Source organism: Vigna unguiculata, chromosome 8, assembly GCF_037176805.1.
Source record: "Vigna unguiculata cultivar grain cowpea cultivar isolate G323 ecotype 2 chromosome 8, ASM3717680v1, whole genome shotgun sequence".
Lineage (NCBI taxonomy): Eukaryota > Viridiplantae > Streptophyta > Magnoliopsida > Fabales > Fabaceae > Vigna > Vigna unguiculata.
Window position 1 is genome coordinate 19,001,701 of NC_140799.1, and position 72,089 is coordinate 19,073,789.

The 72,089-nt window shown below is 31.3% G+C and overlaps 2 protein-coding genes and 1 non-coding gene across 3 annotated transcripts; 1 reads left to right on the plus strand and 2 right to left on the minus strand.

Annotated features, from left to right (window-relative positions):
* Positions 1–9,030: 9,030 nt before the first annotated feature.
* LOC114194911 (casein kinase 1-like protein 3) lies at positions 9,031–36,298 on the plus strand. Its single transcript, XM_085665768.1, has 14 exons — positions 9,031–9,106; positions 10,604–10,644; positions 20,690–20,759; positions 20,839–20,987; positions 21,199–21,294; positions 21,425–21,495; positions 29,796–29,857; positions 29,940–30,003; positions 30,131–30,215; positions 30,806–30,932; positions 34,409–34,491; positions 34,945–34,999; positions 35,625–35,746; positions 36,194–36,298. The coding sequence occupies exons 1-14, from the start codon at positions 9,031–9,033 to the stop codon at positions 36,296–36,298; spliced, it is 1,206 nt and encodes a 401-aa protein (XP_085521894.1).
* Positions 36,299–62,935: 26,637 nt separating this feature from the next.
* LOC114194912 (uncharacterized) lies at positions 62,936–63,547 on the minus strand. The gene has a single exon (XM_028085317.1). It carries the CDS (start codon positions 63,545–63,547, stop codon positions 62,936–62,938), a length of 612 nt encoding a protein of 203 aa, XP_027941118.1.
* A 2,940-nt stretch (positions 63,548–66,487) lies between these two features.
* On the minus strand, positions 66,488–66,594 carry LOC114195707 (small nucleolar RNA R71). The gene has a single exon (XR_003606540.1). It is a non-coding gene; the product is annotated as a small nucleolar RNA R71 (small nucleolar RNA).
* Positions 66,595–72,089: the final 5,495 nt, after the last annotated feature.

Below are 72,089 nucleotides of genomic sequence, written 5' to 3' on the forward strand. Positions count from 1 at the left end.
TATTATTCTTATTATTATTAATATTTTATTTACTATTATTATTAACATTTTATTATTATTTGATTTTATTATTATTATTTTTATTATTTTTATTATTATTTTTACTATTATTGTTATTGTTATTATTATAATTATTATTTTTTTTTATTATTTATATTATAATGATTTATATATTACTATTAGTTATTATTATTATTATTATTATTATTTTATTTTACTAATATTATTTGATTTTATTATTATTATTTTTATTATTTTTATTATTATTTTTACTATTATTGTTATTGTTATTATTATAACTATTATTTTATTTTTATTATTTATATTATTATGATTTATATATTACTATTAGTTATTATTATTATTATTATTATTTTATTTTACTAATATTATTATTATTTTATTTTTATTTTATTTTATTTTATCATTATTAAATTTTTATTTATTTTACTATTATTTTATTATTGTTGTTATTATTATCATTTTTTGACTTTATTGATGATTTTATTATCATTATTATTTTTTTATTATTATTGCTTTATTTTATTATTATTATTATTATTTTACTATTATTATTTTAACTTATTAGTATTATTGTTTTATTATTATTTTTGTTTTGTTTTATTTTATTATTGTTTTCATTGCTATTAATTTTATTTTTATTGTTTTATTTTATTTTTATTAGTATTATTGTTGTTGTTGTTGTTGTTATTTTTATTATTAATATTATTATCGTTTTATTGCTTGTGCCATATTTTGGGGAAATGGTTATGTATTTTTCTTGCTTTATATTGTTTGGTTGTTCAGAATTGTTTCGGACTATGATCTAGTCATGTGATTATGATTGGATAAGCATATTTCATGTTATGGATTGTATGTATAGTGCTTATGGTTCTTTGGAACTTGCTTCAAAGTGCCAAAAACCAGTAGCAGTGATGCTACTAGTATGGTGCCTAGCAGCTTGGAGTGTGCTGCTTAGCGGCTTGGGGTGTGTTGCCAGGTGATAAGGGAAAACAAGAGAAGCTTGGAATGCATGGTGTCAAGCGGAAAATGTAATCCTGTCAGGCGGAAAAGATCTGGTAGAGGCTCTGGAAAGCGTATGGCACCTAGCGGCGTGAGGTGTCTGCCAGGCGGTCTGGATCCAAGTTTCTCCTAGCGACGCGAGAGGTGTGCCAGGCGGTTTTGGGTGCAGAGTTGGATCACGAGGAGGATTCTTGCACTGCTTTGGATGGAGGTCATGAGGTGATGTTTTGCTAAGGGCCCAATTACGAGTGTAACTTGTATTGGGGTAACATGTGGCCACTCTAGGTTGTAGCCTAGTGGTTTAGGAAGTCCAGTAAAGTGTGCGAGATCGTGGCTCGTACGACGAGGTTTCAGATGATAGCCCTTTTCAGTGCATCTGATAGAGTTTTGATAGTCTGGGAACAACTACCAACTTTTGTTCGTTTTGGGGAACTCAATTTGGTGTTGCAATGCAAGGCCATGGCAAATTTATTCCCACGTGTGGACTATCAGGTGGTGGCCTGTAGTCGGAGGGACGAGTAGACACTCGTGCAGCAAAGATCAATCAATGTACTCATCAAAGGTTGTAGAATCAAGATGTGTTCAAAAGAATGTTTGGGAGTGGAGGATTGAGGGTTTGGGGCTAACACGGGTTATGGCTATGAAATGCTTTAATTATGCCATGTTGTATTTGTCCTTTTTTTAATTGATTTCACCCTATCTGTGTTTTGTAACACCCCAATTTTGGGATATCATGGAACGTTAGAAATTTTTTTGCATTTAGCGGAAAAGGAATAAACATTGAAATTGTACTTAATAAAAACTTTTAATTTAATTTAAATTACATAGTTCAACCCGTCACTTTGTCAAAAACTTCCAATAACATTTCCGATCAAAATAAAATTACATATACTTTAGTATCTGATTAAAAACAACTAAACAAATTATAAAAACTCCCGAGTTCACCCCAGCCTCTCGTCGATCTACTCCTTGCCAAAAGCATATGCATTATCATCTGCTCTCGTATAACACACGTTATACGATCATCGCACATACAACAAACACACAAACAAACAAATAGGGGTAAGCTAACCATAAATAATGATATTCATAAAAAAAATTCATAAATAAAATATGTCCAATAATACTCAACATCGCATTCAAGTAATACTTAATCAAAATTCAATCAATCATGCCAAACCAAGCATAACATCACATATATCTCAATTCTTCACATATAGTAATTATAATCAATCTTTGGTTTTCCTCAGCCTATCACCCCACAACAACATCTAGTTTCCTAGAACAGATGGTTTGATGTGTCCCACTTAACGCAGCCAGATTGTCTCCCTTATTCCTCAAGGAATTATGAGTAAAAATGTCGATGCATCGCACATCGGGCACTATACTCGCAACGAGCCGAAATAAGGTGAAACATCTATCCCCTCCCCACTGCTTCACACAGGCGAGAGGGTACAACACTTGAACCAATCCTCTACCACTGCTTCACACAGGCGAAGAGGACCCCTTTCCACTGCTTCACACAGGCGAAAGAGTCTTCACTGGGTTCCTATGTACGAAAAACCTCACACAACATTTAATTCCACCACGATCTTTCAAGCAAGGCAAACACTTCCAACATACAACACATGAGAATTACCGATTGCCAACAACACACCACCACATTATGCATAGCAATAGTTCCATAACAAATACACACCACCACATCATGCTTGAAAATATAAAGTTCCATATTACATCTACGGGAAACAAGGTAACTAAAAAAAAGTGAATGCAATTTATATGTGGACCCCACCCATGCACCAACCAACATGCTAAACTTGAGAAACTAGAAAGAAGTAAATAAAGCAAATGTTAAATCATGCACTGCACCACATTTACGTGAAAGAGCTAAAGAAAAACAAGAAAGAGAAAAACTAAAAGAGGGTGATTTGACTTTTTCTCCATCAATGAACCCATTACATTACCAAACCAAGGAGACTTGTACTGCAACGTAAAAAAAACACATGATGCATATATTTACATGAAAGAGTAATGAAGGATTATCTTGTTTCTTTTTAAGATTATTGAATATGGTGTGAGTTGATTAAGAAAGCTAAGCGAAATCCCCACTGGACATTAAGATAGCAAGCTATCTAGATGTGAAGGTTCCTTTCACAAAGCTCAAGAGAAGAAGATGATGGATTGATTCAAAATGAAAAGGAAATGGAAAGAACATAAACCATATAAAACTAAGAACAATTAAAGGAAGAAGAAAACATAAAATGGAAAGGAAAGAAATGGGAAAAATGTGAGAAGCACGCCACTACAAGGCTAGGCTAGAAGCCATGGCAACCTTGAAGATGAGTGGATGTGTGTCGCCACTTGTTATGCAAGATAAAGCTTAAAAGTATTCACTCCCTAGGGAGGAAACTCTCACAAATGGTTGAGACACAAGAGTGTTTTTACTTCAAAATGTTCAACCCTTTTACATGTCTAGGAGCACCCCTTATATTGAAGAGTTTAGGGTCCTCTAAGCAAATAAAAGATACCTAAGGATGTCTCTACAAAAACCTAACCCTAGCTTCTAGAAACTAGGTCAAATAAGGTTACAAAAATGAGAGACAAAAGAGCTAACTATGGTATGTGCAAGGCTAATTTCGTTCTAGCACAAAAGGAGACAAAGAAGGTGTCTCATATGTCTCCAAAAAGTGGCCAAAGTGTGCTAAAAACAAAGGAGACCAAAGGTACATAGGTACACTTGTTTTATGCCTTTTACTTTATGCTTCATACCTTTACTTTACTCTCTCCTCCAGATCATTTATGCTCCCGAATCACCATGCGCCACCTAGCATTGCTTTCTTACTCCTAATTAACCTACAAAGCAAATAAACATAGATTAGCATGTTGGCTTAAATCAAGTCAACTATAGTCAACAAGTCAAACCTAGTCAAAGGTCAACAAGTCAACTAAAGTTGATTCAACTAAGTCAACTTAGGGAATCAAAAATAACAAACACAAATGAAAGGGATGAAGGATTAATGAACTTCCTTTCTAAAAATGCTTAGTCTTCTTAAGCATGTGCCTCCATCCTTGGTTGGAGTCAATCCTTCATCAAAGAGGTAATAAAAAGGAAGAAAGAGAAAAGGGTTAAGGAACCCATGCACCTTAAGCTTTTGGTAGCATACTCACATACTATTATGATGCCCACGATCATGCTTAAAAGACAACTAAAGTATTCACTACAAGACTATAAGAAAACACGAAGGATAAATTATGCCATTAACTAAAATAAATGTCCTTTTATGCATGCTACGGAAATTAGAGGACCACACCAAAACTAACCCAGATTTTTAACACCTTAGAAAGCCAACCAAATGTAACCTTGCATGAAACAACAATTGTGGCAGAGTAAAAACAAACAAAGAAAGACTAGTCACGCACCTAAGTTCCTTTTGTTTTCATCGTGGTTGTAACAAGGCAAGCACGACTACACCATCTCCGATTACTACACCCAAAATACCATGTACCCAAACTTCATGAATACCAAAACTTACGTTCAAACATCACCCTTACAGCCACACATGCACAGTAAGAAAAAAACGAGAAACATGGCATACACACAACAAGCTATGTTCATAAATCATACAATCAACACAAGTGTAAAGAGAGATAAAGACAAGGTCAAGCTTCATTCATCAAGCATCAAGAAAACAAGAGAAGAAAGCAAGGTTGGCTTCCCCTACCTAATGGTCTCTTTGCTACATGTTTTTTCATTTCCGCAGCCTCCTCTTTCACTCTCTATGATTCTTCCGTTTCTCTAACTCTCCTTTTCTCCCTCTCAAAACCCTAATATTTAAAACTAGATTTTATTTCTTATTATTCCTAGTCTTTTCTGTTTATATTTAAACAAATAAAATATGTGATTTAACCGTTTTTATTTTCAATCTATAATGTGTCGGTACATGTTTATAAACCTATAACCCTAACCTTTAAACCTGCAACATTCACTTCACGTAAACAACTTGAGGAGAGAGAAACTAAAGAATTCTTTGTGGGCCCTACAACCAAATAAAGAAGGAACGAGAAAAACTAATTAAAATCACTATATTAGTTTGGCCACTTAACCAGACGCATTCTCATTACATATAGCGTACCAATTATTTATATACACATATTCGCAACATTATATATGATATTAAAATAAAAAAAAATAACTTATATCACTTAAATAATTATTATAAATACCAAAAATAACTTAAATCACTCAAATAATAATTATTTTATATTTCATAATTTAATAACCTAATTAAATTAAATAAATCAACAATACTAATCAAGCCATTAATTTTGTCCATATGTTTCCCTTTAGTCTAATTTTTTTCTCGGGTCTTACATGTGTGTGTAGTGATGATCATGTAACTTGTTACATGAGAGCAAATATTGATGCAGGTGAGCATGTGGATGACTAGAGTCAGAGTGGAGGTCAACTATGGGAGTTTTAATAGTTGTCTTCATAGAAACTTCATGGACTATTTTTTGTAATGGTTTTATAAATAGTTTATAATTGTAATAATTGAATGTCGTGAATTTTAGTTATAATTGGCGCGTTGAAATAAAGTTTTAAATTTTCCTGCATTTTGGGAAAAGGAATTATCATAAATGCGATTTTATACTTATATCCCTATTTTAATTATTTAAATTAGTAATATCTGACTGGGATGTTACAACATCAACTCTATCACTCCTAATTACAAAATTGTCACCCTAAGGTCTAGAATTACAAAATTTCCATTGGGCTGAAATAGGAATTAGCCCATTACTAATGCTGACGTGTAAAAGCAAGTTGATGTGGCACTAACAAGGAATTCTTCTTTTCAACCTAAAATGAAGTGCCCTTTGCCCGAGATTGGTTCCAAAAGAATCCTAAAAATAATTACAAATGAATTTAGATCAAGAAAATCCAAATTAGTAAAAATTTGAATTACTAGCCTAATGAAGCCCAATAGATTAAAATGCACTAATAGTAGACAACTAAGCACTAAACATCCATCAAGATGGGTACGAAAAGGTAAGAAAATAAGGAAAATAATGACTCATCACTTAGTATCTGTTGTGCTTGATGACACATCTAACACTACATCTACCATTTTGTCTAAACATATATCACCTAGTCCCTTCAACCCCAATATGTCTACTAGAGCGTCTACTAAATGTAATTACACCTAGAGTTTGCTTTGTGTAAAAGCACCCACATCGTTTGGCATACACTCGTCTACTCCTACATCATCTGGCATACGCCCATCTGCCCTAACATTGTCTAGCATACATTTATCTACTCCTACAATGTTTGACAACACTCGTCTGATAAATTACTCCATTTAACATCCCCTTTTGTCAAATCCTTAAATGGTTCCATGTGTAATTACACATAGTGTATGCTTTGTGTAATTGCATGCAACTTGTACCACTCTTGTTTGTACCTATTTGGTCTTATGCACTTGCCTATTGCCCTTATCAACACCATTTGTATGGTCAACTCGTTTACCTCCTTTAGTCTATTTTGATAGTTAGTCATCCTCTTCACCATTCGTTTCTGTTATACACCACATATCTTGTATATTCCTTTTTGTTACCTCAAAGTGTCTACTATTTTATCACACATTTAACATTTTCTATATCCAACCACCCCACTTCTACTTTTATGTTGATATTCAAGGGAACCTCTACTTTTTTCAAGAGATGATGTTTTGATGATGTTTGAAAATGCTAACGAAGATTCAAGCTTAGCATATAGTTTTCTTTGTTTTTAGTTTGAGAATTTCACACAAGGTACTTATTGAAACTCTAGAACACAACATTTAAAATGTGTTAAAGATTTTCTAAACACTTAAAAATAGTGAAAAGTGAAATTTACCCTTTTTAATTGATTACATAATCAATTAAATTGTTCTTTAGAGGCTTTAAGAACAATATAATCAATTATGCTATGATATAATCAATTTTTTTAATATTTTTAAAGCTTTTATTGTTCTAGTTAAAAAATTGATTAGTAGTCAGTTAAAATCGATCTCAACATTTAATGAGTAGTGTGCGTAATTTATTAAATGCACATATAATCAGTTATTTTTAAGAGATGTTGTAAGTGTTTTTTTTTTAGAAAACAATTAGGATAATCGATTATCACGTAACATAATCAATTATATGTGTCAAACATTTGTTTTATGAATTCTGTTTTGAGAATCTCTATAAAATGAGTATTAGTGTTATGATTAAAATAATTTTTTTAGCAAACAATCAAAGTGATATATAACTGATTTCAGATATAGAAAATGCAATTCCAAAGTGCTTAAAAGATTTGAAAGATTCTAAAGTGTCATGTTGTGCCTAAGCTTTAAAGTGCTTCTGTTATGGTAACTTCTTTATAATTATTGTTTTTGGATTATGTCAATGTTTCCTTGTTTTCTATAATTTGTTGAGTTTTTCAGTAGTGTGTTCTATAATTTGTTTTGTATAGGGTTAATAAGGTTAGAAATCTTCTTAGATAATTAAAAAGTAGATAAGACCAACATCCTCTTGAAGGGAGTAAAGAGTGGATAGGGTAGAGATCCTCTTTTAATATTCAATGCAACATCCTCTTGTTTTCATTGTACAAACTCTTATGTTGTTTTATGGATCCATTTTTTCTTTAGGTAAAAGCTAATACTAGATGAAAGATCAATGGTGATTTGAACTAATATTAATTTTTATGTGTTTTTTCTCTATCTCTATCATCTTTTGTTTCTATTCTAAATCTTGTATCAATAAGTTTCAAGATAAGTGCATTCTAGGTTTTTGAAATCTGAGAAAAGTTTTAAACATAATTCACTTAGTATTTTCCCAAGTCCTTACCACCACTTTTAAATTTATTTTCCATTATGTTTCAAGAATTATGTACACTACAAGAAAAACCATTATTACCGACGGTCAAAATCCGTCGGTAATGGCCAAAATCCGTCGCTAAATCAACATTACCGACGTGCCCAAGTGCTTTTCCTCCTCGTTCTACTACTTCTTTCGCTGCCCAAGTGCTTTTCCTTCTCCTTCCACTACCAACTTCGCATTTTTGTGCAGCATTCAGGGTCGGTTTAGTGAAAATATCACCGCTTGTAAAAGAGTGAAGGCGCCGCTTGGTCCGCTTCGAGTGGGTTCAAAGTTGGTTCAAGGGTTGAGTGATAAAAATGAAATCTTTGGGTAACTGAGATGATGAGCGCGTGTTGTATCCTCACGCGCAAGCGGGGTCGCAGCACGTTACCCACCTTCAGCAGTTGGCTCAGAACCGTCAGAACCAGAACTGTCACCTCATGCTTCAGTTTCTATTTTTCAAAAACAATTAAAATTAATTCCACGTGTTAGTGCCACGTAGGCGGGTCAAAAACAGGTTAAAAAAACTAGGTTAGAGTATCATTTTTCAATTATTTAAATATAACGTAAAAAAAAATCTGACCCGAAATCGACTCAATAAAACTGATTTTTTCGCAAGAAAATCAAAACAAAAGCACACGTTGCCTTAAACAAGTTTATTTTCCTAAATAAATATTAGTTTATTAAGGGATTTCTTTGAGTTTAACGAAGAAAAGATTCATCTGATCAAAATATTAATATTAGAGTTATGTGAATCCTTCTAAGATTAGAAAATTTAAAATCCAATTCATAGCATGAAAGGGTTCAATTAATTAAAAAATAAAAAATTCATAAAACAATAAAAAATACATTTGGACAAAATGACTTACGGCTGATTTTAGGGACAAGGAATTTGAAAAGTGATGCGACTCATGCACGCTACGTTGCCTTGTTGGATATATTTCATGTCCACCTATGTCATCGACAAACTTTTATATGTAATTCCGAAGCTAACCCTACTATGGAATCTATTCTCTTCTCTCTCCTCTTCTCTTCCTCATATATTCCAAACCGATTCAGCCTCTGATACAAAACCTCGTTTTCGGCATTCCCTCTGTCCGTAAAACGTTGTCGTTTTGAGTTTCAATGGCGAGAATCCTTGGAGGGAAGTATAAAATCGGTGAAAAAATTGGGAGCGGATCATTTGGTGAAATTTACATTGGTAGGAAACTTTTTGTTATTACTTATTTTTGCTTAAATAGGTTTTTTAGTGGTGTATGATAATTCTTTTTATTTCTTTTTACTAATTTTTGATATTTTAAATTTGCTCCTAGCTTCTTCTTTTTAAAAAAAAATAAAAAAAAACATGAATCTTACGGTTAAATTAATGGTAATAGTTGAATGTTATATGACATTTGTTGATCATGTTACTTTGGTTCACAGTTTAATTTTAATTGATATTATTTATGTTAGATATTACTAGTGACGAAACTTGGACAAAAAATTTAGGGATGTCAATTTAATTTTTTTATATACAGTTTATTAACTAAAAAAAATATTTCTTTTACTTAAAACATTTTCATATTACAATTCGCACTTCTCAATTTTTAATCTTTCTAATTGATTGAATTCATGCAAAATGGATATTCTAATTTCTAGTTCAATTCAAGATTATTCAACTAATTCATTCTATGCACTAAAAAACATAAAATCACAACATTTTATAATGTAGGGTATACTAATTTGAGAAAAATATAATTAGTGATCATGTCAATTTCAAAAAATAATCCCTAAAATCAAGTTATTTTTCATACTAATTTAGGAAAAACTTAATTTAGAAGAAATATCATGGAAGAATCATAAATCTAACCTACATAAATCATACTAGGATACTAAGATACTAATTTAGGAGATCTTCTAAATATGAGTTATTTGATCTCTCTGTTCTCCCATCTCCAGTTCTCAATCTATCTTTCTTTTTACATTTATATTTTATTAATAGTTTGTTCTGAAAAAAAATTTATAATTAGATACAAAACCTTAATCTTTTATTAATCAAGATCCATCAAATTAATTTTTATTTAATTTTTTAAAAATATATAAATAATATATATATATATATATATATATATTTATATATATAAATATATAAATATATATATATATATATATATATATATTTATATATATAAATATATAAATATATATATATATATATATATATATATAACTATAAAAATAATACATAAATATATAAATTTAAATTTAAAAACAAATAAATATATATAAAAATAAAAATTAAAAAGCTTGGAGTGCCGTGGCTCCCCGTAGTCACATGCAAGGTCCGCCCTGTATATTACCATTGTTGTAATGTGATTATAGTCAAAGGGAAGATAGTATACTTATTTTAAAAAGAAAATGAGATTAAATTAAAAAAAAAAAATCGAATAACGGATTGAAACTAAAATATTACTCGTAATTGAGATAAAAAAGAACTTATTTATCCCTTTGTTTCTTAAAGAATTTAGTTAATAAAAATAAAATATTTAATGAATTAAAATAAATAAAATTTATTTTTAAAGAACTAATTTAGTAAATAATATTTTAGAAAATATATCTACTAGCTTTTATAGTTTTGGTTTATTATTATTAATATTATTATTATTAATATCATTATTATTATTATTATCTTTTTAACTTGTATATGTTTTATTTCCAGGGTCGCATATAGATACTTCTGAAATCGTAGCCATCAAAATGGTGAGTCTTATTTCCTTTATCTCGTCGTTGCAAACTTATTGACTTCCATTTCCGGCATTCTTTGTTTTTAATTTCCTATTTATTTTTCGTAAGGGTTGGTGCTAAAAACTGAAATAAAATAGGCCCAAAGGCACAATTAGTATTTAAACCGATTAAAGTAAGTTTTTTATTTAAGGATTTAGGATTAAACTTTGAACGTAAATTTTTACAAAAAAAAAGTATTTATAAGTAAAATAACGTTTTCTTCTCGTAAAACAGAAGTGTTTTATTTCAATTTCTATTATTAATCCATCTCCTTCAAGACAAATGAAAATGTAACCCCTTTATTGCTTGTGCTAAATAATATGTTAAAACTTTTCTTTGCTTAAAATTTTCTAATTTGCTATATGATTGTTGAATACCATAGGTATTTTTGCGAACCCCAATCATTTGTTTAAGAAATGGCTAAATTAATCAATTTTAGCATTAATATATTTTATCAATTTTTTCATTTAACTTAAAGAGTCAGCATAATTTGATTTTTCTTCAACTTAAAGTGATTATTGATCTTTATTACATGTATAAATCATTGACCATTAGTCTTTTCTAATTGTTGATATTCCTTGTTGGAAAATGGTTAGATTTTTTTTTTTGTTATTACTGTTTTTTTTATTTTAGTATAGTAAATAGGTGACTTTTGTTTTTGATCTTTGTAAATATTTTTTTTTTCTTTTGGTTTTGATAAAATTAATCATTTTTATTTTCATCCCAATAAATATGTCATTTTTAATTATAGTTTCTCTAAATATATAATTTTTCAGTACTTTTACAAATATAACATTTTTAGTGATGGATCTTGGCTAGCATGGTTGGGAGAGCCAAAATAATACACCCAAAATTTATATATTAAATTTTGTCACTAATACAAAAATGAAGACATAATTTAGTATAACGATAATTAAAAAAGAAATTACACATATCGAAAAGATTGTCCTTCGTTTTTTCAAATCCCTAAACTCATCAATAATTAAATCAGAACTAAAATGTTCAACTATTTATTTTTTAAATATAAATAATCATATTATCGACAAGAAATTCATCTTCCATTATTCTACAATCTTGTTTTGATAATGTTCACTATAGAAAATCATCTTTCTATTATAGCTGCAGATATAAGAAAAGTTAAAATAAGATAAATTAAACGATCATTCAAGTAGAATGTCTTTGACTTTCCTGTCCTTACCAAAGATTGACATAATTCAAGTATGATTGATAAATTCTTCAAATTTGAATGGTTATCTTCATCAATAATAAAATGTTCAAGTTGAAAGTTTAAGAAATGGTTCCTCTAGAATATCTCAAGAAGTTGAATTTAACCTGTTTACATCTTCATGGGGAGCTTCTCTTTTATAACCTCTAAAAAATGAATTTATTCTTTTATTCTTCATCAATATATCTATATAAAAATAAGACTAAAAAATAATTTTTCATAATCTAATAAAAAATTGAAAGATATAAATACTTAAAGAAAAATAGATGATAATCAAACCATAATTAAATTTCAATTATAAAATAACACATGGTACAATACTTTTTCTTCTATGTTCATAAAATAAAGAATTAATATACAAGAAGCTCATGAAATAAATAAGTAAACTATTATTTCACTATCAAGTAAAAAAAGAGAGAATTACTTTCTTTTTTATTTTCTAAAAAATGGAAGACAACAAATGAGAAATGAGAGCAAAAATAATATATATTTTTTTCTCTTCAAAAATTAAAAAAAAAAAACTTATGAGAATAGAAGATGAGAACAATTTAAAAAAAAACTTAAAACAAAATGAAAGAAAAAATAAAAAATATTTTAATAAATCTTTTTATTTTTTATTATACTTAATTTTATATTTTATTATTTATTGACATGTTGTGTTATATAAAAAAATAAAATATTTAGTTTAATATCATTAATTTCTAATATATTATCTATAATATAAAAAAAAATTAATATTGAGAGTGATATGGCGTATCAATTCTAAATTGATGTTTCACTTGAGATGTCGTATCAATTCTAAATTTAACCAAACAAATTAACAACAGATAGCAAAAGGACAAAAAAAAAAAAATCAAAACATTATTGTATTTCCGAAAGTATTCATGTTCAAATCTTTTATTTATTTTTATTATGTTATTTATAAAAAATATTACCTCTAAATATAACGGTTGGTCCAATTTAGTTTGTCCAAATTTAAGTTAGATTTTTTTTTTATTAATTCATTTTAGTTCGTTTTATCTCTAGTCCATCAAATTGAAGGACTAAATGTAGATTAAGATGATTCGTCATCCTATTTTATTTTAAATTAAACATTAAAATAAAATATTAAATATGTATATTATTTTATTTTATAAATATAAAAAATATATAATAATATTATAACTTAAATTATTAATACTTATAAATTAAATTTTTTTATTAGTTATAATAAAATAATTCAATATTTAAAGAAAAATACATTTCAGTCTAATTTTAATTTTTAATTAATTTTAACTTTTTTTATATTTTATTTTTTTTTCTAGTTACTTTTATTTACTGTAATTGCAAGGAGCATTCAATTATTCATCCCAAACTATAACATTCCAAATTAGTAGTCTTTTGGTATTAATATGTTCATCACATGTTAGGTTTCATTCACACATTAATCACTCAACTCATCACTCAACATTCGACACAAATAAACACATGAGACTCTAGTTCTATAGATGCATATATGTGGTGTTTATGTTTTTGTAAAGTTTGCACCTATTATAAATTTTCTTTGTAGTAAATTCAAGCATCAACAACAACATTTCCCTTATCTCAAAACAAAAGTCCTCAACTTGTGATGAGTCAATCCGTGTAAGTCTGGTTGTCTCACTTTAACACCACTACCTAAAACCATCACCTTTATCCCAAAATCATTAAGATAGGGTTAATTCTTATCACTACACTACCAAAACCTCATTCTCAATTTGAGTATGAGAATTTAGTAGAGTTAGGATGACTTCACGCTGAAATCCCTACACCAATGTATCATTACACTATACAATATAGAGCCTTTATAGAAATGACCATATTCATACAATTCACAAAAAAATAATATGTTCTTATCATAAGATTCAATATATTTTTGACATTCAATCCCAAGTTCTATTCAACCCAACATACACCATCACCATAATGTATTCATCTCATCAATTCTCATCAAGCCATAAAAAGCATTCATATTAATCTCTTATCATAACTTAGTCAAATCATAACATGTATTACATATACAAAATTCAATATCATTTATGTAATTCACATATTCATCATCACTATCCTTTCAACTATAAAGATCACACACACAAACACATGTATAATAATTCATCATCCAAAACATAAAACAACTAATAACTAATTCCAATCCTATTAATAACTCACATATTATAAAGCATATTAATATTTAGAACTTGTTAAAATTAATAAGCTTCCCTTGCCTTAAAAATAACCTTTCTCAAAGTTAAAGCTTCCCAGCTCAATAGATTGAGCTATTCCTAATTAGAAACTCTATTTGAAATTATTATCAGTCCAAATTACTCCTTACTACCTCAACTACTCAATGTTGTTATCAATTTTTGGGATCATCGAATACACTGGTGACTTGGTAAATTTTCATAATGGATTTGAGTTGCACACTGTTGGCCTATATGTATTGAGCATACTATTAAATTTTCTTCCATTACCGTTATCCTTTTCTTTAACATTATTGTTAACGACTTTCCCACCACAATTCACTTATTTTCTCATTACTTCCTTTAGTTGGCTAGGGTTGGGGCTGACTCTAAGTTTGAGTTTCTTAATGGATTCGTGCGATAAATGAAATATATGTTTGTGGATGACTGTGTGGCATTAAAGGTGAGGGTTGGGTCGCTAGTGGGGACGAAGAGAACAACATCAAAGTTGACTATAATTTAATACATGAAGTTTGATGTTGTTTTCTTCATCCCACCGGTGACCTAACCTTCACTTTTGATGCTAACACACCCATCTGAGGACATGTCTTCCATTTCTCCCACGATTTTAGACATAAACTTAAACTTAGAGCCAATACCAACCCCAACGAGCTAATGGAAGTAATAAGAAAACATGTGAATGACAGTTGGAAATTCGTTAAAGGTAAGGTTAATGAAAAGGATAACAATAAAGAAACAAAATTTATCAATGTGCACAATATGCATAGGCCACTAGTGGGCACCTCAAATCAACTGTCAAAATTTACCAGGTCACCATTTATTCCAGTGTTTCGGTGATCCCAAAAATTTCCAACAATATTGAGTATCTGAGGTAGTAAGGAGAATTTGGAACAATAAAAATTTAAAATAGATTCTCTAATTAGGAATAGCTCAATCTATTGAGTCGGGGACCTTTAGTTTTGGGAAAGGTTATTTTTAAGGTAAGATAAGCTTATTAAATTTTAAAAGTTCCAAATTTTAATATGATTCATAATTTGTGTGTTGGCTAGATTGGAATTAGTTATTAGATGTTTTATATTTTGATGATGAATTGTTGTACATGTATTTTTGTGTGTGATCTTTATAACTGAAATGGTAATGATGACGAGGATGTGAATTATATAAATGATATTGAATTTGGTATTTTTGATATATGTTGTGATTGCGAGTTATGGTATGAGATTTCTATGAATTCCTTTTATGGCTTGATAAGAGTTTATGAGATGAGGACATTGCGGTGATGGTGTATGTCGAGTTAAATAGAACCTGGGCTTGAATGCTAAAAATATATCAGATCTTGTGATATGAATGTATTATTATGTTTTGAATTGTATGAATATGGTCATTTCAAAGGAGAAATGTCATATTGTATAGTGTATACAATTGTGTGGGGATTCTAACGGTAAGTCATCCTGACTCTACTAAACTTTCATACTCAAATAGAGAATGAGGTTTAGGTGGTGAGAATGAAGTGTCATATTGTATAGTGTATACAATTGTGTGGGGATTCTAAAGGTATGTCATCTCGACTCTACTAAACTTTCATACTCAAATAGAGAACGAGGTTTAGGTGGTGAGAGTCGAAAAAGATTCCTTATTAGTGGGATCAATATGGAATAGTACCGTGACTTAAAGGATTGATAAGAACTAACCTTGTCATGATTGTTTTGGGATAAGGGTGATGATTTTGGGATAAGGATGGTTGTTTTGGGATAAGGGGAATGTTGTTGTTGATGCATGAATTATTGCAGAGAAAATTTATGGCAAATGCAAGACTTTACAAGAACGTTGGCAAATGCATGATAAGACTTTATAAAAATAAATAAGCTTACCCTTCATTTCTTTTATGGTGTTTTTGGTGCCCAACTGCAATGATCATATAATTGGTAGAAAGAGAATTTAATGTTACATAAACTCTATATTAAGATACTACAAATCAAATTTAGAATAAAATAAAATGAAAATATCAAAAAGTATTGAACATCCATGAAGAGATGAAATCGTTGCATTGAAATGAGACTTGGGAGCTGGCAAGACCATCAGAGACCAAAAGTATTGTTGGGTGCGAAATGGACCATCAAGAACAAGTATTTATTGAATAATCTACATTAATGTTTGATGGTAGTTAGTGGTAATGTGAGAGTGTTTGATGGTAATTTGATTGATGAAGCATTTATATAATTTTAACGGTAAAGCACTGAGTAACATGTCTGTATCAAATTACATCTAATTCAGGACTCAATTAGTAGCCCATGTCTATAGTTAGAAGGAAGGTGTTGACTACAATTAGATTTTCTCTTTGGTGATTAAATATGGTTACATTTGGGTCATACTTGCTTTGGTTGGCAATAACCATGGGGACTTGGATAGTTATACGTGAAAACAAATTTTCTTCATGACCACTTAGAGGTTTTATGTCAAAAGATTTTATGGTCGATGGTAAAGGGTTTAAGTGTGTAAGTTGAAGTAATCGTTGTATAGACTCAAACAATCTCATGGATAATAATATAATATATTTGATCAATATATCACCACTCAAGATTTTGACAAAGGTTCTTATAATCCATGCATCTATCATTTAAAGGTGGAGAACAATGGGCCCACATATTTGTTGTTGTATATAGACGACATACTGATAATATCTTAAGATAAGCTAGAAATCAAATGATTTCATTCATTACCAGGAAATAAATTTGAAATAAAGCATATGAGCATAGAAGAGGTGATTTGGGGATCAAAATCAACAAAAATTGAACCCAAAAGAAGCTCTTTATGTGTCAAATGAACTACATTCATAAGTTGATGAGATGTTTTGGGATGGACGAGTTGAAGTCATAAACACACCTTTGACAACATTTATATGTATTTTTATAGCTCAACACCATGTAGACAAATGAGGTAAGGGATCCATGTCTTATGCTCCTAGTGTGGTGGTAAGCCTAATGCATGTGATAATGGACACTAGACTACACCTTATCAAACTGTTAGTCTAGTGAGTAGGTATACAAGTAGACCTAAGAATGAATATTGGTAGGCATAATGAAATGGATCTCAAGATATAAAGCTGATTAAAGACATAGGAATTATCTTCAACTTTGTCAATGTGTGTGGCAGACTTTCACTTTGTGGTAAACCTGGACATTGGATAATCTAGTACTAGTTATGCTTTCAAAACTTGGAGGTCTCTAGAAAGTTGGAAAACTACTCTCTAAGGAACATTAGTTTTATTGACCATAAATATGGTTGGCAGAGGTAAAAAATGAGGGATATGGTTAAAGGGTTTGATACAATTTGGGTGTCACTACGGGAAGAAATTCATTTTTTGAGATAATCAGAATGCACTATGTTTAGCCAAAACATAGCTTGGTTGGCCAAAGATCAGTATGTTTATACAAAGAAAATGATTAAAGTGAAGAAGATCGACAGGAGAATCCAATAAATGTTTTCATAGAAATGAGTTTTTATGAAAGTAAATTCATACATTGGTTTGACTTATTGAACACTGATTCTTGATAGTAATTCTAGCAAAAAAAAAGAGGTTAAGTATGTTTCTAGTTACGCAACTTTGATGTGAAACTGAAATTTGTTCTATTAGAAATTTTGATAAATTTTGTCCTCAAACTTGAAAAATGAATGAATATAGTTTTTTTAACCCAATTAAGTTAAAAGTTTTTGACCTGTCAAATGTGTTTCATTATCATTTGAGTTGTTTACACTGTTTGACACATTCTCACTTTAATGTCTAAAAGGAAGCATGTTTGGCACGTCAAACAAAATTTAATGTAATTGGTTTAAATGAACTATATTCACCCATTTTTAAAGTTTGGAAACCAAAATGTATCAAAGTTTCAGATAGGGACGAATTCCAATTTCATGTAAAAGTTCAGAGACTAAAAACATAGTTAACCCAAAGAAAATGTAGTACGAAGTGTAGTTTGTAGGATATTGTGTATTGAAATTATTTTTAGGACAATAACATCTAGTTGTAGTATCTAATAACTTACAGGTTTTAACAATGATCATTGCTTTCTGACTAGATGCATCTACCGAGCTAAAGTATCTATTGGTATTAGACTCATATTAGTAGTTGATCTAACAATCATGTAACTATTTCAATTCAATTTAGATAGATATTCATGAGTACTTCTAATTAAGTATTGTCCCATACCTCTATATAAAAAAGAAAAACATGCTACTAGATATCTGGATATAGACTTGTAATAGAATGATAATATCTAATACACATGACACTTTTTTATTTTGTGTTATTTTCTCTTTATCTTTAGATGGTGTGATTCACAATTATCTTTACACTACTTTTTTGTTTGTAATTTTAAAACTCAATTTGATGGTACTTAGTACACAATATATATTATTAAAGATGTTTTCTATATTATAATATCGTGTTTAAATTTATATAAAATTAAGTTTAAATAATCATTTGTTTATAATTAAAATCTATTTTGTAGTGTTATGATCAAGAAACTCTATAATTTAGTTCTTATGTACTTTTTATTTTACATTTTAATATTTTATGTTTTATTTTGGAACATTTTTAAATTAATAAAAAATTAATAATAGATACTAAAACATGCAAACATGCAAAATAAATAAATAAAGACTATCTCTTCTCCTAGTTTTTTTACGAGCTAAAATACTTCTCTGACCTACTTGGCAAATAAATCTTTTAGTGCTTTACATGACAAACATTTTTTATTAGGTTTAATTAGTCGAATAGTACGCACTTTGGTGGTAATGTGTCAATTTGGTCTATACTTTTAAAAATGTTTCAATTCCATTCCAACTTTTGGAAAGTGTGTCAATTACGTCCCTTTCAAAAAAAAAATCCAAGGATGTTAACAATGTGTCACGTGTCCATTTTTTTTTAATTTTTTTTTCAAAATAAACAATTTTATCACGTGTCAAGTACCTAGTGTGACATATGGCATTGTCAGTGCCACATGGTAAGACAAGGTCATGTGTCATTGTCATGATTAGATGTCATTGTCACTGTCAAGTGTCATTGTCACGGTTAGATGTCATTGTCTTGATTTCAACTTAGTCCTCACACATGTCTCTTTTTTTCAATTTAGTCCCTACATATGTCTTTTTGATCTAATGTAATCCCATTTTTTTTTCAAAATAGAGCAATATTATCACTCTCTTAAATTTGAGACCAAATTTATTATTTATATACATATTATACTGATATATAATAATATATAAATTGTATGATTAATTTTTATTTAGTTAAATAATGAATCAAATGTTATCAATTAATATATGATATATTAGAAAGGTAATTAATGTTTGGCTTTTGAAAAATGTAATTAACTTGATAAAATAAAGAAAATTTAATTTGTATTACTACAAATATGTACGATATTAAATTAAATTGATGTATTAAATAATAATTAGTAATTCAACGATTAATATTAAATGGTGAATTAATTTTTTTCAACTAATATATTATATGTTAAAAAGGTAATTCATGTTTGGCTTTTGAAAAATCTAATTTAATTTAATTATATTAATTAAGTAAATAATTAATTAAAGAGACATATGTGACAACTGAATTGAATCATAAAGACATAACATATGTGGGAACTAAGTTGAATTAAAGAGATATGTGTGGGGACTAAGTTGAATCAAAGAAACATGTGTAGAAACTAAATTGAATCAACGAAACATAATTGAAGACTAAATTAAAATAAAAATAATGATTCTTGGTAATAACAATGATACGCAGCATTGTTTTGTCATATAACACTAACAGTGTTACTTGTCACACTTTCATAGACTGCAGTTATCCACTGTGTTAATGCATAATTGTTAAGAATACTAATGCTTAAATAAACTAGTCTAACAATTTTCAAATATGAGTTATCAATTAGTTTTTTTCGATCTAAACACAGTGAAACTCTTTTTGTAATTATAAAAATATATAAATTAATATTTTTTATAATTTTAAAAATAATTATAAAATTAAAAAAGTAAAATAAAAAAAATAATTTATAAAAAATAAAATAGTAACAAATGTGTACAAAAATAAGGTTACACTTTATATATATATATATATATATATATATATATATATATATATATATATATATATATATATATATATATATTAAAAGTACACCGTTAATATTTTCAAAATTTTAAGTAATAATTTAATTAAATAAATTAAAATAATTATAATCTTATTAAATTATTTTATTAGAATTAATACTTAAATTTAATTTATAAATATTAATTTAAATTATAATATTATTATATATTTGTGTTTTCAAATTTATATAATATAAAAAATTATATTTAAAAATTTTCTCGAACCTATCAAATTGAAAGATGAGATAAAACATATCAAAATAGACAGAGGGGTTTTTGCCAATAAGTCATATTTTAACGGGATGATAAGATACCTCATACCTAAACTTGTTTTTGCTACCCCTACTTTTCCATCAATTTTTATCATACTATATTTAGATATTGTGAAGTAGGGGTTTCTAAAAGCAATATTTTTCTTGATTTATAGGAGAAGAGGAAAACAAATCAACCACAGCTCTTGTATGAGTCCAATTTATATAGTATTCTTCAAGGAGGAAGTAAGTTAACACAATTAGTTCAAAATGCTGTTGCAAAAGTTTGCATGTGTTGTGTTAATAGATTGTGATGGAACTGAAGGTGGAATTCCAAGAATGAAATGGTGTGGCACTGATGGGGACAATAATGTTCTTGTTATTGAACTTCTCGGACCAAGTCTTGAAGATCTCTTTTACTTCTGTGGGAATAAATTATCACTCAAAACAGTTTTAATGTTGGCTGATCAGATGGTAATCACTCATTCGTTTTCATGATCTTGTTTATTTGTTTTCTTTGCATATTGAAGCAAACAATTTAGTTTTCTGTATGCTATTGTAACAATTTTTATGTAATTATGATGTAATTAATTAGTTGTTACAATAAGTATGATTTTTAGAAATTAAAAACAAAATTATATTTTTTTAATTAAAGATAAACCTGCTTTTGTTTAATTGACCACAGCTTACACGGATAGAATATTTACACTCCAAAGGATTTTTGCATAGAGACATCAAACCTGATAACTTCCTTATGGGTCTTGGAAAGAAAGCAAATCAGGTATTCTTCATTAGCATTAGTATTTTTGTTCTTTTTAATTGCTATGTGAATAAACTATTTACTTAATTAGTATTTTCTTTAGCTTTCAACTTTTAATTACTATATAATTGGTGTAATATAATACTCTCAGATTTACATGATTGATTTTGGACTAGCAAAAAGATACAAGGATCCCATCACAAATAAGCATATCCCTTACAGGTACATGTATTTTTTCTGTCTGGCTTCACTATTTTATTTAATCTTTTATTGTTCAGATTATATTTTGGTTCATTAATTGAAATATCTAATTTCAGTAAAATGTATATGAAAAGTGATAATAGATTAGCAACTCCTTTATCTCTGTACGGTATAACATGCGTCATTTTATATACACTATTCAGTATACTAAGAAGTTTATAACTGTTAAGACTTTCATACTTGGCCCTATAGTAACGTTGCAAGAAATTTATTTATAAAGGTAAATGCATTATTGCTTAAAATGAGAAGCCTTTCGACTTGAGTTTATGACATTATAAATAATTGTTTTATCTTTACATTATTTTTATAATTACTTGTGCCTTATTAGATTAAATTTAGCTACGTTGCAATGATAATTTGGTATTGGAGGAAGTATTTCAGAGAAGACTATAATTTTGGAAGAAAGTAATTATATAATTTATCACTTTTAGGTTTGTCGGCTTGATTCAAATTCACAACAACTCCATATATACGAGTGACTTTTCACGAACATATCTTTAGGATTTTTGTGTAACATACACCAATGCAGAGTTTTTATCACGATTATTTTGGTCATTTGACATTGGTTTAAGACCTAAGGTAAATTCAGTTAAGGCGTAATATACGTTAAAAATAAATAAAAATGTAGAAATGATCTTTCTCTCCTATTCTCTGGCCTTCCATTCCGCCTTCCACACCATCTTCACCACACGAACCACGTTGGAACAGTGTTGGCAGAGCAGATCAAGAAGCGCGACCACTAGCAAATTGAGAACGATGCAGCACCTTCGAACCACCATTGATATAGCTCCGTTCATGTTACTGCACTCACAAAATGAACCAGGTCTTCACCAAAATCCCATTGTAGCAAGATAGAATGAACCCAATGATCCAGAACGCACCATGGATTCCTCCACGTAGATGAACCGCGAACCTAGCCAACACACATCCACGATGCTAGAAAACTCAACGTTGCAACATCTGAACTAAGCCATCGTGAACCCTAATCATGAGATTAACCACATAATAGCGCCTCCATGAGATCTCCTTAACCATTACAACCAGAGTCACAAACACCACAACATCACAAACCCATTATCACAACATTGTCAGCCACTCCATTGTTACACTTCTCCAACTCCTTAATGAAACTCATATAGAGGACAAAAGAGGGAAATAAGCGGGATAGGGTTTTCGCGCATCAGAGGAAGTAGATGGACTGTTTCTGGTTTTGGAGATTTTTATCCCACCTTCTGCCTTAATTGAATTGAAAACTGCGTCATATCACCATCTTCTGCCTCGGGAACTAAGACTTGAAGCCATCGAGTCCAAAAAATAAAATAAAAATTGCTGACACTTTACTGCCTCGGGTCATAGCAACCGAAGCATAAATTGGCTTTATTGCCTTGGGTCAGTAACAACCGAGGCATAAAGCTTTTGTTTTAAATTCAAAAATTCCAAGTGGGGGGAGGTCGAAAATTTGGAGAGGCTTTAGGCCTTAGGTCCATCAGAACCTAGGCATAAGACTAATTTCTGCCTCGAGTTAACTAGTAACTGAGCATAAAATAATGCATAAATTACAAAACTACCACCGCGTGTTTATATGCCTTGTTTTTGCTATAACCGAGGCATAAAGCTCGAGTTAGAAAGTCCAAAATGCACTAATGATATTATGTAGTTATCTTATGTTCCTAATTTATTATAGAAAATTACTCTAGGATCTTCATATTCATGATTTTCACATATTAATATACATAAATCATGATAGGATACTAACCTTGATTCATGAGAGATTTACAATAATGCATTCTTCAATCTCCTTTTCCTAATTTATTTATTTGTCTTTCTTTCTCCTCTCACAAAACCAAATGCATACTTTCTTGTATCCATACAACTAACAAAGTTTGAATCTATATACCCATTCACCTCAAGGTGATCATATTTTCTATAAGTAAGCATGTGATTCTTTGTTCCTTGTAGGTATAATAAAACTTTCTTTGCAGTTTTCCAATGATCCAGTCTTGGATTACTTTGGTATCTACCAAGTATACCAACTACAAAGGTAATATCTGTCCTCGTACATGTTTGAACATACATCAAACTCCTAACAACAAATGCATAAGGGATATCTTCCATATGTTTTTGTTCCAAATCATTCTTTAGACATTGCATAAGACTAAACTTGTCTTCTTTCTATATTGGAGCGGGAGATGTTAAATATTTATCCATTCTGAATCTCTCTAAAATTTTATTAATGTATGTATTTTTAGACAAACCTAACAATCCTTGTGATTTATCATGGAATATTTATATTCCTATCACATAGCATGCCTCACCCATATCTTTCATTTCAAAGTTATTAGAGAGAAACGTCTTAGTCTCACTTAATAGACCAAGATCATTAGTTCTCAATTCCCGTACATGATTTTTTATCCTAATTGCTCAAATCCATTAATTCCAATCAAGGTTCATTCATGTAACAAGATGTGCGTTTTTCTTTTTCATTCAATTCCAATTGGAATTAAACTGCACGAATACAACACCACAAGGGCATCATACTTTCGATTTCAACGTCATTAGTCTTGATCCAATTCAAGCAACGTACTAGTTTCAGTTCTTGAATTGTATTAATGCACTTATTAACACCACAAGTGAAAGAAGTAATGTAATGTAGTAAAACATCATATTGAATCATTAGCAATGAAGATAAAAAATCTCTAAATTTAATAATTAGTGTTCATAAACAAATTTCATAGAGGAATAATTGGATTCATAATTAGGGTTTAACTTAATTTGGGGAAAAAAGAATTTGGGAACAAAAAGTAATGGGAGAATTACAAATCTAACAACAAATGATCTGATACCATATGTAGCATATTATGTAGTTTTCATATGTTTCTAATTCATTCTGTTAAACTACTTTAGGATCTTAAGATTCATGATTCTCACACCTTAATATACATAAATCATGATTTGATCCATGAGAGATTTACATTAATAGGTTCTTCAATCTTCTTCTCCAAATCTACCTCTTTGCCTTTCTTTCTCTTCTCACACTTTCGTGATGACTTTGTGAAAGAAACTTATGACTAGAGACAAAACCAAAACCTCTTTATTAACCAATGTCCATCAAGTTGGTTACCATAAGTTTATTTTCCATAATCAATAAGTCCTTATATTTTATTAAATCACATTTGGACCATCATAATATTTCAAATGAGTCACATATAGAATATAATTAATCCGTGAATTAATTCTAACAGGTTGAACATAACCTTATCTACTACAAGTGTTTCTTTATAACGTTCTCTATAAATATTAATCTATTTAAATTCTAGTTATGTCTTCATACCATTCTAAATTATTTTCTAAACATATTTGTATAGACCATGTGTATAGAATATTTTTTCTGGTTCTAGCTAGGGATGTCAATGGGGCGGGTAAGGTACGGATAGTAGCTCCCATATCCTACTTGATGGATAAATATTTGCCTAGTACTCATATTCATATCCGTGCGAGTATCTGTTATGCGAATATCCGCAGTTTATTTAATATCTATGGATATCCACTAGTACCTGCAGGTATTTACAAAAGAAAAAATTAATATTTAAAAGTATATTTTAACCATAAATTAAAAAAAAATATACATTGCATAACATTCATAAATTTCAAACAAAGTGCATGTTGAATGACAATTTAGAAAGAAATAATTAAAAAAAAAAACTAATTGATAAAAAAACTCATTCAAAATCAATGTTATAATAATGTTTTTTTTATTTTTTTTAATTTAAATTAGAGTATAGCGGGTCAGGTATCTGCGCGTACGGGTGCAAATCTGGGTGTAAATCTTTTGACCACAAATGTTGAAGACATTTTCTATATCTTTAGATTTGAGTTTTAGAATTTTCTCTGCGTCATGTCAACTAGAAGTCTTAATTTGTATTTATTGCCTAATTGATCTTCAATTACTTATCAGACACAATGAAACCTGTCATAATGTTCTATCTTTTGTCAGATGATACACATGCACTAATGATTTGGTCAACGTTTGTCAGTTGCAACTATTTCGTGTTTTACCAATTCTAAGTTTTTTGTATTTAAGTTCTTAACAAAACATTGACGTTGTCATAATTTTTCACTAAAAATGTTATTTTCATTAATGTAATAAAATATGATCACCATTCTTCAAATGAATAACAATTTACATTTTCCTTTCACTTGTGTGATGAGTCCATCTTCAAGAGTAAGGAAACCTAGGAGAAGCCATGCGGAATTGATGAAGCTTCCATGGAGAAGGATGAAGGTGCAGAAGTTAGAAGATGAGAGGAGAAGTGGTGCGGCAATGGTATTTGGAGAAGCTCTCAAGTGAGGTTGGGCCAACACTCAAGGAAGGGGGCTAGAGGAAACCAAGAAGGAGATCTCTAGCCTAAGTTGATTCACAAAAAAAGAGGAGTCTGGAGTCATCTCAACAAAATTTCTCTACTATATTCATGAATGAAAATACAAGGGTCCTAAGCTCTCTATTTATAGGCTAAAATGAGACCAAGGAATCTCCAAAAAGTGGAGGGAAAAAGGAGTCTAGAAAGTTGAATTTTGGAGCCAAAAAGGAGCATGTAGGAGGTGTGACTTGCTTGGCAAGTCACACTTGTCTTGCCATGGGAAGCTAACTCTCATCCTTGGAGAGCAAGTTTGAGAAGCTTCTAGGCTTTTCTAGAGTAGACACACTACTCTTGGCCCATTTGGCCCAATTCCCCTTTTTGGTCCAAAATTACTTCTAAAGCCCAATTTCCTCTAAGGCCCAATACATGGCCCAAAGAAAACCCTATTCTACTGGGCCCAAAATACAAAGCCCAAAATAAAATCCTAATCTAGTATTTACAAGCAAAGTGTCCTAGGCTAGGTCTTCACATCTTCCTTGGCCCATGTGAAGTTCATCTTGGGTCTTGCATGCGCATTTAAGGCCCATTCCTCTTGTATTCTCTTAGCCATAAAAAGAATCAAGACAATTAAAGATAGCACAAAAGAATGGTCCAATAAAAGTATAAGGCCCAAAATGATTATTTATTTAATGACAAAGAAAAACTAAATGGACCAGGCCATTGGCCCAAGCTGAAAAGCCCTGTGGGTGATATTCATCATTGTGTCTTGGATTCATCTCAAAAGGAAACATTGTGAGATCAAGCTCTACAACATGCTTTTTTTTTTTTTGCAATATGATTGCTTGCTTTGGTGTCTAGGTATTGACTTCTATCTGCACACCATTTATTGTCATACAAACAATAAACAAGGTGTTACCTTCTTTACTTGTTCCTTCAATAATTTCCTTCTCTTAAACTCTACAGTTTTTAGGTGCTTTACATTCAAAAGCATAGTGAGAAAATTTCTCACAGTTGTAACATTTGACATTTTACTTGTCATACACTGATATTGAGTTGTCTTGCCCACAACCTCTTGTTGAATTTCATCCCTTTTAGAAATTGTTGTCATCATTATAAAATCTCCAACTTCATTCTTGTCCTCAATCTCTATAATGACCTCTTCATTGTCCTCAATCACGACTAGGGCTATTTCCTTGTTGGCCTCAGTTATTGTGATGATATTCTTTGTTAGTTGAATTATATAATGTGTATCTTAAGTCGTTGCTCCATGATCCCTTCCTTTTTCTTCTCTTATTCACGTTCTCAAAATAAGCTAGAAAGATGCTCAAAATTCACAACCTCAAAGTCTTTTGTTCCTTCGGTGGTATTGATAATATGTTCAAATTTTATATGTAATGATCTAATAATTTTCTCCATAATTTTTACACCATCAATCCTTTCATCATTTCTCTTAAGTTGACTAGAGACCTTTTAGACTCTAGAAATAGTCGAGACAACTTTACTTTCTTTAAAAAATTTACATTCTTCTTTACTAAATACTTTCCCTTGTATGAAGTTTGACAACTTTTCCATGCTTCATTTTCTTGTGTTTCTAAAGCCATTCCTTTGAAATTGAGAAAGATTATTCTCATCCTTTGCCTCAATTATCACAATTATCTCTTGAACTCGTTGCGAAGTAAAGAGAGCCTTCATCTTGATGCTCCATATCATAGTTGCTTTTGTTAAGAATTGAGATTTAACTCCATATATAGTCCTCATTTTAGATAAGATCTTTGATGTCAATTTGTTGGAATGAAATTTTAGTAGTGAAGAAAATATTTTAGAATGCAAAGAGCTAACAAAGAAACTATTTAAAACTCTCATTACAAGAAATTCTTTAAATAACAACCAAATTTAGAGATAAAAAATAATTAGTCACTAAGTGTATAATTTAGATATCAATTTATAAATTAAAATTTATCGGTATCTAAAATAGTTGCCATTATGAATAAAAAATTATAATTAGCTTGTGAATTGTGTGACATCCCATGATTATAATATAAAAGAGCACACAACATGAAGCATACATGTACTAACTATTTCGTTATCCAAAATATACTTGATGAAAGTTAAGGCACAAAAAAATGGCCACTAACAGAACATAAAAGCTAACAGTACGCAAAAGAATTGCCCATAGAGCAGAGAATTACAACACAGTTATTGTTCTTCCAAAAAGGGGCTCACTAATGAGCCAGCACCAAAGCATGGTTCATCTAAACCGCAACACTCCCATCATCCTGATGACCACTAGGGGTTTCCACATCTGCTCACACCAATTAATTGATGATCATCGCAAAAGGAAAAACCAAACAGAAGACATACACCAAACAAACAGGGTAAGCTAGAGTAAAACTTTTTTAATCATATTATTGAGCAAGTAAATGTTAAATCAGGTTGTAAACATATAAAGCAGTAGGCACCCAAATCATGTGAAAGCAGACAAATACAAGACTCTTTGACTCGATTATCCAGATCATACTCTTGATATAGAATTCTAAAGGAAGTATGTGCCTCTGCTAGTTTCTAAACTCTGGAGAGTCCAGACGCAAGGGGTTATCACCCAACCACACACATGGTGAATCCTCTAATGTCTTGGGCCCAATATGTCCCAAGACTAGGACCTCCTGCCACTCTCACCACATAAATCATTCTGCTCCATATGAGCGTGAACGATTATTAGAGTCCAGGATTCCTTCCTTTATCTAGACATCTCCTATATCAAGGTATACACTAACCACCATCACCAAGAGTTTCCCTTGAAACTCTTTTACCAACAATTTGCACATGCCATCTCAATAATTCAAGTCTCATGCTAATCCACCACCAACAGAACAAGTCATGTTTTCCATTTCATACTCAACATAACAAGATTTCATTTAATCTCATACTTTATAAATGCATACCATGACATACATATATCACAAAATAGTATTCATCCCAAATAAGTGAGTGCCAACATTTAAGTACCTGCAATTCCATACAATCAAGCACAACACACAACCATAATTCTTACACCAAAATCCCTAAGAAAATTTATTATCACAAAACCAAAATCACTGTAGTAATGCGTGACACATTTCTCAAGCTAAAGATATCTAATCGACTATCCAATCGGTCAAACCACAAAATAGCATGTTATAAACCAAATGTCCAAATTTAAGCTCAATCCAACAGTAAATGAGTTGGGAAAGTCAATTTTACTAAAACTGCGCACATTAGAAAAAGACATAGTCACCCAATGACCAAGGCACTTGTCCAGCGACCAAGGCACTCGTCCAGCGACCAAGGCACTCGCCAAGCGACAACCTGACGCTTCTAGAATACGAAAAATAACGTCAAATATCATAGTTTCATGAATATTTAAACCCCTAACTTGAAAATACACAAAAAATTAACGTTTTCCCCAATCTTGTTTCATATTCCACAAAACACCAATCACATAAAATAGAAATAACGTGAATACAAGGTGTAGAATCCAATCCCTCCTCAGAACAATATTTTAATAAAAAGGGTTCACAGATTATTTTTTCTACCAAAGGAATCACTATTAAACCATAAACCCCAAATCCATTATGCTTCGCCCCTACAAGGATAACCACCCTTTTCATGGCTACAAATGCCTTCTAGAAATTTCTCCACAAATAATAGCATACTTAAGTATTTAAGATTCCTCTACATCCTACCTTAGACCTATATCCTAAAGAGATATTTATAAACATGCTTCTAGAATGTCTCTTTATAGCATACTAGTAATATTTATAATTTTTTTATCAACTAAGACAATTAGGGATAAAAATCAGGTTTATATTTCAAGTCAAATTATTGTTACTTAAAACTTGTTCTTACACTGATAATTTCATCCAGAGAGAATAAAGGTTTAACAGGGACTGCACGTTATGCAAGTTACAATACTCACTCAGGAATTGGTAAGTACAAAGAATTTTTCTTTTTTTTTTCTCTATAGATTGTAACCTACAATCTCGCTCAATTTTTTGTTTTACTTCTTAGAGCAAAGTCGTCGAGATGATTTGGAGTCTCTTGGCTATGTTTTAATGTACTTTTTAAGAGGAAGGTATGTGTAATCCTATTGAACAATGTAATCTTAAAATGAATCTTGATTTAATGAAAAGTTTTAGATACTAGTTGCATAGGTTTTTCAACTATATATGACTTGATACTTGGTTCTTGAAATTTTTTAGTCTTCCATGGCAAGGTTTGCAAGCAGCCACCAAAAGACAAAAGTATGATAAAATATGCAAAAAGAAGTTATCAACCCCCATTGAGGTGTGTTCATAATCATTTTCACTTTTACCACCTCTTATTCTTTTTCTTAAGTAGTGTATAAACAATTTATACAATGCATTTATGGACCACAACTACTTCAAAAATTGGAACGGATTTTATTTTGGTGTAGATTTTCCTTTCCAGCTCCATATTTTAATTTTTTTTACTTTATTTATCTGGTTGAATAATGGGAAGCAATGTTAAAATGTGGGAAGCAAAAAGAGGAAAATGATAATAAGAATTAGAAAAACACGACTACTTGGATTTGAAGGCTCGCAACAACAAGAAAAATAATAATTACTTATCGCCAAAATTCATAGATAATAATAAAAATCCTTAAATAATTATGGTTTACTCACGAATCATTACCGATAGATAAATATTTTGTAACTAAAATTATCCACTAATATATTCTACGGGTTTTATCGCCACAAAAAATTTGTAAGTAAATTTCTCGAATCAAGATTTTTTTCTTTTCAAAGAAATGGTATCAATGGTTTAATGTTTAAGTCATCATCATCCTGAGAAGATTTTACTATTGAACTTTCTCTTATGCATATAAGTTTAATAACTACATTTTATCTTCTTAGGTGCTTTGCAAGTCATATCCTGTGGAGTTTGCTTCTTACTTTCATTATTGTCGCTCTTTGACATTTGATCAACGACCAGATTATGGTCTTTTGAGGCGTCTGTTTCGTAATTTGTTCACTCGTGCAGGTATGACTTTGAATTATCACATGCAAGTTATGCCTTGTAGAAATCAATTTTCTTGTTAGTTTATTATTCCCACCAACATTAATTGTAGTGGTATACTTTATTTGAAATGAAATGATTGTATAATATTGTGAGTTTGAGCATTAGTTTTGTGTGTTTTGACTGCGTCTGCGACACATACGTAATTATATTGCTCAAGCTTAACATTTAAGATGTATGAATTTCAAATTCCCTATTAGATCCATATTATTAGATCCATATAAGTGAGTATTACTTTTGGTAATGGAGATTTGGTTTTTTAGAGTTATTCTCAGTTGATCGTATAGAAAAAGAATCTAGAAAAGCATTAAGAATAAATAATAGAAGAATTAGCTGATTACTTCCTAATCCTAGTTATCGAAGCGTTGACAAACTAACTAATTGACAAAGAAAAATTTATGAGTGATTAAGCCCCAAGAGGCATTAGGTTCAATGAAGGTATCTAACTAGTTAAAAGAAAACAAATCATGTTCCCAAATTAGGATTCACAAGGAAAGATATAGCACTAGGAATGGCAACGGGGCGGGGCGGGTACGGGTATCATGATCCCATCCCCATCCCCATAATAAAAATTCATCCCCATCCCCATCCCAAACCCAACGGGTATACAACTTTTGACCCATCCCCATCCCCACCGGGTAACGGGTATTTTCTTATACCCATACCCATACCCATTTTTTTATTGTTCCATATATCAATTAAATATTTTTTATAAAAAAAATTTAAAAATCACACCAACGGAATCATGATACTATCAAAATATTCAATATTAAAATAACATACTCTTTTTGATTTTCATGATGTCAAATATTAAGAAAAATATTATAATAGTATAAATCTCAAATTAAAGTATCAAATAACAACTAAATAAAATTCAAATAATTATATAAAAGCTAAAAAATTACACATTACTAAAATTTTATAATAACCAAAATATTTATTAATTTTACAAATGATCAGTGGTTTCATTTGCATTCGATCCACCTACACATAGAAAAAAAATGAAAAATTAGATATGATATAATAATTGAAATTAAAAATTTTAATTACTAGAATATAATGTACCTTCTTCATCAGATTCATTATCATAAAGGAGTAAAGATAATTAAATGTGTGACCCAAATTTGAGAATATCCATTTGAACATAACATAACGGAAAAAAAATGTATAATTAAGATTATGATAAAAGGAAAAGTACCTTGAAGATCTACTTAAACCTTAAAGAACAAGCCAAACAATTAAAAGAGAGTAAAAAAGTGTATAACCAAAGTAACAAAAAGAAGAGCTACAAAATAAGAGTCAAACATTTTCATGAAAATAAATAAATAAATAAAGATAATCAAATGTGTAACCTAAAAATTATTTCATAGAATGAAATTGAGGAACACCTATTTGAACATAACCATGTACAGAGAGTAAAAATTATGTAATAAGAAGAAGAAAAATTACCTTCAAAATTAAATCTTGAAAAACAAACCAGACAATTGAGAGAGTAAACAAAGTGTATAACAAAAAACAAAGAGAATGAGAAATATGTTATATATATATATATATATATATATATATATATATATATATTATATTATATTATATTATATTATATTATTATTATATTACTATGTATATATATATATTATATGTGTGATATCTTATGTTTATATATATATATATATAATTATTTATATATATTATATTATATTATATATTATATTATTATTACTATGTATATATATGTGTGGATATCTTATGTTTATATATATATATATATATATATATATATATATATATATATATTTTTTTTTTTTTTATAGATATATATTTATTTTAAGTATATATTATATTATATTATATAATAATATATAAATTTGTAATGTTATAAATTTGTTTATAAAAGATCTCACTAGTTAAATGATTAATTTGTTTTATACGTATATATTATATATATTATATATATTATATTATATTATTATGTATATATATTATATGTATATTATATTATATTATATTATATTATATTATATTATATTACATGTATATGTGTAAATATATATATATATATATATATATATATATATATATATATATATATATATATATATAAAAGTATATTTTATTTATATGTACTAGTGTAAACACAGGCGCTATCGCGCCTGTGTGTACGCATTTTTTGAATTATATTAATAATTGATGATATTGTAATGTTATTAATTTAATAAACAAAATAACAAAATAAAAGTATATTTATAAAAAATAAAATAAAATGTACGGAGAAAATAAGAGAAAAATAACTGTTGATGAATAGTAAGAGAAAAAAAGAAAAAGGAGATAAGTAAATAATTTTATAAAAACTTGTAAAAGTAACCGTTAATTTTTAAAAATTTAATAAATAATTAAATTATAAAGGGTAAAGTTGGAATTATGAAATGTGGACACAGAAGAGGGAATCCCCTTTATATATAGTTATAGATATATACTATATTATATTATATTATATTATATTATATTATATTTTATGTGTAAATATATTATTTATTTATATATATTTTTTAGATTATTTAATAAATTATAAATAGTTTAGTAATTTAAGCGGGGACGGGTATTTGGGCGGGTATATATATATCCTCATCCCCATCCCCATCCCCATCCCCAGTTGAAAATTTCGGGTATTACCCATACCTATACCCATACCCAGTCAAAGCAGGGATTCCCCGTCAAAACGGGAACGGGTTCGGGTGATACCCACGGGCACGGGTTTATTTGCGATCTCTATATAGCACTTCCTTAGCCAAATGAATTAGCTGCACATATTAAAAGAAACAAATAATAAAGTTAAAATATTCACTACAAAAAGAAAAAAAAAATAATAAAAACTTTCCTCCGTTGTCTTTGTAGAGTTTGATTTTCCTCTTCCCAAAAGCCAAGAGAGAAGAATGGATAAACTAAAATAACTAAAAGTATGTTGCAATACATAATTTAAATAAAAATTTAGTGTTGTGTAAGATTAAGGACTATAAATAAAACAAATTGTGGGTTTGGGCCTTGAAAAAACTTAAGATAATTAAGTTGATTCATGAAGTAGTAATGTGTACTTATCATTAATTTTTTTTAGCATTTCTTTATTAATTTTAATAAAGAAATATTAATTTTAATAATCATACTCTCCTTGTTATCCCTTCTGCCTTAATGGCAAGGAACTCTCCTTTTATCTTAGTTCTTAACTCTGTTTCAAACCAAATTAACATAATGTTGGTCTAGGCAATGTAGTTAGCACCACTTTTAACACAATGCTAACAGAGTATATTCCAGAAGGTCATATTCAAGATTACGTATGTTCTTTACATTGTCTACTTATTAATTGCACTGTCGGTGTATGTTACGTGTCGTACATTGTGGTGGAATATCTGTGTTCTCTGCTAATGTTATAAAATCTTCTTTACCAGGATACGATTCTGACTATTTATTTGATTGGACTATTCTAAAATATCAACAGATGCAACAACAGAAGACACAAACTCAACCCATTGTCAGTAATTTCTTTCCTAGTTCAGTAATTTTAAAAGCCATTCTGAAACAATTGTTGCTTATAAGCACCCAATCTCCATCTCCTTTTTCACCATTTTTGTTAATTTTTCATTACATTATCAAACCTTCATTCTCAATATTGACGTATAATTTATCTCAATGATGTTTATGGTAGACACTTGTACAGAAAAAGGAGAAAAGTAAATAAGTTTATATGTAAGTCAAAATCAACTTATACATGACTTAATTTAAGTGTTTGAAGAAGTTCTTTTAATTTTTCTTTCTTAAAAGTGTTTCGTGGAAATTAATCCAATGCTTTGCAGTACTTTTTTCTTTTTCATAACTGAATCTCTATAAATTTGCTTTTAATTACGATTTTCTCGATTTCATTTACAGGATAATTAAATGTAGTGTTTTTTATCGAATAACTCACTCGATTATTTTGGAATTGTAGGCTCCCCTAGCTGTCCCTACTAGTCTTGAACCAGTGGAGGAGGATAATAATAAAGGTAATTGCTTGCTTGTATTAGGTATATGAAGAATCAGTTCTTGTAATTTTGATATTTTCACAAAAGCTCGTGATGCTTTGTATTAAGTTATGCGATTTTCATCGTGAGGTTAATGAGTTAAAAATTTAGGGTGATATTTTATAACAACCATTTAAGAAAAAAAAAATTGCAGTTGTTTATTTTCCGTGGATTAATTTTTTTTCTTAAAAAAGTTTAATCATGTTCATAAAATTAAAATTAAATTTACATTCACTTATATATCATAAGTAAATATTTTATTTTAATAGATTCTAATTCATGACTTTAATACTTGTTAAAAAATATACTTTAAATTTGACTCAATTAAAAGTTTAATAAAATTAACTTAAAAATATTAAGAAAATTAATTTGTAAAATAGAATTGATATATGCTTATATATTATAAATTGATTTTATTTCAGTAAAATCGACGTGAGACTTCAGACTTTTGAGAATATTTGTTGTTGAAAATGGGAAAGTATAGTGCCGTTTGATATACTAAGCTTACTGGTTAATGTGGTTATTTGTCTCAACATATTTCTGAAATAATTCTCACGAAAGAATGTTGTTGTATTGAATAAATTTGATGCATCATTTCCTTTTTCAGGAGTCAACGGTTCAACTCAACTTGATGTGGAAAGACCATCAATCAATGTTGATCATCAACGGGTTTTCAAAACAACATCTAATATTCAGAATCATAATACCAAAATTCCACCACAGAAACATGTATTTTCCTCTTGAAAGTTTTACCATCGTTTTCTTGCCTCTGTCATAAATAACGAGTTAGCTACTTATTAATTTGACCCATTTTGTTACCTTAAAGGGAGAGCAACAAGGAAGAAATTTTAATAATTTGAGAACTATGCCATGTACATAATTTATTATAGGATTAAATTGTGAGTGAAATACTTTCTCAAAGGAACAAATTACCATTTTACAAATTTGATAGAGTGCACAGTGGTTAATGCTTAAACATCTTGCATTCACACATTACAGAGATGATTTATTTAATGAAAAGTACAATATTCAATTCATAGGGCCAATAACAATTACATTATCATTTTATATTTCTAGATGTATATATCCCTATGTGATTATAGTTGTTGATTTAACTATATCCATCCACATATTAGACTGAAGTATCACACTTTGACATTAATAAAATTCTTGCAGATTGTGAACAATGGTTCATCTTTGCCCATTGCTATGCCCACACTCTCCACAGAAAATGTGTCAAAACCAGTAAGGCTTCGCCGAGTTTCATCAACACGACAATAGGTAAGGGAACTACACAACTAGAATTTCGAAGCTTATACCTAATTTTTATTATTTTTCTTAGAAATTTAAGTATGAGTTAAAAAAATTGTATAAATAAAAAAAATTCATGACAAAAAAAAAGGATTAAATATATTTTAAGTTCCTAAATTTTGACTTGAAATTGAGACTTTTTTCTATGTGAAACTTTGATACGTTTTGCTCTCCAAACTTTGAAAATTAATGTATATAGTCATTTTAACTCAATTATGTTAATTTTTTTTACGTGTTAAATGTGTTTTTTAAATGACATTGAAAGGGAAACGTGACAAATGGTGTGAACAACTCAAATACTAGCGCAAGAAATCTATTTAACACAAAAAAATTAACGTAATTAGGTTAAATGGAATATATTAATTCGTTTTTAAAGTTTGGAAATCAAGATATATCAAAATTTTGAACAATAACGAATTCTAATTTTACACCAAAGTTCAAGGAGCAAAAACATATTTAATCGAAAAAAAATCATCCATGAACATTAACCTTAAAATTTTATGTTAAAATTGATATCTGATCTCTTATATAAATACCTCATTTCTTAAAGTCAAAGGTGATCAAGAACAAGATGATCAATAACTCTTATCTTATAAATGATTAATCACTATACAAATTTTGGACATTCCTTTAGATGTTGTTTTTGGTCTTATTCTTTCACAAATGCTAAACACTACTAAGTGTAGAGTCTTTTGGTGAATCACTCTTTTTTATTTCTCAGACAAGGATTTGGAAGTGTGACATGTGTTTCTAACTCTGCCAAATCTTAGGGAAGATGGCATACCAATTTTCCTGAGCATGAAACAAGCATATCAAATGCATTGGTGGACATAACATGGTTATAAAGTGAGGAAATGGACCAATTCAATATTTTAGTTGGAAGAGTGAAAGTAGGGTGTGAAGATATACTTGAAGAGCCATGCATGATTGAAGGTGTTGATTGGTTTCATGCCACAAGAAATATACCCATTATGGGAGGGATTAAACTCAAACAAACTAACTACCAGCATTAACTAATCCAGAGGTTGTTATTTGTTCAATATTTATTGTTGGATTGAGTTAAATACAAATCTATTTATTAGAAATTTGTGGTTAAGCATGCATGGGTGAAGGATGTGACAATCCTTCTTTTGGAGTTGATTAATCAATATTTTCTTTTGTTTGAAGCATTTGTTACATAGGGCCACCTAGTATTGCTCAAGTTTTAAAATTATGTATAGTATTTTAAGTTTTCTTAAATTATGTTTAGTATTACGAGAAATCAATGAAAAATAAATTAAATATTTTTTATTTCATTTATAAATCATAACATTTAATGTTAATTAATACTAAAATCTGAAATTAAATATAATAAAGAATAAAAAATTATTAAAATAGTTTTTATTTGTTTTTTGAATTTTTTTATATATTGTTCTACATCTCCCTTTTACTTTTTTTTTTTAATTTCTAAAGAGAAAAAAAATCATTATTTCTAGTCCCATTTTTTATGTGTTCTCTTTTGTTCATGAAACAATATATATATTTTTATCTCACTTCACAGTAAAATATTAATTTAATAATTTATATTATTTTTTATCTCAAGCTTTTTTTATATTTCTCTAATATAAAAGAAAAAAAATATTAGATTATGTGTTTTTTCATGATCGAATTTTGAATTGTATATTAGTTTAATAATTTACATTATTTTTTATTTTACGAGCCTTTTATATATTCATCTCTTATGAATATGAAAAAAAAATATTGTATTATATGTTTTTTCATAATCGGTTTTAAATTGTATATTAGTTTAATAATTTATATTTTTTTATTTTATGAGCCTTTTGTATATTTATCATAAAAGATGAATACAAAAGAAAAAAATATTGTACTATGTGTTTTTCATAACCGATTTTTAATTATAATTTGATTATCATGAATTTTTCTTTTAATATTTATGTCTTGATTTTTTATTAGATTATGATAAATTAGTTTTTAGTCTTAAACTTTAAAAAGAAATATATATTAATGAAGAATAAAAGAAAAAATTCATATTTTAGAAGGGATAAAAGAGAAACTATTCGTGAAGATAAAAACATGACATATTCAACTTTTTCACCTATATTCTGAACCATGATACTAATAACGAAATTGTTCAATTATATAAGTTGTTTCTTAAAGTTCAAAGAATTACTAGTGAGCCATGTGTTTCTATAACTAAAATAGAAAAAATATTTTTTGTAATGAAGATTATCAAAACAAAATTGTTGGATAAAAATAGAAGATGAATTTTTTTCCAACAATATATTTATTTACATTGAAAAAGAAATAGCCGAAAATTTTAGTTATGATTCTATTATTTGATAAGTTTAAGAATAAGAATGAACAAATGACAATCTTTTATATATATGGATAAAAATGGAAGATGAATCTTTTTTATTTTTAAAGACAAAAAAAATAAAATAAAAGCAAACCCATTATTTTGCTTTCATTTTTCTTCTATTTTGTTCCATTCTTGTCCTACTTATCATAAAATGTTACTTTTATTGTACAATATATTTTTTTATCTCACGAAACTTTTATGTAGTAATATTTTATGAATATAAGAGAAAAAGTTAATAGATACATTTTTTTTCTCATAACAAATTTTGTAATTTTTAATTCTAATAGTATATTTTTTAAATCTTAGACTTTTTTACATAGGTCCAATGAGTAAAAATATGGAATTAGAGAGGCTTATTTAAAATGAGGTTTATATCAAATATAATTTCAAAATTATCATGTCTCTATATAGAAATATACAAGGAGATTTCAATACTAAATTACATACTTTTGTAATAGTAGTAACAATTATTAAATATGTAAAGATTAAATATGTTTTTAACCCCTTAACTTTTAGTGAAAATTGGATTTAGTCATTTTTCAAAACTTTAGTCTAATTTAGCACCCAACTTTAGAAATGTGTGAATTTAATTTTTTTAACCAAATTTTGTTAACCAAATATTTTTTTCTCAACTAACATTTAATCGAAAAGATATCAAACGATGTAAACAACTCAATGTTATCATAAACATGTTTGAAATGTCAAATAAACTTAACAAAATTTGATTAAAATAACTAAATCCACGTATTTCTATAGTGTTGAAGATGAACAAATTCTAATAATTTTCACTAAAAGTTAAGATGTCAAAAATATATTTAACCCAATATATAAATGTCAACACCCGATTTTGTTCGGGTGAATAAAATCTATTTCCATAAATTATAAAAAGCATATAATAAAGAAAGGAAAATAAATAAATAAGAAGGGGTTAGATAAAGTTTGTAAAACAAAAATTTAAAATAAAAAAATTAGTTTGTTATGTTAATTAGGATTTAAAATAAATAAAAAAAAGTTATTTTGGGGCTATCTTTGGGCCAAATATTTTGTTAAGAATAATATTAACTCATTTTCACCTTAGCACATCCTATTTTTCTGTTCGCATCACCTATTCTTCTCTTAGTCCAAAACCCTCTTTATTTTCACCATCTCACAGCCCTATTTTTTCTATTTGCACTTCCTGTTCCACCAACATTTTCTATCCGTTACGAACCCACCACTTGGCAACCTTTTTACTCCCTCCCAATTAACTCACACATCACGTGGATCTTCCTCTCACACAGCTCACCATTCTCAACACCCAAGCATATATCAGCACTCACATTAGACACTCACTACATTGACGTTTTCCAACCCCACTTGATCTACACATGGACATCTTCACGAGTTCTCTAATCCCATTCGATTTCACTTAGCTTCATCCTATTCGTCATTGTCTTTATCACGGTTCATCTTTCTCTTACATTTGGATCTTTGATTTCATTCTTCATCTCGTTCTCTGCATCATCTCGTTCTCTGCATGCTACAACGTCACAAACCACCACCGTAAAAAAAAAAAAAATAGAGAAAAAGAACGAGTTCTACAAGCCACCAAGGTGAACAAGAAAAGAGTCAAAATGCTCGAGAGCCGGAGAAAAGCAACAACAAACTCACTCATTGTTGGGAAGATCTCAAAAAAATAACAGATAATCAAGTGTGGAAGTAAAACCCAAATCAAATCTTTCCTAAATAAATAGTATGTCAAATAATAAAATGCATAAAATAGAGAAGGGAGGAATAAAAAAACACCAAAACTTTTAACGTGGGAAAACCTCAATATGGAAGAAAAACCCACGGGACCTTGTCCAGTAAAAACTTTTACTAATAAAAATTAATGGGTACACCACAAGTTCTCTTGGAGATTCCAAGGATTAACAAAATACTATTCTCTTCACCAACAAGGTGGATAATAAACCCCAATATGTACATTAAATAAACAATAGAGTGAACCTCAATATATGAGAAAAGGAATAAAACTTTTTCTCCAAGGTAACTTCACTGCACAGACTTGCACATGATACACTGGTTGCTTTTTTTTTCTTCTTCTTCTTCTTCACTCTCTAATGGCTTCTCACCAGAGACACTCACAACTTCTTTCTCTCTGTCTCACTCTATTTTTCTCTCATAACAAACCTAATGCAAGGGTTGTATATGTAAATTGCATAATGGACCGAGAGCCCATAAAATATACATCTTTTTATTTTTCTTAATTAATTCAGGATGGACCCAAATAAATTGGTGACCCACCTAACAAATCTCCCCCTCAACAATTAATTGGAGCCATAGTCAACCAAACTAGCTTTCTCCTTGCATATAACATATTTTCCTGCAGGTAAGATCTTTGTCATCATATTTGACCCATTCTCATCAGTATGGATTTTCTCCAATGATAATTGCTTCATCTCTAGTGAATCCCGTACGCAATGATATCAGACTTCAATATGCTTTGACCTTGAATGAAAAGTTGAGTTCTTGCATAAATGAATTGCACTTTGACTATCACAATACAAAACATATTTTTCTTGTGATAATCCCAACTCTTATAGGAATTTTTGCATCCACAAGAGCTCCTTAGCAGCTTCTGTAACAACAATATATTCTGCCTCTGTAGAAGATGGAGCAACACATTTTTGTAATCTGGATTGCCATGACACTACTCCCCCTGCAAAAGTCATCATATAGCCAGAGGTAGATTTTTTAGAATCCACATCACCAGCCATGTCTGTATCTGTGTAACCATTCAACATAGGCTTACCACTTCTAAAGCATAAACAAACTCTAGAAGTACCTTTGAGATACCTAAGTATCCATTTCACAGCTTGCCAATGCTCTTTTCCAGGATTAGCAAGGAAACAACAACACGAGAAATGTCTGACCTTGTACACACCATGGCATACATCAAGCTACCATATGTAGGTGAATATGGAATCTTCTGCATTTATTCTTTCTGATACTCACTTGTAGGACAATCCTTTGAGCTCAACTTAAAGTGACCTACGAGTGGAGTGCTAACAGGCTTTGAATTTTTCATATTAAATCTCTCTAATACCTTTTCAATATATTTTTGCTGGGACAACCACAATTTTCCATTCTTCTTGTCACAAAAAAATTTCATGCCAAGGATTTGTTTTGTAGGACCCAAATCCTGCATTCAAAGGACTTGCTCGACTCTCTTTTAAGACTTTGAATGTCATTTTTATCATGACCAACAATCAACATGTCATCAACATAAAGCAAGAGAATAATATATTTTCCATTAGGAAATTTCTTCACTAAAACACAATGATCAGAAGAAGTTTTATCATACCCGTGATCCATAATGAAGGAATTAAATTTTCTATATCATTGCCTTGGAGCTTGTTTGAGCCCATACAAGCTCTTTCTCAATCTGCAAACAAAATTTTCTTTACCTTTGACTGCAAAACCTTCAGGTTGTGCCATATAAATCTCTTCCTCCAAGTCACGATGAAGGAAGGTTGTTTTCATATCAAGTTGGTCAATTTCTAAATTTAAACTTGTTGTCATGCCAAATACAACTCTGATTGAAGACATTTTAACCACAGGTGAAAATATCTCTTCAAAATCAATACCCTTCTTTTGATTAAAGCCCTTCACAACCAGCCTTGCCTTATACCTTAGTTGTGAGTTATTCTTTCCTGATTTCAATTTGAACACCCATTTATTTTTCAATGCTCTCTTACCTTGAGGTAGTTTCACCAAGTCAAAAGTATGATTCTCATGCAATGATTTTATCTCCTCTTGCATGGCTTTGAACCACTTGTCTTTCTCTTCATGCAACATAGCTTTTCCATAACATTCAGGCTCTCCCCCATCAATCAACAAATAAACTCATGAGGGGAATATTTTTGTATGTCTTTCTCTAACAAATCTTCTCAAAAGAGGCTCTACAAGTGGTTCAGGAGGTGCTACTTCAGTCGGTTCATTAACTTCAGTCTCAGGCATATCAACTGCATTCTCCACATCTACATTCACATCTCCCCCATGATCAACAATTGTGGCAGGAGGTTAAGGCTCAACATCAATGAAGCCATGGGTAACCTGTTTTGGCTTTTCTTTCTTGTCAATATCTTCAACGGTTTCGTCCTGAAGAAAATGAATATCTCAGCTTCTAACAATCTTCTTGTCAACCGGATCCCAAAATCTGTAACCAAAGTCATCCCAACCATAACCAAGGAAGATGCACTGTTTAGACTTCCCATCAAGCTTAGACCTTTCATCTCTAGGGATGTGAACAAATTCTTTACAACCAAACACTCTCAAATGATTATATGAGACATTTTTCCCCTTCCACACTCTCTCAGGAACATCACCATTAAGAAGAATGGATGAAGAAAGGTTAATCAAGTTTACTATAGTTATTAATGCTTCATCCCATAACACTTTAGGCAATTTTGCATGAAGAGAGCATGCATATGATTTTATCATTAATTGTGTGATTTATTCTCTCCACAACTCCATTATGTTGAGGTGTCTTTGGAACTGTCTTTTCAAGCTTGATGTCATGATCCTTGCAATAATTCTCAAAAGGACCCCTATACTCACCACCATTATTTGCTCTAACACATTTCAATAGTCTGCATGTTTCTCTTTCAACACTTGCATGTAAATGCTTGAACATATCAAGTACCTGATCTTTGGATTTCCAAACAAAAGCCCAAACTTTTCTAGAATGGTCATCAATAAAAGTGATAAAATAAGAGCAACCACTAATGGATTCATCACTCATAATGCAAACATCAGTGTGAATTAAATCTAGAACATATGGTCTTCTATATGGAGGATAAATGCGAAAAGAAACTCTATGTTACTTACCAAAAAGACAATCAGAACAAGTTTCAAGAGATGTACCTTTAATAGAAAGCAACCCTTGTCTTGAAAGTGTAGCAAGGCCCTTCTCACTCAAGTGACCAAGCCGTTTATGCCATAGCTCTATGGAACGATCCTAAGTGCATTCACTTGAGGTGTAGAGAACTTTGTTGTTGTCCAATAAAGATTATTTCACTTATCTCCTTTTGCTACAACCATGTTCCCCTTAGTGCACTTCCATTTTCCATCACCAAAGAAATTATGGTAATTATCATCATTAGGTACCTGGACAGAGATCAGGCTGAGGCGAATATCCGGGATGTGTCTGACGTTTTTCAAATGCAACTTGCAACCAATATTAGTCTCCAACCAAATATCTCCAATGCCAACAATCTTGCTTACCCCTTGGTTTCCCATCTTCACATGCCCAAAGTCACCAACAGTATAGGATATGAAGTAATCACGATGTGGTGTAACATGAAATGAGGCAGCAAAGTCAACAACCCATTCATACTCCTGGTTGGTGAGATTAATAGAGTCATGATCATAAACAATGACAACTTCACCATTAGACACAACTGTAGTAATGGTTTCATCTTTATCTTCTCTTTTATTGTAATTATTTCCTCTATCCCTTGACTTCTCTCGCTTCATGAACTAACGATCTTTAATCACATGTCCTAGTTTTCTGCAATGGAAACATGTGATATTTGTCTTGAGCCTTGACTTCCCTCTTGACTTACTACGATCATTAAATCTTTGAAAATGATCATTAAATCTCTAAGAGCAGTTATTAAATTTCTGAGAATTCCTATACATATTTCTTCCTCTTGACTCCATAACTAAAACTTCATTTTGAGAAGAGGAGATAACCTTATTGCTATATTTCCTTCTAATTTCTTCTTTTAAGAGGCTATCTTTGACCATGTCAAAAGTCAATTTTTCATTAGGAGCACAATTACCCAAAGATACCATCAAAGTCTCCCAACTGTCTAGTAATGAGCTAAGCAACAACAATGCTAATAACTCATCATCTAATACAATCTCCATTGTGGTAAACTATTTACCATATTCTGAAAACTGCTTAAGTGCTTTGACTAAGGAACCATCTTGTATTTCAAGTTTACTATCTTCTTAATAAAGAATGCCTTGTTCAAGGAATTTTTAGACTCAAACAACTCACTTAATGTCTTCAATAAATTGTAAGCAAGAGTCTCACCTGACATGTGTTGATAAATAGATTGATCTATCCATTGTCTGATCACACCAATAGTCTTCCTATTTATCTTCTTCCAATCTCCATCATATTTACTTGTTGGTTTAACACCCTTTTCCTCAATAGGATCATATAGGTCTCTACAAAATAACAAATCTTCCATGTGAGATTTCCAATTTGAATAATTTGTAGAATCCAATTTAGTCATGGTTCTTGCATTATCATTATCTCCCAATTTCAAACAACAAATCAAAGCCTATAACCGGAGCTCTGATACCAGTTATTGGGAAGATCTAAAAAAAATAACAGATAACGAAGCGCAAAACCAAAACCTAGATCAAATCTTTCTTAAATAAATAATATGGCAAATAATAAAATGCATAAAATAGAGAAGGGAGGAACCAGAAAACGGCAAAACTTTTAATGTGGGAAAACTTCAATATGGAGGAAAAAACCACGAGAACTTGTCCAGTAAAAACATCCACTAATAAAAATTAATGGGTACACCACAAGTTGTCTTGGAGATTCCAAGGATCAACAAAGTGCTATTCTATTCACCAATAAGGTGGATAACAAACCCCAATGGGTACTTTAAATAAACAATAGAGTGAACCTCAATATATGAGAAAAGGAATATAACTTTTTCTCCAAGGTAGCTTCTCTATATAGACTTGCACATGATACACTGGTTACTCTTTTCTTCTTCTTCTTCTTCTTCTTCTTCTTCTTCTTCTTCTTCTTCTCTCTCTCTCTCTCTCTCTAATGGCTTCTCACCAGAGGCACTCACAACTTCTTGCTCTCTGTCTCACTCTATTTTTCTCTTATCTCATAACAAACCTGATGCAAGGCTTGCATATCTAAATTGCATAATTGGTCGGGAGCCATAAAAAATACCTCCTTTTATTTTTTCTTAATTAAATCAGTGTGGACCTAATAAATTGGTGACCCACCTTACGCTCATTGATATTCTTAAAACTTAATGTATTCAAACTATATGGACTTTATTAATGTATCTAACTTTGGTAAAAAAAAATACACTCCTCTTCTTATACACTTTAATGAAACATATCATTCTTAACATGTATAGAATCTTTGAATAGACATACTGATGAAGGATTGACCCCAACCAAGGATGGAGGCACATGCTTAAGAAGACTAAGCATGTTTAGAAAGGAAGTTCACTAATCCTTTATCCCTTTCATTTGTGTTTGTTATTTTTGATTCCCTAAGTTGACTTAGTTGAATCAACTTTAGTTGACTTGTTGACCTTTGACTAGGTTTGACTTGTTGACTATAGTTGACTTTACTTAAGCCAACATGCTAATCTATGTTTATTTGCTTTGTAGGTTAATTAGGAGTAAGAAAGCAATGCTAGGTGGTGATGGTGATTGGGGAGCATAAATGATGTGGAGGAGAGAGTAAAGCAAAGGCATAAAGCATAAAGTAAAAGGCATGAAGCAAGTGTACCTATGTACCTTTGGTCTCCTTTGTTTTTAGCACACTTTGGCCACTTTTTGGAGACATATGAGACACATTCTTTGTCTCCTTTTGTGCTAGAACGAAATTAGCCTTGCACACACCATAGTTAGCTCTTTTGTCTCTCATTTTTTGTAACCTTATTTGACCATGGCATACATCAAGCTACCATATGCAGGTGAATATGGAATCTTCTACATTTCTTCTTTCTGATACTCACTTATAGGACAATCCTTTGAGCTCAACTTAAAGTGACCTACGAGTGGAGTGCTAACAGGCTTTGAATTTTTCATATTAAATCTCTCTAATACCTTTTCAATATATTTTTGCTGGGACGACCACAATTTTCCATTCTTCCTATCACAAAAAATTTTCATGCCAAGGATTTGTTTTGTAGGACCCAAATCCTGCATTCAAAGGATTTGCTCAACTCTCTTTTAAGACTTTGAATGTCATTTTTATCATGACAAACAATCAACATGTCATCAACATAAAGCAAGAGAATAATATATTTTCCATTAGGAAATTTCTTCACTAAAACACAATGATCAGAAGAAGTTTTATCATACCTGTGATCCATAATGAAGGAATTAAATTTTCTATATCATTGCCTTGGAGCTTGTTTGAGCCCATACAAGCTCTTTCTCAATCTGCAAACAAAATTTTCTTTACCTTTGACTGCAAAACCTTCAGGTTGTACCATATAAATCTCTTCTTCCAAGTCACTGTGAAGGAAGGTTGTTTTCATATCAAGTTGGTCAATTTCTAAATTTAAACTTGTTGTCATGCAAAACCTTATTTGACCTAGTTTCTAGAAGCTAGGGTTAGGTTTTTGTAGAGACATCCTTAGGTATCTTTTATTTGCTTAGAGGCCCTTAAACTCTTCTATATAAGGGGTGCTCCTAGACATGTAAAAGGGTTGAACATTTTGAAGTAAAAACACTCTTGTGTCTCAACCATTTGTGAGAGTTTCCTCCCTTGGGAGTGAATACTTTTAAGCCTTATCTTGCATAGCAAATGGCGGCACACATCCACTCATCCTCAAGGTTGCCATGGCTTCTAGCCTAGCCTTGTAGTGGCGTGCTTCTCACATTTTTACCATTTCTTTCCTATCCATTTTATGTTTTCTTCTTCCTTTAATTGTTCTTGGTTTTCTATGGTTTATGTGCCTTCCATTTCCTTTTTGTTTTGAATCAATCCATCATCTTCTTCTCTTGAGCTTTGTGAAAGGAACCTTCACATCTAGATAGCATGCTATCTTATTGTCCAGTGGGGATTTCACTTAGCTTTCTTAATCAACTCACACCATATTCAATAATCTTAAAAAGGAACAACATTATCTTTCATCACATACATTGTACATGAATGAAAATAAATTATTTGTATTATTAATTATAGGGTTATATTTGTTTTTTTATCCCTTAACTTTAAGTAAAAATTAAAATTTATTCATTTTCAAAATTTTAGACCAATTTAGTTTCCCATATTTAGAAATACGTGAATTGAGTTTTTTTAACTAAATTTTGTTAAATTTATTTGACCGTTCAAATGAGTTTTTGGGTAACATTGAAACAGAAATATGTCAAACGGTATAAACAACTTAAATGCAACCATGAAACGCGTTTGAAATATCAAACAAACTGTACTACACCTAGGCGGCTTAGTCCGACTATAGCTATAGGACCTGTCCACATAGCTACCAAGGACGTAACTAATCACCATACATATGCCAAGCAAATGAAAGTAACCAGCCCAAACCGCTATAAGAGCAGCTCGTCTAGGTCACTAAAGAAGTAGTCGGCATAAGCCGGTATCTTAAAGAAACTAAGCGAGAACTTAACATAGCGCTACCAGCAAAACTCATAAGGCCTGCGATAGTCGTGCTAAGTGACCTGGACCAAGGGCCAGGCCCACCTAAGGCCCAAACAGAGGCCCGACCCATGACGTGGCCAGACATAATTAATAACCTATAAATATGCATGGACCCCAACAATTAAAGGTACACATTCATTACTCCCTTAATTACGAGATTTGACTTTTTGAGAGTTCTTTTCTGACTTGAGCATCAGAGTCTCTTTTGCAGGTAACCCCTCTCGGGTCCAAACCGGTCCACACCGAGATACCCACAAGTGACATATAGCAGCCGGAAGAAAACCTACTGAGGAGATTGCAGATTGAGGTAAGGTAATACTTGTGTCTGACATATCTTATTTGTTCTTTGCAGGAACACAAACTTAATAAAATTTGGTTAAAAGAACTAAATATACACATGTTTAAAGTTAAGGAACTAAATTGGATAAATTTTTTGAAGAAGGACTAATTCAATTTTAACATAAAGTTAAGGGACCAAAAACATATTTAACACATCATTATAAACAATGATTTGCATATAAATAATCCAAAAAACGCTTTATAATAATGAATTTCAATTAATATATAAATTAATTATTATAATCTAATTGATTAATTGAAGTAAAATCATGTTTACTTTGAAATTAGTTAAAATAATAAGAATCATTACAAATTTATCATACAAATAAATGTACAGAAAATATAAATATTCACGCTTGTAATACTGGGTATTTCGAATGTCTTTAACTGAATGTCGATAACAAGGGGAATTGAATTTTCAATTCATTTTAAGACATTCAATTCAATGCAATTCAAGTCATTATATTTGCAATTTAAGACTTTGTCATCAATAAATGCAGCACCGAGTAATAAAATGAAAATGCTGCAGTTTCCTTTCATTCCCCCATCTTTAGTCATCATTTCCGATTTATGCAGGTCCACTACATAACTTCACCTCGCATCCCCCATTGTGTTTCTCTTTCTTTTCCTAAATCTCCAAACTTCAAATGCCCTGTAAATGGAGGCTTCACCTGTGTTTTCCATCGTCAAACTTCACCCTTGTTCCTAACTCTGGTGAGTCCAGATCCCCACGACTTTAAATCCCCCAAATCTCAACAACAAATGTGAGAAATCTTTTCTTTTGTTAATCAATTTTTCGCTCCTTAATTGATTTCAAATTGTTGATATATTTTGTCTTTATGTCGAAGCTTTAATCCATCGTTTCTAATTGTGTTCATTTTGACATTATAACTTATGAATGAGTTTTTTATTCTGGAGATATATGTTCTTTTATTTATTGTTATGGGTGATTCCTCAGTATGGACCATTCTGAAATATTGTGGTGGAGTGTTTCTTTGCCTTTACTTTGTGTTTGGATGAAGCATTCCAATAATTCTAAGACATGAAAATATATTGTATTTGAAATTCTTGCAATTGAATGCCTTTCATTTTTTAAATAATCTTTTTGCATAGAGTAATTGGAATACCTTACATTTCAATTTTTTGTTTGGATAAAATTATTGAAATTCTCTTATGAGATAAAATTTAATTTTAACAATATTTATTTTAATATATAAAATTTTGAAATTAAATTTAAAATATATAATAGTCAACTTAAAATAATTAAATTTAGTCAAATTTCGATCAACCGATTTGACTAAATTTTGCCAAATTATGGTAGTTGTAAACTTAGTCCAATTTCACCAAATGTAGGGCGGGGTTGACTTGGCCAAATTCGGCCAAGGTCGATTTGGCCAATTTTGGCTGGGGACTCGATCGAATTGACAAATTTTGGCTAAGTCTACTTGGCTAAATTTTGATCAAGGTTGACTTGGCCAAATTTCGTCTAGTGTTGGCTTATCTAAATTTTGCCAGGGCTTATCTAAATTTTGCCATATTTCAACTAGGGTGAATTAGGTCAAATTTCAAATGACATAGTTTCGACCGAGTTCTGCCAAATTTCGGTTGGGGTCGACTCGACCGAATTTGACCAAGGCCAACTCCGTCACATTCTGCTCAATTTCTATCGGTGTTGACTCGACCAAATTTTGTCAAATTTCGGTTGAGGTCAACTTGGCTAAATTTGGCCGAATTTAAGATAGAATCATCTCGACCGAATTTATCTTAGGGTCGACTAGGATATAGAATATTTGTTTTAGTTTCAATAGGACAAATTTGAAATTGTTTGATTTATTTGAAATTGATAAAAAAGAAAAAGTATTTTATTGTTTGATTTATTTGAAACTGATAAAAAAGAAAAAGTATTTTATAATCCCAATTCGTGTGGATCTTTAGTATTTTGATTTCTTTTTTTAATATAGTGTTAATAATTATGCTACCCATTTCAATGAAGTTTTATATATATTTTTTTCTCTTTTGAATTAAATTAGAACTACTTTTCTTATTTAGGAAATATGTGTGAATCATAGTGTAATATATATATATATATATATATATATATATATATTCAAAACATTCAGAGTTATTTTTTCCCTTTTTCTTATTACCTCCTCTTATTATAAGGTCTCCTTTGAGTCCTCCAACTTTTGACCTGCCATTTCTCATTAAGGTCTTTCTTTAGTAATATTCTCTTTCTTTAATACTTCTTTTTAAGTCTGTAATCATTATTTTAATACTGATAGTTTCAAACCCTACCTGACCTTTCATGACCTATCAGTACTGGACTCGATGTCCAAATCAACTTTTGGCCTAATGATTCAATCGACATTAAGCCTAACATTACATAACTCCCTAGCCTTTAGTCTAAAAGATTGAAAATGCTATTAAATGTAAGGAAACCACTCACTTATCAATCAATATTAGGCCTAATGACCCAATTAGCATTGGGCCTAACACTACATACCTGCAGTTTCAAACCCTACTTGACCTTTCAACACCCATTAGTACTGGACTTGATTTCTAAATCGACTTTTGGCATAATGATCCAATCGGCATTGGGCCTAATACTACGTAACCCCTTAGCTTTAGACTAAAAGACTAAAAAGGCTATAAAATATAAGGAAACCACTCACTTATCAATAAATATTGGGCCTAATGATGTGATCGACATTTGGCCAACCACCATATTTACAAACAATGATAAAAAATTTGACTTGTAGTCGTGTTTTAAAATATCAGTAAAATTTCTTACTTGCATCTTACAAGTGGATGATCAGACTTGGGCCTTCGAGAACAAACCTATCACTACATATCACCGTTCAAAGAACACTATTATATTCTCTTTTACTTTCTAAGTGCTTACTTCTGATAACCAAGTCTCTACCTCGCGTAAATGTTACCATTGCCTTTTTTGCATAGATACATCGGTCAATTTGGCGATCATTATAAAATTATAATTAGATGTTGAACACTTACCTTAATTGGAGCTTAATCAAATGATACATTATCATCTTAAATTGATCAGATGATGCTTTATGGATGATACCCGATAATCTTTTTTCGATTAGATTAATATTTCTTCTTTAGGATGATACTTGATAATCTTTTTTCTGATTAGATTAATCTTTTTCCTTTAGGATGATACCTGATCATATGGATCTGATGATACTTGACCATCTTTCTCATTTAGGATAATACTTGATTTTTTTCCTGTAGAATGATATTTAATCACCTTTTCGTCGACCAAACAATGCTTGATCATCATTTAGGATGATGGTTGATCATCTTTCTCCCTTTACTATCATAGGTTGCTGATAACGCTGTCGTGAAGCGATCAAATTACCACTAATTAACTATAGCAACTTTAGTATTGCCAAGTTAGTAGTGCATAAACTAGATAAAGTTAAGCTAACCCTAAGTCGTATCCCAACGAATATGAAATTGATTTTCAATATTTGAATCTTATAAAAATTTGTCCTACAACAATTAAAATATGTGAATAATATGCAAATATTTAGTGAAGAATTTGAGAATAAATGAAACAGCAGATTAATAAAAGACTTTGAAACAATTGTAGTAAAACAAGCTAATTCCACTACTTTGAAAATAGATTCAGCAGCGGTTACTAAATATTATTGTTAAATTAATGATTGTGTAGATTTACAATTCAATCAGTGTAAAGTCTTAATTCATTTGTTAGCGTTCTCACTTTTAATCAAAGTACAATTTCAATTAAAAGTGAGAACTTTTAGATTATCCATAATAAATTCAACCAAATTACAGTCTCAATTAAATTTTACTATGCCTAATCATGTTAATTCCTTTGTTTCGTCACCAAATAGAAAACTTAATTAATCAAAGTAAAGTCTTGACTAATTTTAGTTAAAATGATTACTTATAATCAAAGTAAAGTATCAATTATTGGTAAAAACTTATTTAATCACATGAAAGTTTCTAAATAAAATCAAAGTAAAGTCTCAATTGAATTTAAAAACCCTTCAACTCATATGATTAGCATGCATGTAAATTAAAATTATTATTTTCTATTCGATTAAGAAGCAAAGGACATAGATAAATGAAAACTAGAACAATAATAAAAAAATAAAGAAATTATTTTAATTTAACCCGAGAATCCATGATGAAATTATAGTGGAACGAACCTTAAAAGCTTAGTCCTCCATGGATTAGATGGAATACATGATAAAGGATGAATGAGAGAAAAAAAATAAAAAGGATGGAAAAAAGAGAGATATGATGAATGGTAGCTGGCAAAACTAGAGAGTTGCTACGTGTCTCTCTTCTCCTCCCTTGGATCTTTTTATATATGCCTTGATTGGACTTGGATTTTATCTTTTTTGTTCTTTTATCTTTTAATATAATATCTTTCAAATAATTAACAAATTTTATCAGTTTAAAAAAATATCTAGAAGATATTATCATTTGATATTATTTGATTAATTATCTAAAAATATCTAAATATTTATCAAAAATTGAATCTTGTCCAAAATTCTAATTCAGCCCATGCGATCTTGCAGTCCAAATTTGTAGAGAAATCCAAAAAGAAAAATAATTGGATTTCAGCCCTCTTTTATACTAGACTTGCAATGTTTGACCAACTTTTACTTGTTGACTGTCCGTTGAGAGACTGCCACGTGGCATCTCTCTCTCTCTCACGTGAAGGTGTTATGTGTGGTGGTTGTCTCGTCTGTGGTCATGTTCTTGTTGGTCAGTTTAATTAGTTGAGGATTGTCACATGGCATAATCTGGTTGAGTTGAGTTTAAGTGATAGGAGGGGTGAAAATAGACAAAGGTAGGAGTGTAGAAGTAGGTTGTGAGTTACTATCTAAAAATGGTGGTGTATAAGTAAAAACCATATATGCATTTAGCTCCTGAATTATTTCTTTCCAGAATTTACAAATTTTTGACTTGTAACTCGGAACATTTCAATTAGACACTTTTAATGACCTAAATCAAATTTCAGTTGCATCAACAAACGTTAGAATATCCAATAATATTTTATGCAACAAATATCACTTTTTAAGCCATTTTTTTCTCAAAAACTTAATAATCCTAATTAACACAAATCCTGATTAAATCAATCCTTAAGCTCAAAAATTCAATTAAATACGCAAAATTAAACATTAAATGAGAGCAAAAATATGAACTCATCAGTTGTATTTTACCTTTTGTTAGTAGTGCAAATCGTTTTATGTCTCTTTATTTTTTCTTTATGTCCACTTTAACTAGGGGTGACAATGTGGCCCGACCCTGTCTGTTTAGGCCTGCCCCACACTTAGCCCGTCTCGCGTTGAAAATATGGGTTGAAAAGTCTAGATCGTCCCGTATAAGTTTGGCCCGTACGTTCGAGGGCCAATACCTTTTTTTTCTTTTTTAATTTCTTATGATAAAGCTTTCAATGTTCAACAAATTGGGAAACTTTAACAAGTTCCCAAAATTAAGCAAAGACTTTTGGGAGTTGAATGAAAATTTAATAATTCAAAATTTTCATCATATTCATATTCGTACTTTGACATGCACGATGTATTCTTCAAATTTTACCACATTTAAAAATACATAACACTTAACTTTTTCACTCATAGAAGAATTTAGAATGTCTGGAAGGAAATAACCAATATACACAAGTGCAAAGTTTTTTTTATTTGGGTTGTGGGCCACCCACGCGGGCTAAATGTTATACAGGCTAGCAAGCTCAATATCTTGGCCCACCCAATGTTTTTTTCCATGAGCCTACGGGTCGGCCCGCCGTGTCAAGCCCACATTGCCACCCCTAACTTTAATAAGTCACATTTCGTCTTCTTTAGGTGTTTTAAAAAGTCGTCATTTATTTATTCTTGGGCGCCTTCAAAGGTCATCAATACTTTTTAGTGCCTTAATAGATCACTAGGTGCCTTAAAAGGTCACCTTAACTTTTGGGTTCAATGCTTTGAAAGGTCACTGGGTGCCTTGAAAGGTCACTAGGTGCCTTGAAATGTAACCTTAATTTTTTTTTCTTCAGTTCCTTAAAAGGTCACTAGGCACCTTGAAATGTTACCTTAATTTTTTTGGTTTAGTGTCTTGAAAGGTCACCTTAATTTTTTGGTTCAATGCCTTGAAAGGTCACTAGGCACCTTAAAGGGTCACCCATTTTGTAAGAGCCTTGATAAATTGCCTTTGTTTCTTCGTGAGTGCGTTGATTAATTGTCTTTTGAAATCAATATTTAGATATTGTCGCAACCGAAATCACGACGGGACGACGAACCAAAAATATAAAATTTGTTAAAACAAAGTTTGGAGTCGCCACCATAGTTATTATAGGAAACTATGAAAAACCATAAAAAAAAATCAAGGTCTACGAAAAACCAGAATTTGGGTTCGGGAGTTAGTTACGCGTGGGGAAGGTATTAGCACCCCACAATGCCCGTCCTAAGACGGTACCTTTAATTAAATGTGCAAAAGTTATGTGGTTTTCCAAAATATTTAATTTTTCCCAAAATTAGTAATAAAAGAATGTACAAAAAAAAACTGAAATATTTTTTTGAATTTTTGGGCCCGATGAGGATTAATCCTCGCTCCTACATATCTACATGTGAATGGAAAATCAGGGTACGTAGTTCTTTATGAAAAGTCTATTTGGAAAATTATTTGAAAATGATTTAATTTGTTTTACAATTTTGAAAATATTTTTATTTAAATTTTAGTATTATTTTAAAATTGGTGTCATGCGACACGAGCGGTTGGATAGACACTTCAAGTAAATTATTTTTTTTTATCTTTTATTTTTTATTTTTTTAATCATTTATAAATTTTTAATATTTTTTTAAAGTTATTTTAGAGTAGTTGTGGATGTAATTGCTATCTGAGCAACCAAATAGATATAAAAGAGTAAACAAAGAAGGTTCTATTTTATTTTTAGATCATCTGTATATAAAGAAAGGGGAAAAAATATTTTTCATGATTAAAAAAAAATGAAAATTGAAAAAAACTAAATCAAAAGATAAAAGAATTGAGAGTGACGTACCTTAACAACTTTTCAATATCTCCTTACCTTTTCTCTTTTCTTTTTTCTTTTACTTCTTTTTCTAATATTTTGGTGTTTGTTTTTCCAATAGAGATAAAGATGAGAGATGTCTATGTGGGTGACAATGAGAGAAAAAGAGAGTGTAGAGAATGTTTTTTCTTCTTTTTTCTACCTCCTTCAATATGTTTTTTATAAAGAGAGATCAGAAAGGAGGTGTGTATGTGGGAGTGGTGATGGGAAAGAATTAGAGAAGTGTAGAGAATCTTTTTTCAGTTTCTTTTTCATATGACAAAATACGTATTTATATTCACATATTCCAATCTCAATGCAATCTCAGCCTTAATTGTAATGAACAATATAAGGAAGGAATTGGTTATGATAGCAACACATTATGGGAATCAAATCATAGTAAATCAGAGCACAAAATCAATCCTAAATTAGTAATATTGATTCTAACCATTAACAAATCAGAGCACAAAATCAATCCCAATTAGTAATATTGATTATAACCATTTGAAGAAATATTTCTTCTAATTATTAGAATCATATCACTAATTTCTCTTCCAAGAACAAGGGTAGAAAACAGGTTGAGTTGTTGGGCTCATGAGAAGGAGTGTGATAATTAATAACAAATTGGGCTCGTCCCTCTTTATTCCTTTTTTTTTCTTTTTTTTTCATCTCTCTTTTTTTTCTTTTTTTTTTCTAAAATTAAAGTTTGAAAATCTTTGAAGAAAATAATGTTTCACATTTTTAATTTTTTTTTTTAATTTTTTGAAAATAAATTTATTTACCTGGACGAAATTGGGTATTGACAACTGCCTCTCTCTACTTAGATTTTACTAGATAATATGAAAATTTGATTTTTTTCATATTATTGTAATAAAAGATAAGTAAAGATAAAAACACTAATTTCGTTTGGGTTTCAAAGGAAGACAAATTTGAAGATAGACTTGACCATTCAAAAGGAGATGGTCTGTATCTGAAAGGAACTAGGTGACCATTACCAAGTAAAGGGTCCCAATCCGAAAAACCAAATTCTTTTTGTATTTTTTGTCTTTTTGAAAAAAAAGATTAGACCAATCCTGAGGAGAGGGTCTATATCTAAAGGATTCAACGACCATTACCATGTAGAGGGTGCCAATTAGAAAAACCAAATTCTTTTTGTATTTTGACTTTTTGAAAAAAATATTAGACCAATCCTGAGGAGATGGTCTATATCTAAAGGATTCAACGACCATTACCATGTAGAGGATCCCAATCCGAAAAACCAAATTCTTTTTGTATTTTAACTTTTTGAAAAAGAGATTAGACCAATCCCGAGGAGAGGGTCTATATCCAAAAGATTTAGTGACCATTACCAAGTAGAGGGTCACGATTTGACAAATCACTTTGTTTTATTATTTTCTTTTCTGACTTTTTGAAAAACATATTAGACCAATCCCGAGGAGAGGGTCTATATCGAAAGGTAAGAGATCGATGACCATTGCCTCGCAGAGGGTCTTGATGTAAAGAGATCGATGACAATTGCCTCGCAAAGGGCCTCAATGTGACATAAGAAATCAATGACCATTGTCTCACAAAGGGTCTTGATGTAAAGAGATCGATGACCATTGCCTCGCAGAGGGCCTCGATGTGACATAAGAAATCAATGACCATTGCCTCGTAGAGGGTCTTGATGTAAACAGATCGATGACCATTGCCTCGCAGACGGCCTTGATGTGACATAAGAAATCAATGACCATTACTTTGCAGAGGGTCTTGATGTAAAGAGATCGATGACAATTGCCTCGAAGAGGGCCTCGATGTGACATAAGAAATCAATGACCATTGCCTTGCAGAGGGTCTTGATGTATAAAAAGAGAACTTGAATTTTGCTTTTGAAGTGTCGACAAACATTGCGTGAATGCCTAACATTGGTGAGACTTACACAAAAAAATATCATTGTTGACTTTTTTTTTAAATGATTTTCAATGATTTTGTGGAGTATGATGGATGATTTGATGATGCATGAAATGTTATGATTTTGTTTTTGAAACTATATGATATGCTTGCATGGATGCGTGAATGCATCAGTGAAATTTGTTTTTTTTTTCCATTTTTTCATAAATCTAAGAAATGTTGGAGGAGTTATGCATATGCACACGTTATGAATCATTGATTATGAATGACATGCTATGATTTTCTTTTTAAACTTAGACGATGATGCATGCATGGATGCGTGGATGCATGTGTGAAATTTATTATTCAAAAAGATGAATTACTCATGTATGCATGACTTGGTATGATGTATGAATTATTCTTTTACATTTTTTTTGAAAACAAATTCGAATTGATTCCCATTTCATTGTTATTTCAAATTCATGGAATCATTCTACTTTGATTTTTTTTTACTTTTCGAAATCATTTTTTTGGTCTAATCAGCTACTAATGAATCATTTTTTTAATCATTTCTTTTGAAACACTATTTGAATGACATGCATAAAATTGCCAAGGGCTTGAAAAGGTTTGGATGAGGTGATAAAGATTAACTAGGGAGTTGTCCCAATTTGAATTGGTCTTGGGACGCAAAATGTGTTTGGGCTTTCCCAGTTATGGATGGTATAAAGAAAATGATGGGGATTTCAAAAAAAAAAAATTGCCCCTGGTGTGAGAGCCTAGGAGGGTCTTAGGGTACAAAAGTGTGCTTGACTTTTCCCAAATGAGGAGATTAAAAAATGACAGGGTCTTCACAAGTTGCCCCTAATGTGATCATAGTCTTCTATGTAAATTAATGCCCCAATTCAAAATGAATGATGGGAATATATGAATCACAAACAAAGTGACTGCCCTAGTTTGGGTTTGGGATTGATAAAGATGGACTATGTTAAGGTTGGTCAAGGTTTAGGCTAAGAGCGAAGGATACTGTATGACCAAAAATGGAATTTCATGAAGAATGAATTGAAAGGGGACAACCCAAATTTAACCAGATTGCTTGATTGCCCGTGCTGATTTTGGAGCTTTGAAAACAAGTCAATCAAACATAAACTGCCCCAGTGTTTAAAAGAAAATCTTTGAGCACACTTTTTTAATCCCTTTTTTTTATATTGTTTTTAGAATAAACCTTTTAGCAAATCAAAATTTTCCTCTAAATTAAAACCTTCGAAAGATAATAACCAATCTTTGATCTGTGTGGACTTTATTAGGCTTGTATTGTGGCCAAGGTTAGGGGTATGGAAGTAAATGATAGTAAAGGCCCAAACAAGTGATGTGAGGATTGTTTCAACAAGGATCTTTGAATAATATTTCATTCAGAATTTGTTTGACTTCTTGTTCACCTTTTTTTTTCTTTCTATATTTTGTTAGACTGTCCTTCAGAGTTTTCAATCTAACTGATTTTTCTTCATTTTTTTTTGTGTTCAAAGAATTTATGTTAATCCTTTTTAAGGTATGTGTCCCCTTTATTATAATTCTCCATGAAAAAGAAAACAAGGTTTATGGTGGAAGAGAGATGGAGAGGAAGATGAATTTGAGCAATTTCATGTATGCAAGACTATATGATGTTTCAAAAGACATGATAACAAATAAATTTTATTTCTTTATTCAATCCATTGATTTGACCAACGAATGTTTTATTATTTAGAAATATTCCAAGAAATTGGTGACAAGTAAAATGGGAAACAATTTGAATTAATTTTAGTGTATTTTTTTTTTGTTTTGTTTAAATTATTCATATGCATGTTATGTGTTGAAACTATGATCATGGTACCATGGATGACCACAAAATGGAATGCAATGCATGCTTGTGCCTTGCAGGACACTTATTCACTGATATGCTAATGAAATGCATGCTTATACCTTAGGAGGCATTTTTTTTTATAATGGTGTGATTGTGATGAATTTATTATTATATACAAGGAAAAGTGAGGGTAAAGGACGCAAATAGTCTCCCTTTAGTGTCTTTATTTAACATGGGTTTGATGCTTAAAGTTCTAAGGGAAAGTATATGTGCTCACAAGGATAGTTCCCTAATACCTAAATATCAAGGTCACTAGAGTTATGGCCCACTTCATGGCATTTCCCACGATAGTTGGTAAACAACAAGAAGTGGGAGTACTAATGAAGCAAACAAACTCTAGCTGGGGTTCTCACAATGACCACTTGGGAAGTACATCCACTGTGACACTGCTACACAATCCCCTCTAATTCTAAGTAACTCAGACCCGAGTATAGGGCCTCACTCATGTAATGAATAAAATGTGTGTGTGTGTGTATGAAGGGAGAACACAATGTATACCTAAATCCACACATGGCAATTATTCCAAATACAAAAATAAAGAAGAATGTACACATACAACTATTCTAAATATAAAAAAAAAATAAAAAAACACATACCAAAAAATAATGAGAAAGAAAAAATATGAAGAAAAACAACATCAATTTTGCACATCCAAATAAATTGTCTGACTCTCTAGCTTCCCAGTGGAGTCGCAATCTGTTGCAACCGAAATCACGATGGGACGGCAAACCAAAAATTAAAATTTGTAAAAAGAGGTTTTGGAGTCGCCACCATAATTATTATAGGAAACTATGGAAAACCTTTAAAAAAAAAGCAAGGTCTACGAAAAACCAGAATTTGGGTCCGGGAGTCGGTTACGTGTGTGGAAGGTATTAGCACCCCACAACGCTTTTTGAATTTTTGGGCCCAACGATGATTAATCCTCGCTCCTACGTATCTCTATGTGAATGGCGAATCAGGGTTACATAGTTCTTTATGAAAAATCTATTCGGAAAATTATTTGAAAATGATTTAATTTGTTTTACAATTTTGAAAATCTTTTTATTTAAATTTTAATATTATTTTAAAATTGGTGTCATGCGACGCGAGCGATCGGATAGACACTTCAAGTAAATTCTTTTTTTTTCTAATCTTTTATTTTTAATTTTTTTAATCATTTATAAATTTTTAATATTTTTTTAAAGTTATTTTAGAGTAGTTGTGGATGTCATTGCGACGTGAGCAACCAAATAGATATAAAAAAGTAAACAAAAAAGGTTATATTTTATTTTTAGATCATCTGTATATATTTTTAGAAAAAAGCAAAAGTCTAAATTGGATATCATGCGACGCGAGCGGCCGAGCAGACAATAAAGAAAGGGGAAAAAATATTTTTTATGATTAAAAAAAATCAAAATTGAAAAAAACTAAATGAAAAGATAAAAGAATTGAGAGTGACGTACCTTAACAAATTTTCAATATCTCCTCACCTTTTCTCTTTTCTTTTTTCTTTTGCTTCTTTTTCTAATATTTTTGTGTTTTTTTTTCCAATAGAGATAAAGATGAGAGATGTCTATGTGCGTGACAATGAGAGAAAGAGAGTGTAGAGAATGTTTTTTTCTTCTTTTTTCTACCTCCTTCAATATGTTTTTTATTTAAAGAGAGATCAGAAAGGAGGTGTGTATGTGGGAGTGGTGATGGGAAAGAATTTGAGAAGTGTAGAGAATCTTTTTTTCGGTCCCTTTTTCATATGACAAAGTACGTATTTATATTCACATATTGCAATCTGAGCCTTAATTGTAATGAATAATATAAGGAAGGAATTGGTTATGATAGCAACACATTATGAGAATCAAATCATAGTAAATCAGAGCACAAAATCAATTCCAAATTAGTAATATTGATTCTAACCATTAACAAATTAGAGCACAAAATCAAACTCAAATAGTAATATTGATTATAACCATTTGAAGAAATATTTCTTCTAATTATTAGAATCATATCACTAATTTCTCTTCCAGGAACAAGGGTAGAAAACAGGTTGAGTTGTTGGGCTCATGAGAAGGAGTGCGATAATTAATAACAAATTAGGCTCTTTCTTCTTTATTCCTTTTGTTTTCTCTTTTTTTCATCTCTCTTTTTTTTCTTTTTTTTCTAAAATTAAAGTTTGAAAATCTTTGAAGAAAATAATGTTTCACATTTTTTTTTATTTTTTGAAAATAAATTTATTTACCCGGACAAAATTGGGTGTTGACAGATGTGATTGCAAAATCAAAGTTAGAAACCCATATATAACTATATATATATATATATATATATATATATATATATATATATATATATATATATAAAAGTAAAATAATTGTATCTTTTATATTTTCTTACTAGCATTTTACAAGTAAGGGATTGGCGTTTTTCCTATCGGCATTTTATCGAAAGGGACTCCTAAAATGCTTGCTTGCATTTTACACGTAAGTGATCGACATCTTTCCTATTTGCATTTCGCAAATAGGGTCTTAAATGTTCTTATTACTTGTATTTTTAAAAGAAAGGGATTGAAATTCTCCCTATCCGCATTTATAGATAGGGTCTTCAATTTTCTTCTCACCAGCATTTTACAAGTTAGGGCTCAACATATTCCCTATATGCATTTTATAGATCGAGTCTTCAATTTTCTTCTTACCTACATTTTACAAGTAAGATAATGATAATTTACGATCCAAAAAAACTGGTAAGGCAAATGGGTGTCGCCTGGCGGGCAGTGCATAACCGCCAGGCGGTGCATAGCAAAAAACCCAGAAAATAGGCTTTGGGGCATGAGCCGCCTGGCGGGCCTTCAATGCCGCCAGGCGGTTTCTGGAAATTTCCAGAAAACGCAGAAAAAAACAGCAATCCTCCAATTTATACATTCCATCAAGTGCAGAACAACACGAAAAACATATGCATAACATATAACACACAAAATAAACTCCCCTAACCTGGATTAGCGCTTTCCTTTCCCAAAATTTTACTTCTTGAAAGCTCCAAGGTTCACCAATGGCTTCCTCTCAAATCACCCTCTTAAATCAACAAACCTTTCACTCTAGAACCACGTTCCTCTCTGCACTCTTGCTCCTCTCTGCACCTCCTTCAATTCCAGCTAATTAAACCCCCCTTTTTACCACTAATAAGCCTTATAATGGAGGTTTAAAAATGCTTAATGGTCAAAAACGAACTTAATGTTTAATGACCGTGTTGATTACCCCACAATTGTATGATACCTTCAGCCTTTTCAGCCATCCTTGGCTGTTAAGTTTACTAGGGTTTTCTTAACCTTTCAAATTCGAGACAAACCTAAAAATAGCCAAAAATAAAGTTTCATTTGGGTCCTCCAAGGTTTGAACCCACACTCATGCACATACTAACTCAATGCCTAACCATTGAACCAATTCATATTTCATGCTAACTTCTATGTTTTACGCATTATCACATTCTACACATAATCAGTGCATATTTAAAAATAATACCAAATTAATAACACATAAAATGGCGCATATAGGACTCGAACCCAAGTGCCCTCACCCATTTAAAGTACTCTCAACCACTTAAGCTAGTACTTTTTCACAACATAACATTCCGCATTTATTACCTTAAAGGTTCTCTTTACCCACATTTATCCAATAATTACTTAATTAATTATTTAATTTTTCCCGGGTCTTACCAGAAAATAGATGTGGATAGGATAACCTCATGCGATCCTCCATCTCCCAGGTCATCTCCTGAGTCCCCTCGTCCCAGAGCACCTTCATTGTCTTTATCTCCTTACCCCTCAAATGTTTAACTTGAGAGTCAAGGATGCGAACCGGTCCAGCTGGTATGGTCAAATCTTCCCGCACTTGTACATCATCAGCCTCTAGTACATGGTCTGGACTTGCAACGTATTTCCTCAACTGAGAAACATGAAATACATTGTGCAAGTTCACTAGATGAGGTGGCAAGGCAATTTCGTAGGCCGCCGGCCCAATTCTCCGCGTAATCTGGTAGGGTCCTATAAACCTCGGAGTCAACTTCCTCGATTTAAGAATCCTCCCAACTCCTGTGGTTGGGGTAACCCGTAGAAACACATGATCACCTTCATCAAACTCCAATGGCCGCCTTCTTTTATCAGCATAGGACTTCTGCCGACTCTGTGTGGCTCTCATTCGATCCTGGATTAATTTAACTTTTCCAGTTGTTTGCTGCAGAAATTCGGGACCAAGCATAAGGGCTTCCCCATCCTGATACCAACACAGCGGTTCATCCATGTGGTTCAACCATAAGATTCACAATGATTACAAAAGGCACTGGTAGGACAATGTGGTTTAAGGATAAGCGAGAAAGCGTAAATGATTTAGCAATTTAGGGTTTAGGGTTTAGGGTTTAGGGTTCACCAACCATCGGTACTGGACTCGATGTCCAAATCAACTTTTGGCCTAATGAACCAACCGACAACTTATAAAAATACATATATGTATTAGAGATATAGTTGTGGGATTATGCTTGTGAATAAGTTTGAAATGCAAATTTGGGGACGTTAAATAATTTATAATGTATGTTTTTATTGAATTTTGATAAACAAAGTTTTAGAATTTAATTTTTAATTCAATGACATGAAACCATCTTGATCATTAGGGAATTAGTGGTGAAACAATTTACATATGAATTTGGGTTAATGGAAGGGAAATAATTAAGAAAAGAGTGAGTAAACATTAAAGAAAATGCTAGGTATCAGAGTAATAGCTCAAACACTCACAACTAAAATAAAAGATGAAAATGAAATGAACAAAACAAATAATAGGCAAAAAAAATGTAATTTTATTAAAGAAAGAAAAATTACATATCATTCTCTCTAGTCCCAAAGAAAAAACAATGACAACCTCTCTCTTGTAAATAGAAAAAAATACAAGGAGAACTTAAAGGAGAAACTAACCTTCTCTCTTAAAGGAGAAATTAATCTTCTCTTTCTCTTAAAGGAGAAACTAATATTCTCTCTTAATTATTCTCCCAAACAATAAAGCAAAAGGAATTGATGCGTCATTATTTTCCCTTTATTCCATTGCGTTTTTATGTTCATCTTGATGGATGTTTGGTGCTTAATTGTCTATTTTTAGTGCATTTTCATCAATTGGGCTTCTTTGGGCCATTATTCCAAATTTTGATTCATTTGGCATTAATTGGTCTAATTTTCGTTTCTAGTTATCTTTAGGTATTTTATGAAGCAATTTTGGAGCTTAGATGCTAATCATAAGGTGAAGAGAGAGTTGCCATGTCATTCCAACATCATTGTCACGTCTACGCCATGTCAATTAGCCTGTCCACATCATTAGGCTATCATTTTGGGCCCAAAGTGACATTTTTGTAAGTTTGCAGCCATGAGTGGCATTTATGTATATATGAGTGGTAGAATTGAGGGAAACACGTTTTTGAGGGTTTTAAGAGGGTTTTGGAGACCTCTCTTATTCCTGATTCCGTTTTCACGTTTTATGGAGAGCACCCACTTGAGTTTTTTCATTTTTGGTGATTTTGAGACCATTGGAGCACCACCCAACTTAGGGATTTTGTCCCATTCAATCTAAATCGTGTTTGTTCACTCTTTCCTTACTTTTAAAATGCAATTTCGTTTCAGTTTGAGTTGTATTTCGAATTCCATGTCTAGATAAGCTTTTTGTATTGATTCCTTGAAGAAATTGAAATGAACCATGAGGTTGTTGTTCTTTTTCCAATTCTATTCTGGTTTGCCCTTCTTCAGGCTGCATTTTCATGGTAAAACACAAAATTGATGTATGCTTAATCTCAATTTCGTGTTTCTGCACATAAATTGACTTATAATCATGCTTAATGAGTATATGTTGTTCACAATATGCTTAATCTATGGGTGTTAGTTGCTTAAACTATGCTTTGCTTAATGGCATATTGAACTCGTGTTGTCTGTGATTGGTGAAATTTTAGTTGAATCAATGAATCAATATGTTTTGAAATTTGTTTAATTAAACTTTGCAATTACTTTTTGTTAATTTTGTGTTTGAATCTGAATCTGCCAAAACACCCCCCCTTTGTTAAATTTGGAACCTTTGATTGAAAATAATGATCATTGGGAGATGACCTTGGGTTAACTCTTGAGTATGACATTTATCAGTTTTATTTGGTTGGGTACTATCTCGATCAAATTTGGCGTCGTTGTTGGGGATCAACGTTTTCGATCAAATGTGTGTGTGTTGTTTCATGATGTTGGGTTAAGTGTGGTTAAAGTTTTATGTGCATTGTTTTGTGTTGTTATTATTTTATTTAGTGTTTCCATTGCACTGTTTTTGTTTCAGTGAATTTGTGTTGCTGTTAGAGCCATTCTAGTAGTAGTTGTAGTGAAAAGTTTGTGCAAGTTTTTAGCAAAACTTCAAATGACCATAACTTTTGCTTCGATTATCGAAATAGGCAAATTTTATATGCATTTGGGGTAGAATTTAATTTTCTTTGCAATGCTTACACGCTAGGAAGTAGGCCATTTCAGAATCTCCAAATAAATCCATTTTCCTATTTAACTGATTTTTTTCTTGGTTTTTTCCTATTTTTAGTCAATCTGGGGTACTTCGATTTATGCCATTTTTACCCCTGATTGACTTTTTGTTGACTTTTGTTGTTTTGGATGATTGGTGCATGACTAAGGGGAATCCTGGTATTTTATAAACATGTGGTCTTAAAATTGATAGGACCTTCCATAGAGGAGTTAGGCAACATAGGAATCCATCTCTACATCCTACATATTTTGTGATTTTTCCTGATTCTCATGATACTCTTGTTTCTAATCATTTTGTGCATACTGAGAATACTGAGCATTTTGATTTTCATTTTGATACTGATAACATGGCTCAACCTCCACCTTCACCTCATTAGAGGACAATGAGTGAGCTGACTACACCCAAGTTCACTTATGATTCCTTATGCATTCAGTATCCTGATGAGGAAGTGCCTTATGTGCTAAAAACTGAATTAATCCATTTGTTGCCAAAGTTTCACAGCCTTGCAGGTGAAGACCCCTGTAAGCACTTAACGTTGTTCCATGTTGTGTGTTCCACCATGAAGCACACAGATGTCCAAGAATATCATGTGTACTTGAAGGCTTTTCTTCATTCCTTGGAGGGCAATGCAAAAGATTGGTTGTATTACCTTGCACACAGATGTCCAAATTCTTCCTTGCTTCCAAGACCACAACCATAAGAAAGGAAATCTCTATCATCAAGCACCAATCTGGTGAGAGCCTATATGAATACTAGGAGAGGTTCAAGAATTTGTGTTCTAGTTGCCCCCACCACTAGATATATGAGCATTTGCTTCTTCAATATTTTTATGAAGGCTTACGCTATATGGATAGATTGATGCTGCGAGTGGTAGGCTCTTAGTAATTCAACCCTAACAACAACGAGCAAATTGATTGAGACATGATGCCATTGTTGTTAGAACGGTTCATGATGTAGGATCTGCCGAGTACACCAAGAAATTGGAGACCAAGATTGATGCTCTTACCACTTTAGTCAATGAACTTGTTGTAAATCAAAGCATGCACCTTCTACAACAAGAGTTTGTGGCATTTTCATTTCAGTTGATCATTTCACAAATTCTTGCCTAGCCTTGCCACAGGCCACAACATCTACACCTTCTGACACTCCTCAAGCCTATGTTGCCAACATTTTCAACAATAGGTTGTCCTAGCAACACTAGCAAAACAATGATTTATGAACTAACAGATACAATCCTGGTAGGAGGAATCACCCCAATTTGAGATGGGGCAACCAGGAACAAAAACAGGTTCAAAATGTGCAATCGCCTCCTCACTAACAATAAAGAGTTGCACCTGCACTTATTCCTGCACCCTCCTCAGCTCCTGCTGCACCTTTATCTTCTACATCATTAGAGAAGTTGGTAAGGATGATGACCCTTCAAAATATGCAATTTTAGTAGGATACTAGAGCATCCAGAGTTTGACAAATCAAATGGGGCATATGGCCACTAAGCTAAACCAAGCACTAGTTTAAACTTTTGACAAGTTGTCATCACAAACAGTTGAGAACCCCATAAATGTGAGTGCCATCACATTAAGGTCTGGGAAGCAGATTGAAGTTCCCACCACTAAGCCTACACCTGAAAGGGAAATTGACCCTACCACACTTCAAAGAAAGTGTGATGCCCATGCAGCCAGTACTTCCACATTTAGTGTACTTTATACACCTTCCACCTCTACTTTTGCGCCTCCCATCATTCTTTCTTTCCCACCAAAAGTTATTCGAAGCAAGAGGATGGAAGAGGTTGATAGGGAGATTTTAGAGACATTCAAGAAGGTGGAGGTGAACATACCTTTGTTGGATGCCATTAAACAGATTCCCAGACATGAAAAGTTCTTGAAGGAGTTATGCACACACAAGAGGAGGCTAAAGGGAAACGAGAAGATTAGCTTTGGAAGGAATACGTCAGCACTGATAGTTAAATTTTTTCCTCAGATTCCTAGGAAGTGCAATGACCTAGGTACATTTTTGTGTACTTGCATCATAGGTAACAATAAATTTGAAAATGAAATGCTTGATCTTGGTGCTTCAATTAATGTAATGCCTCTGTCCATTTTTAAATCTCTTTCTCTTGGACCTCTGCAACCTACGAGTGTGGTGATTTAGTTGGCAAATAGAAGTGTTTCCCACCTTATAGGTCTGGTTGACGATGTTTTGGTTCGTGTTGGAGAATTCATTTTCCCTGTTGATTTTTATATTCTTGATATGGAATAGGGATTTTCACATGGTTCTGCACAAATCATTTTAGCCAGACCATTTTCAGAAACCACACGAACCAAGATTGATGTCCATGCATGTACTTTGTCTATCGAGTTCGATGATATTGTGGTGCATTTTAACATTCTAGATACCATGAAACATCCCTCTGAGGATCACTCTATTTTCCACGTTGATATCATTGATGATGCTGTTGATAGACATATTTCAGATTTCCACCCTTTGCATTGCATGAAATATTCATTTGTGTTTGAATTGTTTGAATTTGCATTCATTGATGTTGATTATGATTCTAATGTTGATAATGATTATGCTTATGATGTTGATTCTAAGTTTGACTCTTTGGGTGGTATACCAATTGATTTTGATGTTACACGGCCATAATGCACTAACCATGTTACAAGAAGTAAATATGCATTTGAATGTTATGTTGAGGTACAGGCTGTGGAACCATTTTCCCCCTACCCTCAGGTTCCTGCTATTTAGCCAGCACCCAACACTTCAGAGTTAAAACCTCTACCATACAACCTCAAGTATGTATATTTGGAGGATGAGGAAAGACTGCCTATGATCATCTCTACCTCCCTCATTGTTGAACAAAAGCAGAGGTTGTTGCAAGTGCTCAAGAAGCATAAGAAGGCCATTGGGTGGACATTAGTCGACATTCTTAGTATTACCCCATCCATGTGCATGCACAAGAATTTATTGGAGGATGGAGCAAAGCTAGTGAAACAACCATAGAGGCGACTCAACCCTATCATTCTAGACGTTGTAAAGAAGGAGGTGAGCAAGCTTCTACAAGTTGGGATCATCTACCCCATTTTAGACAGTCTAATGAATCCACTCAAGGCCCATTCCATTAACCCACATGCACCTGAATGCTCAAGCCCAATCAAAGGCCCAATAACAAGAGACATGTCAAGACATTATATTAGACTTTATTTTTTTGCCAATTTTTTTTAGGCCATGCTTTGAAAATAAATTGTAAAATTACTAGAAGTAGTTTTGGGTCATGATTGATCTAGCTTTTGCAATTGGGTCCATTCAAGCCCAATTACAAAGTTTATACCAAGTTTGCTTCTAGGCTTAGCCATAAGTTTCACATTTAGCACATGTGTTAAATGAGCAAAGTGTGACATGTCACATGGCATGTGATCCACTTTTTGTGGATCTTAGATCCAGATCTAGATCTAAACACATGTGATTCACATGGCCACATTGCATTTGCATTTCATTTAGTCTTGCATTTAGATTTCATTTTAGGAGATGCTTTCTACTATAAATTGTTGATATACAAAGCCTGGATGGTGTGTTTCTTAAAGAGTTGATGAAGCTTTGTTGAACTAACTTGAAGCCATTGCTTTGGAATCATGCCTACATTGATGAAGTTTTGGAGATTTGATGTTATTCATGTTGAACAAGTGTTAAACGCATGCCCTCCATATGGACCAATCATTAGGAAAACAAGCTTGAAGTTTGTAATTCACTTTGTAGACCATTTCACATTTATTAGATGTATATGGTCTTTATTGTGTCTTTTAATTTGTTGAAATATTTTTCAACAGGTTAAAAAGTGTCTTTCAATTTGTTGAATGAATTTTTAACAGATTAAAAGGTTAGTTGCAATAGTCTTAAATTGTGACTTATTCAATCAGTTTATTTATTTTTTAATCGACTGATTTCACTTAAGTTTTAAGTGAAATCAACCGATTGCTTTGAAAATCAACATATCAAATTTCGTAACAGTTTGACTATAAGAGTTGTATTTTTCGAAAGAGATGTAAGTAGACCATTTTTTTAGCATGAAACTATTCTAGAAACCTAGGAATTCTCTCTCTTTGGTGATTATACAGATTGCAGTTGGTGAAGATTGATCTTGGATCAATTCTTGGAGCTTTTTGCTTGTGTTTGAAGCTTGGAGAAGGTGTTTATGGTACGCAGAGCTAGCCTACCATTGAGGTTTGATCTTTCTCAAGCTTTGTGTGTGTTTGGCAGTTTTCCAGGTCTACAAGAGGTGTCTTGCTGTGCAATTGTGATTCTTGTGTGATTCAAGAGTCTTTTATCTGTGTGTGTTTGCTTATTTTGAAAGTGTAAGGGTGTAAACTTTGTAAATCTTTTGAAATAGTGTAAAGTCAGGCTCAGGTTGCGATGACAAATTGGATGTAGCTTAGGTTTGAGTGAATCAATATAAAAATCTTGTGCATCAATCTTTTCTCTAACCCTTCTCTCTTGCATTATCATTTAAAATTTTAAAAATTTGGATTTAAACCATCTTTTTTTTATATTCTTGAGTGTTTTGGTGGCATTTACAACATTGAGCATGTTTGTATAACTCATTGCAACCTGTCTTAATTGATCTTTTACATTGTTCTTGCTTTAAATCACAAATTTGCATTTCTGTATTTTTCCCAGTATTTTAGTCGACTATTTTTCTAATTCAATCAATTGATTATACCAGTACAAACTTTGCATAGTAAAATCAATCAACTAACTCTGTTTTTGATCGGTTGAAAGTGTGTTGTTTAGAGGTGTTTACCTCCAAACTTGGTGATTAAATTGATTCAATTTAAAACATTTTTAAACCTTCAAAAGACATCATATTTTTTTACTAGCCAATTCAACCCCCCCTTCTTGGCATTTCTACCATTTCAAAACTTACATAAATGAGATACTCACACTCTTCATAAGGTTACTATTGAATTGTTAATGCAAATATATGTTAAGATCACTCCATGACTTGCACTTTTCGGAGTCCAAATTGCTAGAGCACTCTCCTACATGTCTCCTCTAGCCTTCCTCCCTAAGTTGGCCTAACCTTTTAGGAACCTTTTCCAATCATTTTTGTTTCCATTCCATCTCCTTTCTTCGATGCATCTTCATCCATGCTACAAGGAAGCTTCATTCAACTATCAAAATCTACCATGAGAGCTTCACTATAGTCAATGGGTCAACCTTATCCATGTTGTTGCTAAGAAGACAAGCCTCACTATTGTGAAAAATCAAAGGGACAAGTTCATTCCAACCAGGGTGCAAAATAGTTGGAGAGTTTGCATCGATTATAGGAGGCTTAATCAAGCAACTAGGAAAGACCACTTGCCATTGTTATTCATTGACCAGATGCTTGAGCGCTTGGCAAGTAAATCCTATTACTATTTCTTGATGGTTTTTCTAGTTATTTTCAAATCCATATTGCTCCCAAGGATCAGGAAAAGACCACATTCACATGCCGCGGACACTTTTGCCTATAGGAGGATGCCTTTTGGCTTATGCAAGGTCGTTGCCACATTCTAATGATGCATGTTTAGCATTTTCAGTGATTTTCTTGAAAATTGCATAAAGGTGTTTACAAATGATTTTACTGTGTATAGATCCTCCTTCGATGCATGTTTAGACAGTTTGGACAATGTTTTGAATAGGTGCATCCAATCTAACCTTGTTCTCAATTTTGAGAAGTGTCATTTCATGGTAGAACAACATATAGTTTTGGGGCATATCATTTCAAGTAAGGGTATAGCAGTTGACCCTGCCAAGATTTATGTTATTTCACAGTTACCTTACCCATATTTTGTGCGAGACGTCCGTTCTTTTCTTGGTCATGCAGGGTTTTACAAGAGCTTTATCCAGGATTTTAGCAAGAAAGCCCTCCTACTGTCCAAGTTACTACAAAAGGATGTTAACTTCATCTTTGATGAAAGATGTAAAGAGGCTTTTGGTTGCCTCAAGAAGGCCTTGACCACTACACCTATCATTTAGGCATTAGATTGGACAGCCCCATTTGAACTCATATCCGATGCATCAAATTATGCCTTGAGAGATATCCTAGCATAGAAGATTGATAAAAAGCCTTGAATGATCTACTACGCCTCCAGGATGTTAGATGTTGCTCATGTGAACTATACCACAGTAGAGAAAGAACTTCTTGCGATTGTCTTTGCCCTTAAGAAGTTTATATCATATTTGCTTTGTTCTCCTGGTGTTGTGTTTATTGACCACGTAGCTTTGAAGTTCCTTTTGAAGAAGGTGGAGTCGAAGTCTC

Bases quoted from the DNA above. Each gene is read 5' to 3' on its own strand.
- LOC114194912 (XM_028085317.1), bottom strand. From the start codon at position 63,547: ATGGATGAACCGCTGTGTTGGTATCAGGATGGGGAAGCCCTTATGCTT.
- LOC114194911 (XM_085665768.1), top strand. From the start codon at position 9,031: ATGGCGAGAATCCTTGGAGGGAAGTATAAAATCGGTGAAAAAATTGGG. The intron at 35,000-35,624 runs GTAATTGCTTGC...TTCCTTTTTCAG, and splicing joins GGAGGAGGATAATAATAAAG to GAGTCAACGGTTCAACTCAA. The intron at 35,747-36,193 runs GTATTTTCCTCT...AAATTCTTGCAG, and splicing joins AAATTCCACCACAGAAACAT to ATTGTGAACAATGGTTCATC.